General features: G+C 39.2%; 1 protein-coding gene across 1 annotated transcript; it reads left to right on the plus strand.

Annotated features, from left to right (window-relative positions):
• The first annotated feature begins 959 nt into the window (after positions 1–959).
• si:ch211-196f2.6 (immunoglobulin domain-containing protein) lies at positions 960–33,338 on the plus strand. The gene is made up of 5 exons (XM_028798007.2): positions 960–1,101; positions 17,963–18,316; positions 22,865–22,967; positions 23,848–23,893; positions 31,720–33,338. The coding sequence occupies exons 1-5, from the start codon at positions 1,050–1,052 to the stop codon at positions 31,936–31,938; spliced, it is 774 nt and encodes a 257-aa protein (XP_028653840.1). The 5' UTR covers positions 960–1,049; the 3' UTR covers positions 31,939–33,338.
• The last annotated feature ends 38,751 nt before the right edge of the window (positions 33,339–72,089 follow it).

Raw genomic sequence — 72,089 nt, forward strand, 5'->3', positions numbered from 1 at the left:
TGTGATACTTCCTCACATATGGAGAAACACCACAGCTCACTAGGTACCATCTCTTAATTATCTTGGGTAAAAGTCATAAAGGCAAATAAATAACAAAAATAATTTTAAAAATGATGGGTGGCACAGTAGTTAGCATCACTGATCCAGCGCTCTGGGTTCACCTCTCATGTCCGTGTGCCGTATATTTGTTCTGTTCATTTGTATGTGTGTTATTTCTCTGGACACTCAGGTTTCACTCCCACATCCCAAAGCTATGCAGGTTTATTTAAGTGGTGATTCTTAAGGAGTCAGTTTGTGCATCTTGTCATAGACAGGCACAGCTTCCAAAGTTTTTGAGGCTGGATCCTATCCCAGCAGCATTAGGAATAGTAGTATAGGATGCGATGCTACTACTGGTATTGCTACTCCTAATAATAATAAAAATAGTAATAATAATAGCTATAGTTCTACTAACAAACGTTCTTAATCTAACTCCGGCCTGCATCAGGTGCAAATCAGAAATTGACTTTGGATGGCACTGATAAAATAATAATGAAATAATAAAAAGATTAGGAAATTGACAGTTTAATAACAATAGCATAATTTTCTAAACATGTGTAAAGTACTGTCGATTTTTTAGAAAACACTTCTATCATTTCAGACGTTCTGCTATTTCAGCTGGCTAAAGATCTTCAAGTTCATGGTTTTTGATGGTAACTCCATTAAATGGCTGATTCCCTTGCAATGTTGAAGAGATACCTGCATTCAACTAAAGGAATGTTGCGGCTCATTTTAGACTTTAGGATTTTTCTGAGAAACTTCTCTCAGTGTGCTTCTGTTTGTCATGAGTAATTACAGATTTAATTTGATAGACGATATAAGTTTAATGCTGGTTTTGACCACAGTTTCCTTCGATTTCAAGGAGGCTTATTTTTAAGATCTGATGCCTGCCTCCACTTCCTCTCATTGTTATGCTCTATGAAGTATACTAATGTGGCTGGGTCTTTTGGCAGGTGGTGCTCACATTGCAACATGTATTTCTATCCCTGAGATGTTTATGCTGTAGCAAAATGCCAACATGCTATCTATGGCTCCTGCTGATCTTGCTGGTCCTGCATACAGGTGAGTGAGACAAAAACTAAAACTCTACTCTTTGTATAGCAGTCCTAATAAAGGAAAACATACTCTGGTCTGCAGAATAAAAACACTTTGGAAGTATGTGTTGCTTTAAATAATGGTGGCTGCAGAATTGCGTTTTAATTCCCACATCTGACTCTGTCGGAGATCTGCAAGTGTTTCAGCTGTAAAAGAGTTACTTTATGGAATGATGGGCTGTGTTCATATAAGGCAACTTGGAATGGTATTTGCTGTCACATAGTGTTATAAACATGAAGTGGAAGATGTTAAAAGGATTCTAAAAAGCATTATATTTTTATGTGGGACACTGGTTATTATATTTCTAGGTGAACAATATTTCAGTATGTTAACAGATTAACCTAAATACAAGGTACTGTGTGAGGTGTTCAAAACAATATTTAATGTCAGTAAGAGGTATGAACTATAATATCAAGGGAGCTGAATCTTTTCAGTTTAAGAAATCAGAAATTAAGAGGTGACATGATCAAAGTATTTAAAATTAAGAAAGGAAATAATGCAGTGGATTACAGCTCTTGCTTTAAAACAAATTCTTCAACAAGAACACATGAACATGTTTGGAAACTTGAAATAGTAGAAAGTTTTTCTTTACAGAAAACACCAGACACGTGGATTAAATGTGTGAAGTAGTGTTGTAGAGAGGAGGCCTTTGGGTCTTTCAAGAATTCAACGCATTGTTATTTTGGAGAATCAAGATGAATACAATTGGTGAGTTTGCCGGGCAGAGTGACCTGTTATGACACAATTGCTCTGTTAAAATGTCATGATGTTGTAATTGAAGTGTATTGCATATCAATCAGGCATTTTCAGCAATAAGCCTTATTGGACTTGCCGTTGTACATATTCAGAAAGACTATAGAAGAAAACAGAAGGTTCAATAGTTTATCTAAATTTAATCTGTTGAATATACTTTGTAGTTTTGTGAGGATGAAGGATTGTGTCTCTGATGGATGTGAGCAACATTGGAGCACCACTAGGAACAATCCTGTTTCCTTTTCTGTTGAACCTTGGACACACCAGATCATGTCACTTGTAGTAATTCTCAGATGATTCTGCACTTACAGAGTTTATTGATAAAGGGGATGAGACAGAGTATAGGAGTCAGTGGAATAACCTTCTTGGTGCAGAAAGAATTGTCTGCAACTTATCATCAGTAGATCCAAGGAGCTGATCATTGACTTTCACACTTCTAATCTAATCTAATCTAATATTCTGATGGTAGATTATATCAAGATTAAATGTAAGACGTTTATTTTCATTTGCATATAGAATAAGGAGATTCTTACTTTCATGTCTGCCATAGGCTATCGGTAGTAGTACAAAGCAACAAAAGACAACGAATATTTAATACAACATTACATGGGAGACGTAAATGGCACGCATAAAATATGCTCATGAAGTCAACAGTTGAGTAGCTGTGTGTTTTTTCCATGTGCTTTGCATTTACTCGTGACTCAGTTGGCCTACTTCAAAAGTTTATAAATTATACTTCACAGAGCACCTTAAAAAAATCATCCAGGCATTTTTTGATAACCCACACTATGCTTATGTAAAAAAATATCAGGAGTTATGTGCAAGTTTATCTTTGAATATTTTTTAAATGAAAATATTATTAATTAATTTATAGGATGTGTCTTCTGTTTTGACTCATTAACTTTCATTATATTTTTTATGCTTTTATTATTTTACTATTCCGTTTATTTGTTTTCAAGGGTGCCACCATTTTCTGCACGTGTTTACATGAGCATCTACATTTTGTGTTGTTCGATTTCATTGGGGCCGCCATTTTGTGTATTTGGTTTCTGTAGTGCTGCAGGGTTGCAATGAATGCAATACACAGGCCACTTGTGACACATGGCCTTGTGGTGACCGTGATATAGACGTTTGTCCACACTGACCATAGCCTGAACTCTGAATATTAAAGGGAAAGCAAGAGCCAATCGTATAAAAGCATTTAAATGCCTGTATTAATGTATAAGTATTAGTTGATTAGCCATGCCTTTGTGTACAATAAGTGTGTGCTCTATTAGTCTGTCCTGCTTCTAGCTTTAATTTGGTAAAAGGGGGTTGGATCAGATGATTGCTGCCAAGCAGGATGTGGGGCAACAGTATTTTGATTGTTTTAGTTGGATATAGGTTTAAAATAAAGGCAATGATAATTTTGCAAATATGTTTGACAAGTTTAATAAGTTTATTTATGTTCTTTAATTTACCTGTGTTTCATAATAAAGTTCTTTAAATTATATGAAAGATGTTACAAGTAGTTCAAGGCATCAGAAATCCTTGGTCCTGCTTAATGTGTCACTTAATAGGGAATCGCCGCTATAGGGAAGATCTAATGAAAGATTAAGACTTATTTTTAATCAAACAAACTGTCTTTCATACAAGACCCATAGACACATGGATTAAATGACCAAGTAGTGTGTTGGAGAGTAGGACTTCAAGGACCTTCAAGTGCATAGGATTGGCAAGCTTCCTGGGCTGAGTGGCCTGTACTCAATAAAATTGTTCTAATATTCGCCAAATAATTAAAAAAAGAAGACTTTTTTATACTTCATTTTGGTTTTGCTAACTAACTTTGCCAAGTAATCTTATATAATTTTAGTGTCTGGACCTTTGCTAGCAGTAACGACTCTTTAGTAAATCTGTTCAATAGTATTAATCTTACAGCCCATTTGAACTGGATAGCTTCAAATAAACCTGGCAGTGTATTCGCAATTCAGCAGGCAAACCTCATTAAACATCTATGATATACTTTTAATTTATTAACATACAATCAAAAGTATATTCGAGCAATAAATCATGTATGGTGCCAAAACAGCGCTGACCAGTTGAGGCATGGACTCCACAAGACCTTTGAAGGTGTCCTGTGGTATCTGGCACCAACACGTTAGCAGCAGATCCTAAGTCCTGGACTTGTTTTTCCAGCACATCCCACAGATGCTTATATAAATTGAGATCTGGAGAATTTGAAGGCCAAGTCAATTCCTGAACAATTCCTACAATGTGGCAGGTCATATTATCCTGCTGAAAGAGGCCACACAGGATAACATACCCATGAAGGATGTACATGGTCTGAACCAATCTTTAGGTAGGTGGTATGTGTCAAAGTAACATCCACCTGAATGCCAGGACAAAAGATTTCCCTGCAGAATATTGCCCAAAGCATCACATTGCCTCTGTTGGCTTGCTTTCTTCCCATAGTGCTTCCTGCTGCTATCTTTTCCAAAGGTAAATTAAATACACACACCCTGATGTCCACATGATCTAAAAGGAAACCTGATTCATCAGACCAGGCCACCTTACCCCATTGCTCTATGGTCCAGTTCTGATGCTTAAGTGTCTATTGTAAGTGCTTTCAGCAGTGGACGGGGTCAGTATGAGCACTCTGACTGGTCTGTGGCTATGCAGCCCCAAACACTGCAAGCTGCAATGCACTGTGTGTTCTGACTCCTTTGTCTCATGGCAAAAGTGTAAGTTATTCAGCAATGTCTGCTACAATAGCTTTTCTGTGCAATCTAACAACAGAAGAAGATCCGAATCAGTCGTCTAGCCATCATTATTTGACCGTTGTCAAAATCACTCAGATCTTTTAACTTGCCCATTTTTTCTGCTTCCAACACATCGCCTTCAAGAACTGACTATTCGCTTGACAGGAGCCATTGTAACAAGATAATCAATGTTATTCATTTCACCTCTCAGGGTTTTAATGTGGCTGATTGGTGTAAGTTATCCCACACTATGTATTCACCTACCTGGCCACCTATTAGGTCCTGAAGAAGCTAGTCCATATCTTGATTTCTTTATTTATTTTAGTAATTTTGTTAATGTTTAAAGAAAAATAGATTATGTTTAGCTAATTTGATACATTTTTACATTTTTATTATTATTGTTATTTATTTATTTATTTATTTACAGCAGCCCAGTGGTGTAGTCATTAGCACTGTGGACTCTGAGGTTCTGCATTCTATTTTGCAAAATTTTTTATGCTCACCTAAATGCCATTAGTTTAATATCCCTAGGGACGTGAATATTAGGCTGATTGGAGGTTCCAAACTGTCCCATTGATGGTGTGTGTGATATTAAACCTTGAGACGAAGTGGCACCTCATCTATGGTTGGTTCTTATCTTTCTTTCCAGTACTGATGGGATATGCTGCATCTATCTCACCACGGAACAAGATTAAATGAGTTTAGGAGAATGTTTATATTATCTACCTAAGTGATTAGTCATAATGGTATCTCCTGTGTCCACCAAAATATCAAAGGAAAATAAAATAAAAAAATTATTAGCATGTTAAGAGAAAAAGCATTTTAAACACAGTATTAAGTGTTTTCTGACATGTGATGAGACAAACCCTAATCCTAACCTTAACCCTTAACTGAATTTTCCCATGAGATTAATGATGTTTATCTAATCTAATCTAATATAATCTAGAATGTTTAACTCCTTGTGTTTATGACACCAAAGCATACTGAACAGGTTAGCATGCATAGAGATCTTGCACCTCTATGTACCGGTGAAATCCAATTATAGCGAATACCAAAGTAACAAAATTTTCAGAATAACGAATATTTTTTGTTGACCCAGACAAACGTTCATACAACATCATGTTTAATGGATTTAATTTTAACAAAACGGAAATTTCTGTATAACAGACATTTTTTGACCAAAAATGGACAATGAACATGATAATGCGATTCAAAAATACTTAATGCCATGCCTATACTTTTGCTGAGACTCAGGGACCCTGCAACAGGCTGTCTTTATCTTTTAAGACAAAAAAAAGTGACTGTTTCAAAATTAATAGTCTTGGTGAGGCTTGGCAAGAGTGTAGGCATGACATCATACAGGTGTAGCTGAATTCTGAGTCAGTTCTACACCGAGTGTAGTTGTGTTGTGTGCAGATACTGTACTGTTTGAGTTTCATAGCGCTTCTCAAAGTTTTGTTTGCAATGAACACAAAAAGTGAGAAATAGCATCAGTTTATGCCAAAAAAAAGTTACATCTAATGTCTCATTTTTAAATAAAATATTTTTTGCAGTTTAAGAGGCGCTGTTGTTTTTTATACAGGTATTGTTAATCTTGGGTCACTGAGTTGCATGAGAGACAGGAAGGTGAGTCCAGGTTTCCAAGGAAAATACAGGTACTTTATTACTGTATAGAGAAGGGAGGTACAATCTCAAGATTTCATTCAAAATAGGAGCTGTTAGAAGCCGCAACACAGGCAAGCATCCTGGTTTAGCTCCCATCTTCAGATTAGGAGAACACCAGCGGCTCAGAATCACCACTGTGGCAGACCAGGATAGTGTGAGGAAAAGCAGGTCAAAGGCTGGTGTCAAATGTTCCAAACATCGTGAGGCAAACACGGTATGTGGTAAGCCTGATCCTGCAGAGGACAACCAATTGCTTTGCCCTTGGTTTACTGTTTACCAGATGCAGCAGAGCAGCTATGGAGCTATTCTTGTGCCTCTGCCATTAGAGAATGGCAAATCATTGATGAACCATATTTGTTATAACAAAATGTCTGTTACAACAAAATATTTTTATTATATCAAAGTTATCATTTACCAATTCAGGGAAGTGGAGGGTCTTGTCCCAGGCACAATGAAACAGGACGTGAATGTTCTACAGGTCATCCATGAGAAACTCTATACTTCACCCTGTTATAAAACACAATGTGTCTCTGAGGATTATTGTGAGAGTAGAAGACCAGGAGATGTGGGAAGGGAAGGTAAATGGTCAAAACTGTGCAATCAAAACTATCCAGGCAACAAGCAATTATGGGGCAATATGTTAATGAAAACTCAAAGGCAAAACAAAAATCAAAAATCAGCACAACCATACTCATAATTCTAAGGTCTACTTAAAAATAACCAAACTAATTCTAAAAATTCTTGATTTTCATTTTTAAATCCCCCAAGGGATGATGCACAATTTAAATACCACCTCATGAAATACATATCAGCAATGGAATCCTCATAAGTTAAAACCACAAAATAGAGAAAAATACATGAATAACACTACACATCAGAGAAGGTGGGACAGAGTTGTTTACAGTGAATGATAATTGGTTACAGGTGTTTTTTTTATAAAAACAAACAAGCTATACATTTGTTATTCTAGCTGTCTATTAGTAGAGTCAATGCTGAAAGTGTGGCTAGGTTGTCTATTCTTGGCCCAGGGTGCAGCCTTATCATTCGTGTTCATGTCAAAATGGTTACTCCAAGATGGCAAAAAAGTGGTAAAATATCTGCGACTACTATTGAAAGGAAAATTATGAACATAGTATCACAAATAAATTTCTTGGCCAAGCCAAGGTCCACTACATCATGTTGAAAACCTTAAACTTATGCTAATTTGTGCTAACGCAGTGTATTTTTAAAGCAATTGTGACAATATTAAGTGGCTTTGCAGTTACTCCTCTTGCAGTACATTAAACAAACAGTCAAGTGTTAGTTTCAAATGTCCAGAAAGCTTTCAAAGATGAGTTGTCAGTGATCTCTACTTTATTGAGCGAGCTTAATAATAAAGGGCTGTCATCAGCTGAAAACATTTCAGATTTGATCTAATTTATCTGATATGATTTATCTAATTTACGTAGAACATCATATCTTATTCCCATTGTTGTTATGAAGCCTCTGATTGAGCAAAATAAATTTGCAAACTAATAGTGTAGTAAATGTAATGTTAATGTGCACACAGGGCAAGGCTGTCACCCAGGATTACTCTAAAACACACCTTTAGAAGATAAGGATAATGAATACCCATGCACTATTTAAATAGAGAGTTAAAATTGTAGTCTTGTAGGATGTAACATGAAGGAATTGCCAAAACATGGTCAGTGGAGGTGGGCACTTAACAGGCAGAGGGTAATCTGAGGTAGATAAGTATAATACCAATAAAATACCAGCTCTGATGCTTTGTAATAGTTTTCATATTAGATTATGGAAGAAGAGGCCAGCTTTATAATCTAATCAAGTTCTCCAATTTAAATACAAAAGACATAAAGCCACATTCACCACATATGTGTTAAGGGATGAAAATCACATTTAATTTAAACAGTGTGTGTATCTTAAAAGACATAAATCCATTATTACATTTCACACAAACAATATCTTAAACACAACTTTACTGCAATGGAGACATTGTCACATTCACTCTTACTCACAAAAAATTATAAAATGGGTCAGGGAGGAGAGAGAGTGTGAATTACAACATAGCCAGAGGCATGAGACACCCACAAAGGGGAAACACAAGGGTAGGGAACAGAAATGTCTGAATGCCATTGAAGCAAAAGGCCAAAGAAAGATGGCAGGAGGTGAGAACACCTTCAGGTTGAGATGGTAAGCAAATGGCCATGACCTTGTGGCCTATTAGGTGGCAGAGCTGGATTGACTGGGATTTTGTTGTCTCTTTTAGTCAAGAGGCATAGACCTTGCACTGAGACAGATACACAGTCCAAGCTTTTTAGGAGAAACAACTGTGAGAAAAGATGTAGTTCAAAAAACAATGCACAAGTCAAAATCAGAAGTCATAAACACAATCCACATAGCCCAAAGCACTAATCAGAAATTAAAGTCAAGAAGAAATATCCAACAAGTCAAATACCAAAAGAAATATGAAGATCACATGCAAAAAGTAGAAGTTTTTATCAATACTTGGAAAACAAGGTGACCTTTATACCAGCGTGACAATGAAGTTATTGCCGTGCAGTCCAAATAAATTATTGGATTGTTTTCCATGGAAACAGGCAACATGAAAACTCTAACAAAGCAACACCCATCAAGACTGACGTTAAAAAATATTAAACTTTTATGTAAACATATCAGAAATGAATTATCTGTGTCTGAAACACCACCCAAAACATGAAGAACATAATTTTAAAAACATACTGTACTGACAATCCGTGGAGAACTTATAGAAACACATGGCACACTGGATTCGTGACCCTTTTCGAGCAACAGAAGGTTCAGAGGTAGATATATACTAGGAACTGCTACAGATTAGGGATGTGCAAATCTGCCCCTGACTCCAGGAGGTATTGAATGGAAGGGTTTTGAATGGAAGTGACCCCAGCATGGGATATAAAGCCACCTCACTGCCAAAGGCCTAATGAGCCTTGAGTCTGAAGTTCAGTTTTGGTAAAGGTCAGTTGGTTGGAGGAACAGATGCCAACATCAAGAGAACGATAGAGATAGAAGGTGAGAGAAAATAATGCATGGTACTACTTTGTTTGGAAATTGGACAAGCTACCCCATAATAAATTCAAATCTTGTATATGAAGGCACAGAATGGCTGCAGATGTGTTGTACGAGGGGGGACCCAAAAATAACCGGAATTTTGTTGTTGTTAGGTTGGTACTTGTACTACGTGGTTGGGCCGCTAGGGCGATCTAGTTACACTCCTCACAAGACAGTCTGCCAAGTGCCATCAGTCTGAAAGGTTGTGCTTTTGTTCAGTGAATTTTTTTGTAAAAGTAGGTTGCGCAACAGTGTGAGAAGGAAACGCCCTGATTTGTGGGAGTCAGGCGATTGGTTCTTTCATCATGACAACGCTCCATCTCACACTGCTCTCAGCATTCGCCAATTTTGGCAAGAAACGGTATGACAACCCTGAACCACCCACCCTACTCATCGGATTTAGCTCCGAGTGATTTCTTTTTGTTCCCTCAGATGAAAAAAGACTTGAAAGGAAGGCGTTTTGCTGATGTCGAAGAGGTAAAACAAGAAACGACCAGAGCATTAATGGGCATTACTTCAGACGAATTTAAAAAATGTTTCGAACAATGGAACAAATGGTTAGATAAGTGTATTTCTGCCAATGGAGAGTACTTTGAAGGAGACTAATTGTAGATTGTACAGAAAATTAAATTTAACACGTTTTAAAAATATTTCTGATTATTTTTGGGTCCCCCCTCGTATTGTTTGTTTATTTGGTAAAAACTTTTGCCCCTTTCCTATTTGACCACTTTATTAATAAATGTACCATTTCTACTTATGTGTCCATATTCTAGATATGGTGGAGCTGCCCGAGTGACTCCTCTTGTAAAATATAAACATTGTGGGTTCAGTAATAAAAGATTGAAGGGCCAAATGGATGCAAATTTCAGGTGAGGGAAATGTGAACTCAGAGGTCTGCCATTACCTATAATACATAACCACCAGTGGTGAACCCTTTACAGCTTTTAGACTTTCAGGAATAAAATATTACAACAGCTGGCTATCTTTGTTGATTTAATTTGGAAAAAAATACCTAGTGTCTAAAGATGATTCCCTTGATTTAAAGTCATTTAGGGTCCAATGGGGGTTGCACGAGCAGCCTCATAGATCTAGAGGCTTGGATGAATGCTGGTAGCCCCCAGTGCCTGTGTAGCCTTTTTAAGTCAATTTTCTATTTCCCAAAGATGCATGTGGCACATTAATTACCAGTTCTGTGTTGGCCCATGGTTAATTGTAAATGTAGGTGTGTATGCAAGGGTGTGCTTCCTGTGATTGGCTGGCATTCCATTCAGTATTGGTTCCTGCTTAACATCCATTGCTTCGGGAAAGGCAGCAGAGGTTTGTTAACCTGAATTAGATAAACAAAGTTAGGCATAGTTGCTTTTTAGGAGATTTGTATTTTAGGATTTGTAAAGTCTACTAGTAATGAAACAGTGACCCCATGCAAACTCTGAAAATAGTTAGTTCGAATGAATTTAATTTGCTTTTGTTATCCTCCCCGAACAATGAAATGTATTTTTACTTGAACAATACAGTGACATTAAAGTACAATGACCAGTATGGTTGCCTCAATGAACATCACTAGAAGTTGATGAGGCTTTGAGGTGTGACTGTTTAACTCTTAACAGCCTTCTCAAAAATTAAAGGTGGCTGAGCTTTTTTAATAAGAGAATTGGTTCTGAGGGATCCTCTGTGACGTTGATCCCTAAGACCTTAAAGTTGTTCATTGTTTCCTTTACTGCCCCATTAATGTCAATTGTGGTCAACAATCAGATTTATTTATTTTTTGCCAATGTTAACAGATAGACTGCGTGTGTTGCCACAATTCAGTAGGCATTTACCCTTCTCCCTGAGTTGAGTATGTTTGGAGTAACTGAACTGAATACTTTGTAGTAGTATTTATGATTTATCAGTGGAATAAGGATTTAGAGATATGATGAATCTCTTTGATGCTTTTTTTGGATTTTAGATTTATCTTCAATGTTAAAAGCATTTATCTATATTTAAAATAGGCAAAAAAGGAATATTTATTAGCTGTCTGTGACAACCAGAGTGGGTCAGATTTTCTACAAATTAAAAAAAAATTAATGGCTATTTGCAGATAAAGTCTTATTGGCATGAATAATAAGAACATGTTTACTTGGGTTAAATTTACCTTCCATGTACACAGTGAATTATGCTTGTGATAAAGAAATTCATCCATTACGATCTGCTGTTTGCATGACTTTCTTTAACTTGCAGTACATATTTTTTATTCCATGCATCCAGTATTCCATTTTTCAATCTGCTTATTCAATTCAGGATCACCCGTCCCTCATTTGAAAGCATTAGTCTCAAGGAGCCACTCATGTGCAATGTCACATTGGCCCAATTTGGAATCACTAATAAACCCTAAGGTGCACACATATAGGATTGGGAAAAAGGCTGGAGTAGCCAGAGGAAAATCCCATGCAAACATGGAAAGAATCTGCAAGCTCGGCACAGACACGTTTATGTCCATGATTTGATCCCAGTACTGATGTTTGAATGACTGTGGAAGTGTTATTCCACAAAGCTCTCAATTGATCCTTCTTCAGTTGTGTACTCTATACTTCACTAAAGCTGACATCACATCTCAGCTCAATCACTGTGTTAGCTGTTCTTCTTCTGCAAAACTTTTTAAAATGCTTGCAAGACTATATTTTAACTTGATCAGTTTCTTATACAAAAATAAGTGATTCTACAGAGATCTGAAACAATGGTAACATCTGCCCCCACAATGGAAAAATCACACGTCACTGTCATGAAAGAGAGAAAAGGATGGACAGGTTGTGCAATGAAACCATATGTAAAAAAACAAGATTATATCAGGTACAGGCTATTTATATTTCTGAATGTGAGAACGTCAGTGTTTTGCTAATGGAAATTTGTTAACCTTGTGATATTTTGGGCTTTTAATCAATTTAGATTGTAATCAGTTATTTAAGCTTCAGTTAAACCTTCCAAAAGTAATAATATAAATGCTGTATTAGGGGGGGCACCATCAGGGGGACCCACCAAAGGCTGAATATTGCCAAAAAAGCTGACAACAAATAAAAACTGGTATGCACATTAGATATAAACCACACAAATTTTGATGACTAGAACAAGACAAGTTTTGATTTGCATATAGTTTCACAAAACTGACAACTATTTATTTTACAGATGATTTAGCAATTGTGAAAAATGAAACTCACTAAAAAGAGTGTTTTTGGAGTTTTAATGTTTTTTGGAAGGGTGGAAAACAAGAAACAGTGCTCTATAAAGAACCATCCACATTTCTGTACTTACTTGTGTTCTTTTCTGCAGGTGCATAATGCATGAAATGTGTTGCTCACCAGTAGATCAGTTCTATTTATGTCTATCGTTCACATCATTGCAGATTAGTTTATGTGATATGATGCATAGTTTGTGCACAGAGACCCATAAAATGCACCATTGTGCACATTGCTGTGTTTTCTCCATAGAAAATTTCACTACATGGGAAACATAATACCATTACCAAGCAAATACCCTTCATATTAATTCCTCCAGAAGAGTTGGAGGACATGATCTCTCCAAGTGCCGTGGAGTTCAAGCTTCTAACTGGCAAAGTTGGGATATTACCAACAGAACACATTTGGCAGCCCAACAAAATTTCTACACTTGACAGAAAATGAGTCCACTGATCATGTCTTTACTAGAGATTTTTATTTAAATCTAAATCACAGACAAACACATGTGGAATTAATTCATTTTCCACCACTTATCCGAAGCAATGAGGTCCAAACGTCCCTTTTCCCAGTCACACTTACCAACTCAAACTGTGGGATCCTAAGGCAATCTGGGAGATATAATCCTCCCAGAGAGCTCTGGGTCTTTTTTTGGTCTCCTGCCATGTGATTGTGACTGTAAAACCTTCACATGAAGTTGTCTGGAAGTTACCCATATAATATGTCTGAACCACCTCAGTTGGCTCCTCTCAATGCAGAGTGTCAGCGGCTCTACTCCGAGCTTCTCCTGGATGTCTTTGCTTGTCACTCTATCTTTAAGGGAAAGCCTAACCACCCTACAGAGAAAGCTCATTATCCAAAGCACTCGACCATAGGTGAGGGCAGTGATGTAAATCAATTAGTAAATTGAGAGCTTTGCCAAATAGCTAATACTATTTAAATATAAAAACAATTGCATCATTTTTGGATCCAATTCATGAATGAGCATACGTTTACCTAAAAATTCTTTGGCCCAGTATCTCATCCACCTTTAGAAAAGCTCCAGCTGCAGAGCTCAGGGGCTTGTCACAGATTCCTGCAACTACTAAGGAACTTTTGAAAAAGAGCTAAGGATCTAAGGGGATCTTTCTTTGCATCAAGCATCATTGGAATCTGTAATGAGTTTTTTTTTCACATAGGTGATAAAAAGTGTAAAAAAAAAACAAGATAGAAAGAAAAAGGTTTGGGGATCCACCCTGTATATTGTGTGCTCTCTTTCAAAAAGTAATGGATTTGCCACCGAGTAATCTCTGAGGACTGAGTCTGGAATGGGACTGGAAGGGGAAGGCAAGTTGTTTACTTTATAGGTAGTGGGAAAGAAGAGGAGGGTCCAACAGGAACAGGTGGAAATGAGGTCAACATGGGAGGGGGAGACAATAATGCTCTTGTCAACCCTTGACCCAGCATACCATCTTTAGTTAACCCCATTGACTGCCTCCTATGTGCACGTGTGTGACAAAAGATATCCGCTTTTTAAAAAACATCTAAATCAGATATTACTTAGTTATTAGCTAATAAAACAAGCTTGATAAACTCATTTCTCGTTTCTATGATTTACTTTGGTCTTCTTTGTTTCCAGAACTATCACAGTTCATTCAATCTTTTTGTTAGTGTCACATCCTCATACACTTTAAGTTTCAGATTTTATTTCGGACTACAGTTTATTCTGTGCTTGTTTAAGTTTGTTACATTCCAAACATGTCCATAATAGAAATGTGCCACATTCTTGACAAGGTTCCTATCTCCTTGAATGGCTTTGGCTCAATAGAGAACATAACTAAAAATCACCAAGCATATTTTCACTACTCTTAGCTGCAGTGTTAGGCTGAATTGTGTAATACTTCTTAACAAAGGAGAGAAGAGTGGTTAAATGGTGAGTACTGCCTCCTTAGCTCCAAAGTCCTCAGTTCACATCTTATGCTGGCCATGTGGACTTTGCATACTCTTTCTGTACTCATAAGGGGTTTTATCTGCCACAGTTGTTTTGTTCCCAAAAACAGTTTGTATTAGTTGACTAGTATAGCAAATAAATAATGTTAAATAAATAGCATTAAATAGTCAATAATTAGTAATCAGAATATCTGTGTGAGTTGTGATTTATGCATAACTAGCTGTGCTACCTGTCTTAGACAGGTTGAAATCTAAGTAAACAATGTAGTCCTCAGTGTTACCTTTATTGTACACCATATCAGTTAAAATGTGTTTTGTAATGCATGTAGTAATAAAATGCATTATTGCAAATATTTGTGATGTGCCATCTGTTGGAATGAAAAACGCAATGCATATGTCTCAGTTGTATTCAATTTGGTAAGGAATTTGTAAAAGAAGTATTAATGTTTGTGATGCAATATCTATTGGAATGACAGAAGCATAGCAACCGGACATAAAACACACACAGACACTTACCCTTTTATTAAGGTGGATGATGTTCTATTTATGTATATACTGATGGAAAAAAAGAGTTAACACTTTCTGGAATGAGAAGACAATAGTTATAGCAAAGAGTGAAGAGATTGCTACAGGATGCACTAGGGGAAGAAAGCAACCCTGCATAGGTAGTGTGGCAATGGTATTCCTTGATGGCTGTGGCATCTTTCAGCAGAATAATGCACCCTTCCACCCTGCAAAAAGTGTTCAGGAATGGTTTGAGGAACACGACAAAGAGTTCAAGATGTTGACTTGGCCTCCAAATTCTCCAGATCTCAATCTGCAGGATGTGCTAGAAAAACAAATCTGATCTATGGAGGCCCCACATCACAACTTACAGGACTTAAATGATCTGCTGCTAACATCAGATACCACAGGACACTTTTAGAGTTCTTGTGGAGTCCATCCCACAACAGGTAGGAGGTGTTTTGGTAGCACAAGAGGGAGCTACGCCATATTAGGCAAGCAGTTTTAATGTTGTGGCTCATCAGTTTGTTTCTGCCAAACCATTCTCACACAAAGTTCTGTAGCCTCAAAATTTAGGGTCAGAAATCACAAGAAACCAAGGGGAGCATCCACCTGCATTAACCTTAGCTTATTTCCAGTTAGTAAGTACTATGTGGTTTTATAAGCAGTAGAGAAGCCACAAAGCATGATCCTTGCATAACTGTCAGCTTATCCAGAAGGATTAAGGCCCTGTACAGCAGAGAGAGATTATGGTGCAGCCCCAATGTGTGTCAAATAAGTCAAGGGATAGTTTCACCTACAGGTGTTTGATAAAAACTCTTCACGATGGGAGATATTAAGGCAACAAATTGATTGTCATTCAGTTTACTAGTTTTATTTTTCTTTGTCACTGGGGTCATGCTGGATGTCTTTCGATATGGTGAATAAATGCTGAAGAAGTCCATGCACGATTATTTACTGGCATACACCTTGAATACCATACAACTGAGTCCTACCAATATGGAGTCTCCCCAGTTAGCTCTTCACCTGGTCTACAGTGATAGCCAGTTTGTGACAGAAGAAGGCATATACTTTTGTGTTAAAAAAAAAAAACAAAATCACTGAGCAAAATTAAGGACAGTATGCTGATGCATTGGATAGCACTGATGCTTCCTAGCTCCAAGGATTTAATTTGGTTCTGGGCTTTCTCAGTCTGTTTGGAATTCTTGAGGTGCCTCTATGGCATTTTCTATGGTGCCCAAGTCCCTTCTTATTTTTCAAAAATGTGTGGATTAGCTTAACTGGTTTCAGAGAGAGACAGTGTCATGCGATGGACTGGCATCCCATCAAGGTCACTTCATTCCTTACTCCAGTATAAATTCTTGAACTTTAAATCTGAATTAGATTAAAATAATTTGAGAGTGAATGACTAAAATGTGTATGTGTGAGCCCTGCAGCTGTCTTAAGTCCTGCCTGCTTTGTGCCAATTGCTACCATGATATAATTTAGTTATCATTGACTTCTGGAGAGTGAGTTAATGTCCTTATAGCTCACCCTGTTTTTCAATGTGTACAAATATAACAACTAACATTTCAAGGAAATTTGAAAACACATTCTTCTACTGTGGCTCATGCAAAAACAACCTTGGACATCTGCTATCAAAACAATTAATTGATCATAAGGTATTTTTTCACAAGTGCCAAATGTCACCACCACAAAAACCTCTCAGTACGCAAGATGTATAGCCTAGGAACTGTTTCAATCTTCTGCTATTTAATCATATCTAAACTAACTGAGCCTTCTCAGAGTTCTATAGTCTTTATTTACTTACTGCGCCTTTCAGAGAGCACTATCACAAAGCCTTTTATAAAGTAACAGCAACATTACCCTGGAAGATGAGTCCAACAATGCAATTTTTATTTTTCTTATTTAACTCACATGTATCATATATGTCATTACCTGATACTCACATAGGCCTAATTATTTTGACATAACTGTGCTTTTTCTACCGACTCTTCTAAATGTGAAAAATTACCTGCTACTTTAAACATGTTTGTCTTATCTTTTTTTCATCATAGTTCCATTGAATTATCATGATAATGTCTAACGCTGAGATCTTTCTTTATTACTGGTATGATAAGATCACTACACTCCTGCTCATCTCCATTCTCAAAGTTTTGTTTATTGAACACTTTGATACTCCAGTCATCATCCTACACTGAAAGTAGCAGGCAGGTAGTATTGTGCAGTAATAATAATAATTATGATTATTATTACTTATTAAATATTATTAAACATTTATAGTGCCTATCCCATGCACAAGGCACTTCTCACAGTCTCAGAAAGAACAGGGTATATAGAACATTGAATACAAATAATGCTTCTGAATAATTGATTATTGCTTAACCCCACAACTACTGGTTCACTTCCCACCTGTGAGTCACTATGGGAACTGAAGCAAATCACTTACCCTGCCTGTATTCTCACTGTATATTCTAAGTCATATTGCTTAAAGACTCCAGCCAAGAATATACTGTAGTAAACTGAATACATTTGAAGATGTGATCCTCTCTTTTTAAAGATTAAATGGAGGTGGCTGCTCCAATCAGCAAAATGGCAAAAAATTTTATTTTTGAAAGTTCTATTTTTATTTAAATATAAACTCAGGGATTTACCATTCTGTCCACCAATCACTGGTTATATTCACCTGTGCAATGAATATTTTACATACTGTAGTGTTGTATTGGCATGATTGGGCATTTTCTGTTAACAAACAGATAATTTAGCGCATATGAAATCAGCATATTGAAATGATTTTAAACTTGTTTCCTTGCTCTCTCTATTGCTCTTCACCATTCATTTTAATTCTCATGACTATTTCTCACAGTTAAATCTGTCTTTAGTTATGATATGAAAAGATCTCCACTTTCTCTATTCTCATACATCTTTTCCTTCCAAAATCAGGGACTGTGAACAACGTTTCAGGGATAAGCTGTTCAGCAAAAATCAAGGACGGCACGGATGTTCAAATTGAATGCAGCTTACCTGTGGATAATAAAGTGGCTCAAGTGAACTGGGTAAATATACAGGATTCAAAAAGAACACTGATTGCTGTGTATCATCCCCAGTTTGGTCTGCATGTCCATCATAACAGTTCCAAAGTGAAACTCAACTTTCAGTCTAGCACACAGATGGAGCTGATTGTCAGCAACTCAGATGGTGCCAAGAACATCACCTTTTGTGGTCAATTTCACATGTTTCCTATTGGGATTGTGGAAGAATGTGCGGTCGTGGATATGCCAGATCAACAGTATACAGGTAAGAGAACACATTGGGAAGGGAGGGATAATATTTAGTGTTTTATTCAGAAGTAAAGAAAGACTGAGAACGTCTAGTGAAATAGGAAGAAGCAGTAAAAACATTTAATGACAGATGTGAAATCTATAAATATAAAAGTCAATGTGTGTATATATGTATGTATGTATGTTCCAGTATCACTTCCGAACAGCTGGAGAGATTTTCATGAAACTTGGTACACATGTTTCTCATTGATCGACTAAAAATACTGCAGGGTGCAATCAGCCCTAACCCTCCCCCTTCTGGGTAGGGTGGGGGTGATCTTGTGGGTCTTGTATGCATGTTATCATCCAGTTGACACTCGGAACGACCACCAGAGGGCAAACTGGAGGTGACTGTCAGCATTCTTTATGTTTCAGCACCACTGCGCCCTTGTTGCTTTTGAAATTAAATAGAGTTGGCCAGGTTGGCATCCCAAGTATTTTTGGGACTAATTCCGTCTTTGTGACTCGAACAGCCATATATATATTTTTATATAAACGTCTACGCATGGAAGTGTGTGTGTCTGTCTGGCCCAGAAGTGAGAGGTAGAGTCGGGGTAAGGTCTCCAGCTCCAAAGATACGCAAGCTAGGCCAGCACACCGGCAAAAGGAAAATTCTGAAGAAAGACAGTCGCTTAGCTCCTAATACAAAAACGATGCGAGCACGTCGCCAACACAAATCATCATAAGGAGAGAGATGCCCAGAGTAGTTCTGACGATTTCAATACTTTCTAGGCTCCTGTGCTTTTAACAACATAGGCTTACAGATTTAGTATATATATATATATATATATATACAGTGGAACCTCGGTTTGCGAGTAACTTGGTTTACGAGTGTTTTGCAAGACGAGCAAAATTTTTTAATAAATTTTCACTTGATAAACGAGTGAGGTCTTGCAGTATGAGTAGTTTGTCTGCTGAGCGTCATGTGATCACAACTGAGCTGATGGTTCTTCTCTCTCTCTCACTGCAGGATTGTGGGCAATCGTCTCCTATTCTCCGTCTGAGTCAGCATGCCTCACTCATATAGTCAACATCCGAGCGTATAGTGTTTACTACAGCATTAGCATTGTGACTGTGTGCGAGCGCGCGCGCGTGTGTGCTGTGACGTGCAAGTCCCCGTCTTGCACCCTAAAACACGAAGCTGAGTCTCAGTACTTTAGCAACACAAGCTTAATTCAGCTTGAAACTGCAACAGCGCGGTTATTTATACACAGACACAGCAGTCAGGCAGGGCCCTGCACATTTATAATGTTCCTTGTTCCTTGTATCACCCATTGACGGCAGGCACTTATAGCACACGCTATACGGTGCACGCTCGTGTGTGTGTGTGTGTGCTCACGCGCGCATGTGTGCTGTGACGTGCGAGTCCCGTCTTGCACCCTAAAACACGAAGCTGAGTCTCAGTACTTTAGCAACACCAGCTTTATTCAGCTTGAAACAGCAACAGTGTGGTTATTTATACACAGACACAGCAGTCAGGCAGGGCTCTGCACATTTATAATGTTCCTTGTTCCTTGTATCACCCATTGACGGCAGGCGCTTATAGCATGTTCGCGATCTTTTCGGATTCGCTTTTACGGAGAACTGCTACAGCGCTGGGAGACTGCGATTGCTTTGGGACGCTCTTCCGCGTGTTGTCCCGTTGGGTGCAATCCCACAAGAGTTTAGAAACTCATTCACACCAGCCATGATTCATTTCAAAGGTAAAGTGCAAGTTAATTTGTTTTATGTATTTTTACTTTATATTTTGTATTAATCATTTTTATATGAATAGTTTTGGGTTGTGGAACAAATCATGTGAGTTTCCATTATTTCTTATGGGGAAATTCACTTTGATATACGAGTGCTTTGGACTACGAGCATGTTTCCGGAACGAATTATGCTCGTAAACCGAGGTTCCACTGTATATCTGTGTATATATATATATATATATATAAATATAAATATATATATATATATATATATATATATATATATATATATATATATAGATATATATATATATATATATATATATATATATATATAAATATGAATATATATATATATATACTGTAAAAGCCAAATATCACTGACTCACTCATCACGAAATCTCCTGAACCATGAGGACTTGAAATTTGGAATGTGGGTTACCGTTGGCCCATAGGTGCTCCCTAAGAAACGGTTTTAAAAATTTCGTTGGCCAAGTGCGTTCTGTCTGTCAGATTTAGATCTGGTTGTTTTCTATAATTTGCTTGATCTTTCCAGTTGATCTTGTTACTGCTCTCATCGCGCTAAGTACCATAGTTCGCTTGCAGTACCAATGTATTTATGCAAATCCAACAGACTGGCTATGGGCCGAGAGCAGGGGGACGGGGCCTTCCTCATTCCCTCGCCAGCCTCTGTTCCAGTTAGTCTACTTCTCACCATGTGTTGGAGTGCACCTTGCCTCCGCTTAGCTAGCGATACCTGTTTGTTCAACAGACATTATCATCTAAAGATTGTTAAGGAGTAATGTTTGATGTTTTTGAGAGAGAAGTCAGAGCTACGTGTGTTTTACAGGGTAGCTGCTGATTGCCAGAGTTATCATAAGCATGTGCTTTTCTCCTCACGCGGGGAATGCTTTCCTGTCAGAGCTGAACATGATCAGATACAGTGCCAATGTCTATTGATTTTTAAAGTTTGTCCTGTTTCATTAAGTCAATGTATGTGTGTGTGTGTGTATGTATGTATGTTTCAGCATCACTTCCGAACGGCTGGAGAGATTTTCATAGCACTTGGTACACGTTTCTCATTAGTCGACTTAAAATACTGTAGGATGAAATCAGCCCTAACTCACGCCCTTCTGGGTACGGTGGGGGGGTGATCTTGCAGTCATGTATGCATATTATCATTCAGTTGACACTCGGAATGACCACCAGAGGACGAACTGGAGGTAACTGCCAGCATTCTTTATGTTTGAACACCACCACGCCCCAGTTGCTTTTGAAATTAAATAGAGTTGGCCGGTTCCAAGCATCATCTGGATGATAACAACATACAAGACTGCAAGACAAACACATTAGTAAGTTTTCATTTATTTATTTTAATTTAGTTTTAAAGTTGTGTTTTTTTTTTAATTATATTTTTCTCAAACAATTAAAAAAAAACACATACTTTCCTCCCGGGCAACGCTGGGTATTTCAGCTAGTTGGTGATAAAGTTAAAATATTTAAAACACCTCACTTTTTTCTAAACTTCCGAGTTTAGATCTTTCATTTGTTTTATATCCATGCCAAAGGCATGTTCCTGAGCTGTCTAGGTGGGTTTTCCTTCAGAGGCACTAGTTTAGCCTCACCACCACCCCAATACACACAACAAGACATACAGGTTAGCTTAACTGGTTATTCTGAATGAGCACAATGTAAACAAGCTTGTCCTAATGTATGATGGCCTGTTACCCCACTGAAGGCATTCTTCTGCCTTTAACACAAACTGTTGATCTACACTCTGTTTCTTAGTGACCCTAACCTACTGTAGATAGATAAGTTATAAAAATGAATGAATGGATTTTGTAGGCTTTTGCCCATTAGGTTTTGGCCTACATCAAAGTATTTTGTCTACATATTACTAATCTGTCTACAGATCTTTTCATTACCACTCATCAACTATTGCCTGCCAGTAAATCAAGTAAGAAATTTGTCCTTTAAAAACACATCATCTACTTCAGTTGTTTTATCTTCAGCCTCCACCATCATGGTCAAGAATGGCATCCCCTGCTCTTGAAGAATTGGTGTTCAATGCTGAAAAAAAAGGGGTCAGAAGGGCCTAAGTAGCTAGGCTGACTTTTCTTAAGTCCTTCTTAAATACGTAGGAGGGGGTGATGATCCATTGTGGGCTGATCGGATTATACACTAATGTTATAAACAACAGCGTTGAACCTTTGTGCTCAGCAACTTTTAAATTATATTCCGCACCACTGATCTTACACTTAGCCAGACTCTCAGAGGGGACACCAGATGTCTGCATCAATGACCAGAAGAGCTCTTACGTCTTTGAAATCCAAGGGCATTCAATTGCTAACAACACGTGACATTTCACATTAATGACTTTTAGCGCCAAATTAACTTTAATGAACAGATATATTTTTATGAGCATTTTTATTATGCTTTTATTATAGTCTTATTCTCTTTAGGCCAATAAACGTTATCATCCATTCATTATGCTACTATATGTACTCATGGTGTAGCAAAGTGGTTAGCACAGCTGCTTTATGATTTCAAAACCAATATCCGGTTGTTACCCGTTTCAAGTTTGTATGTTCTCCCTCATGTCTGGGTGGATTTCTCCTTCCACATCCCCAAAGAGGTGTACGTCTGGTGATCATATATGGCCACATTTTGAGTGGGCCCTGTAACGGACAGGTACTCCACTTATGGCTGGTTCTTGCTTTGTGTTCAGTATTGCTGTCATAGGCACTGGCTCCCTGTGGCTCTAAACTGGATTAGTTGAGTTTAAGAATGTTATCTGCTTACAGGACTGTCAACGATTCTCCTTTTCTCTCCAGTTGCTGCTTCTGCACATCTCAAAGTTGTGACAGCTGTTGTTGTACTGCTCTGCATCCTGGTTCTCGGTGCACTGTGCTGTTTCAAGCTGAGAAGGATGACAAGGTAAGCTTCTCTCATCTGTACAATGATGCAGGATGTCTTTACCAGGAGGTCCACTCACCTCATGGAGTGAAACATACCTGCAGATGTGTGATTTTTCTGTGCTGAGAGTTGACCTGCATTGCAGTGATACTTGCTACTTCACTCATTTAAATGTTTGTTTTCTTAAAATAGATAGATAGATAGATAGATAGATAGATAGATAGATAGATAGATAGATAGATAGATAGATAGATAGATAGATAGATAGATAGATAGATAGATAGATAGATAGATAGATAGATAGATAGATAGATAGATAGATAGATAGATAGATAGATAGATAGATAGATAGAACTTTATTTGCCCTGGGGGGAAATTTGGCATAGGAAGAAGAAAAAGAGAAGCAGTTTTACACAATTTTGCACTGATCTGCTTTCAGGATGCTATTAAAAAGTCTTTTTTTTGTTTGTTTTGATCCATGTTAAAAAGCCCAAGTGAATCTCCTGTGATTCAATGCTGAATAACTATAAAATGTGAAAACTTCCAAGGGAGTGAACACTCTTTATAGGTATTGTGATTTAGATGCAGTGTTACTTTGTACTGTACGTTTTTTGTGCACTTCTAATCCTAAGATGTTTAATAAAGACCCCTACATATAACTAGCAATATGGAAACAAAGAGAAATAAAAAAAAATTCTGTTTACAGACCCCTAACATCTGGTGTAACTCGAGCAGAGCACTTTATCTGTCTTCAATGTACTTTGTTCACAAACTCAGTTACCTGCACTGCTAAAAACCACTTGATGAAGGTTAGAACTTTAGCTGGCTGGCTAGCTGACCACCAATGTCACGTGTTTTCCACCTCTGCCCACATGCTGTAACGTGTCACTTTCTTTTTAAGGATGAAGCTCTTTGATGTGCGGCAAGTATTTCTGGTTGATTCTGAGGTATGTGAATGTATTTGTATAAATTATTTTTTGAGTCTTTGTGTGGACATATTAGAGAGTGTAAAAGAGGGAGAGCCAGAGGACAGTGACCACTGACCAGAACACATTAAAATGTATGAATGGCTGCCTTGATGGCATCAACTATTTAGAGAACTTTTAAATACACCTACCCATAGATTTAAAAAAAAAAACCTACGCAGTCAAGTACTAAGTGTAAATTCCACAGCATTTAAATTCTTTTTACAAATACTGTGAATACTCAACTATCATGTGTCAACTTACAAGCATTAAAGTGAGATTATAAAGAGAACAAAAACTATGAACTTAACAACATGTATAAAACAGCAATCATTATGCTATGCAAGAGGAAAATCAGATACAGTACACTGATTTACCAGCTATTAAAATTACATTAAAACCCAATAATATAGTAAAATAGCTTAAATAATTAAAAGCTGTGGAATTGTTTGATTTTACTATGAAAAGGAACACTAAAGGAGACATTTATCTAAAAATGTTAGCCTTTACCAAGATCAACAGTAATAGAGCGGCTCTTCAGGGACAGATAAAACTGTAGCCCCAATTTTGTCCTTACCACACGCGTGGCAAAACTGTTCTGCCAAAAAAAAACACCAAACATTTCAATATAAGTCTTATAAAGTATCTTTAACATCACTCCATCCATTCTCAATGCTCTTTTTCAAAGGCAAATCCTGTACAGCATTCTCATAAAATATCCTTACACTGCAACTGCTGCAGAGATGCGATCATGTGATTACAGTTTCGGTTATGGAGTCTTGTTCTCTTGGTTTTTCTAACTGTGTCATGCTGGGTTTTTTTCGAAAACCTGATCACATCTCATTTAAGTTCTGATAATAGACGCAAACAAGGCATGTTGGAAGGGACATTGTTGGATGCGGGCTGTGGGCTCCACTTAAATCCTTCAAAATCTAGTGATTAGAACTTCACAATAATAATAATGATAATTCTTTACACTTAAATAGCGCTTTTCTCACAATTCAAAGTGCTTTACATAGTGAGTGGGGAGCCACTTCAACCACCACTAATGTGTAGCATCTGCCTGGATTGCACCAGTATACCCACCACACATTACCGATATGTGGTAAGTTGGTGAGAGAGAGACGGTTAGAGACAGGAGATGATTAGAGGTCAGAATAACAAGGCCATGGTGGGCAATTTAGCAAGGGCACCCAGCAGTACTTCCCTTCCCGTGTGTTCTCAATGTTCCAGTTTTAAAGAAAGTAGGTACCTCTTTTCCTAATGACTAGTGAGGAGCAAAACTCAGAAAACTGAAAAAGAAATTGCACTTCACTTCTAAAACTGACACAATAAGAAAGGTGTTCAGTCCAGTCTGGAGGTATTAAAACGGTGTGCAACTGCCTGTCATTTAGAATCTAAATAAAGATCCACAGTAATAAAATCAAACTGCTAATTTCCTGACATATGTAGACATTTTATTGAGTTGCCAGACATGTTCTGGTAGTAGAAGCCCTACTTTTTCAATATAAGCAATTTCAATCCTAAAGATGCATTGGATACAGAAAAGAAATGTGAAGCTTCATATCCTCAACATCTTCCACAGGAATTGAGAAGCAGGAAAGTGTGGGTAATGGCAGCTTCCCGTTTTTTTGAGATCTGCCTGTGAAAAAAGGATATCAGTGTGCACAATGGGGTGTTTTAGTATGTCTTTGTGTGGAAAAAATTTAGCATGTCACATTTTTTACAAATGCACTGTCTTCGTTTGCAGTGATGTGAACGAGAGGCATAAATAGAAATGATTTTACCAGTGCGGTAAATAAGAGTCCTATCACCCTTTCTGTTCACCTTGTACACCTCAGATTTACATATAAACACCATGTCACTTGCAAAAATTCTCAGATGTTTCTGCACTAATGGGGTATATGAATAGAGGGAATGAGGAAGAGTATATAGCAGTAGGGTGAGGGATGTTGTTTCTTGGTGCAGAAAGAACTGTTGGCAACTAAACATCAGCAAAACTAAAAGAACTGGTTATTGACTTCTGCAGCATCAAACAGCCTCTATGTGACTATTCAGGGAATGAATACTTGAAGGTCTACATCAAAAACAAGCTGGACCGGTCAGCTAACACAAAGGAAGTATAAGAAAGGGCAGAGAAAATTATTTTTACTTAGGAGACTGTATTTCCTCAATATGGGTAGTGACATCCTTTACTTGTTCTATAACTCTGTTATGGCCAGTATGATTTTTCCATGCTGTGGTGTGAGAGGCTGGTAACATCATTTCAAAAGGGGCCCACCGAATGAACCAGCTGATTAAGGTGGCAGTCTCAGTTATGGGATGCAGTCTGGACCCCCTGTAACATTGTAGAAAAGAATGAAAACAAAATCGAGGACCATTATGAATGCTACACATCCTCTGTATGACATGCTAACATTGAGTACTTTTAGCTAATCAGTTATTCAGCAGAAATGTCTCAAGAAATGCTAAAGGAGCACCTTTATAGCCACTGCAATATGTCTTTATAATATCTTAATAGGACTGTTCTCTTATCTTTAGTCAAATTAGAAATGTACTTTTTTTTATAATTTTGGAGGGTGGTAGTTGTTGTATTGTTTATTATAAAATTTCTTGTGCTTCTATAAATTCCTAATTTTCACCCTTGGAACAAATACAGTAAACTCTTAAAAATAAAGTTGCCAGTGTTTCTTCAGAGTGATGCCTCAGGAGAACCATTTTTAGTGAAACTTTACTTATTTTGATGCATAATAGGCTCCCTACAGTAAATAAAGATGACTATATGGTAACAAACATATGAAATACCAATGGCTCATGATTTCAAAAGGGCTCTTGCTGCATTTGTAAAGTAACACTGGCTCAGTTCAGATTTTCTTAATCTGTTAGTGTCCTGCTTGGGGTAGCCTACCAAACATTTTTAAAAAAAATTTCTACATATGAGGATTTTTTTTTTTTTTTAAAACACAAAGAACCAACTTCATATGCAATGAACCTTCCCAGAAAAAAATAGGGCTTTGTCAAGCAATAGTTCTATGAGGAACCATACAACCCAGTAACAGCCATAAAGTACCATTAAAGAGGCAGTATTTTTAAGAGTGTACATATGTACTATGTAACTACGTCCATTTCTTCAAATTCTCCCAGTATTTATCTTGCCTGAAAAAGGAACCTGAATTGCCTCGAAAGCTTGCATAGTGTAATCTTTTCAGTTAGTCAATAAAAGGTTTTATTTTGTTTCACTTCTCATTGCATCCATAATGGCTAACAGGTACAAGACCCTGCTTCCTCTAATCTTCCTAAAACTGGGGGAATTACGGGCCATCAATCGTCAATTTACAAGTTCAAAATACAATTAATTTAAACTATTCAATGACGTTTAAAAGAATAAACTGATTTCACAAAAGTAAACAAGTCATAAACAAAAACAAACAATCCTCATAATATACGTGCGAAAAACAAACGGAATAATTTCGATGTATTAAACCTAACGGTTCCACACAAACAAGAAAAAAACAAACAAACAAAAACTTCTTTAATGATCAGGCAATCCCCGCGCTCCAGGCCAACTTTCCTCAAACGGCCCTCCTGATGTCAGTGCCAGTCCCTTTTTAATCGGCACCTGTATCTGTAGGTGAGCCGCACGGAGATGCCGCTTTCTCGAGCAGGTAATTCATATCATGCCCTACTAAGGATGATAAACGCCGGTCATTACACAGACCTCTTCACCGTCTAAGGTAGAATCCAGAAGACACGTGAAACCTGGAGTACATTAACTCCGATAGTTGATGGAATAATTTTAACGACCCTTATACAATTGGATTTTTATAGTGTCATTCATCACAAGGCGCTTTAAAGAGCAAAAACAACAGTACACCCATTCATCCAATTTCCTATCCAGCTTATCCAGATGTAGACGTTTACTGTGCCATCACTCAATACTGAACAAATGAAGCTCATAACGTCTGTTCGTACTTCATTGTTATAAACGAGTTAGCACATTTTGATCTTTTTATTTACTTATTTTTATGACGTTGTACATCCGTTGTCATACCTAACTGGAGTAGTTCCCGTTTTCTCAAGACAGTCTAGGAAAAAGTGAGCCGAGTTCCCGGTAGTCGCACCCTCACTCTGTGCAGAATCTTACTTTCGTCATTGTCGACGTCACACGCCAGCTGTTAAGAGTCTGGAATATTCGAGAATCCCGCGCGCAGAACACATCAAGGAGCAAATAATAAAAGAGCCTGAAGGAAGTGTCACATCGGGGTGTATGAAACTGTCAGACAGACAGATTCCGGAAAACCACAATACACGAAAATGCTTTGAACATCAGCAGTACTTACACAAACGAGCAGACTCGTGCGCCGTACGATAAACAATAAATAGTCATTCGATCCGCAGATGATAAATTGGAGCAAATTCTAATTGATCATCCCCCTCCGATAAGCCACAGACAATTAGGAGGCTTTCGTTTCGCAACGTATACATAATGAAGTGATTATCAATTAAAATAGTTTTTTATGATTTAAAAAAATAAAGCTTATGTTATGCTGCTTACGTTTCTGTAAGTTTACTCTAACAATGCAGTACGGCTCATGTATAAGACTCCCCACTCCCAGCCCAAGAGTGGGGCTCACGAGATGGGCACGCGGTAACTGGTGGACTGTGCAGAGGCTTTGACTGACCATGGCCACTCTGCGTGCTCCTTCGAAGAAACGTCAGGGGGTTTAAACCACTATTGACACCTCTCAGTGAGGTGATGTGCATGCCTTTAAAGTAATTTGCGCTCTTTATATTTATCCGACCAGCTTTAGCAAAATGATATCTCTCCTTAAGTTAAATACAATCTTCATTATCTGTGTGTAATGTGTGTTCTATTTCTTTAGAGTGTTAATATCTAGAGATGTGTCTTTTAAAGTATATTTCTGCAGGTGTGAGCACACTTGTGTGAGACAAAATGCTTTCTAATCATGTTATTGTGGAAAAGCTTGTAATGCAATGCCTCCATACGTGGTGAACAGACGAGGTATCTGCTTGCTTCTCTGCAAAAGACTGAAATATGTGAGTTTCAATTCAGGTCTCTGTAACTGGGTGGCACATTGGTTAGTGTTTACTGTCTATGTGGAGTTTGTATGTTCTCCCTGTGTGAGTTTGCCTTCCATATCCCCAGACGAGTGTGTGATATTAAATGATGACTCTGGATTGAACCCGTGAGAGTGAGTGTGTCCTGACTGGTGACCTGTTCAGAGCCATTTCATGTCTTGCACCCAGTGCTGTGGGAATAGACTTTGTCTTCCTTTGACCCAAAATTAAATTAAGCAGTGTGAGAGTGTTATGTTCATATTAGTTTTTCCCCAAGGCCACTGCATTCGTATTTGTGAGATTCTGTGCCTTTTGTGTTTTTTTTTTTTTACATTTTTGCACATCCTTCTGCAGGCGGGTATAACTGAAGTTATTTGTGCTGATGTATAAATGGGTAGTGTTTGGCTGAAATATACAGTATGGGTAACATGGTAAAAGTCATTTATAAATACACAATTTTATGGAAAGTATCCCATTTATTGACATGACTCTACTTGGGGGGGAAGGTATGGGGTAGTGGATATTTTCAAAGCTTATAAAAATATGGAAAAAGTGTGGTAAGGCCACGATAGAGCACTATAAAATAAATGCAACAGGAGAGGGCACCCTTGTGTCATTCCTGTGCTTGTGGAATACTGACAAAATAAAACAAGAACAAACATAACAAGAAAAGGATTAATTTCTTCCTCTTTATATTTTTCCACTTCTATGTGGGGTGGATGTGCTTGTTCAACCTTTTCCATACAGCTCAGTCCTGCATCTCCTCTCCAGTCAAACCCTGTTCCTTTAGATCTTCTTTTACTTTATCCATCCACCTCTGCTTTGGCCTCCATCACTTTTTCTTCCCTGTATTTAAATTCCCATCACTCTTTTACCCACATATTCATTGTCTTTCCTCATCACATGTCCATACCGCTTCAACCTACTTGCTTGTACTTACTTAAATAAATCTCCCACTTTGTTGTACCTCTTATTGTCTCATTTCTTATTCTTATTCTGTCTGTAACTCTGTCCAGTGCTGCTGCTAGGTTATTTTGCACACTAGGCCAAGCTTAGTGCATCAACCGACTGTTCGGTAGCTAACCTGTGTGGCTGGGTCTCCCGGCCCTTATGATCTGTGCCTTGGCGAATGCCAATTTGCCTTAATGGTGGCACTGGCCCTGACTCTGCCTCATCCAAATTCTTCTAACCCCTTCGCTCCCTTTACTGCCCAGGTCTCAGTTCCATACATCATTTCTGGTCTTACCACTGTCTTAAAAACCTGTCCTTTAACCTTTGCCTTAATTCTTTCATCCCACAATAAACAGAGCAGGTACAAATCGTCAAAATAAAATTAAACTCTACTGCCATCTTACACCTATGCAAGTCTTGAACTGAGTGATAAGTGAAACAGACAAGTTTTGATCTGTGTACAGCTTCACAAAACTGGCACTGAAATTCATTTTGCAGGATTGCAAAATTTGAAACTCACTAAGAGTATTTATGTTTTAAATTTTTTTTTGTCAAAAAAAAAAGAAGTACTGCTCCCTAAATCCTCATTTGCACTTCCATCTTTACCTGTGTTCGTTTCCACAACTGAGTAAAGGTTGTAAGCCATGCCACACTAGTCAAATCAATTCTATTTATGCCTTTCATTCGCTTAACTGCAGAGAAGTACAGCAGATTTTTTTTATGTGACATGCTGTATATTTTACACAGGAAAAAATTTTTACTCAGATGCTAAATGACATACAGATATGTGCAGAATTAATGCATGTAAACAATTTCATACAGGAACTAAGCACCTTTCTTATGAGATCAATGGTATGATTTCTGCTGGAAGTGAAATACGATTTATTTTGTGATTTTTTTTTTTTTACAAAGAAAATTCAGTTTCATGCAATTCATTTGCTTCATCACTACCCACCAAACTTTCTTTGTCAATATAAGTACTTGCATTTGGAAGATGGGATAAGGCAGTCTGCACAGTCCTCAAAGCAATGCGGCCCCCATCATCTTTCACCCTTCCTTAACATCCTAGATCACAATCATCCCTCTGGTTTATGCACAAGTCATTTTATCTGTTATGACAAGAGATCAGTCACCACATCGGACTGTGAAACTTGACTTGAATGGGTCATTATAGTAGTAGGGTGTTGTACCGTGTTAGTCATTATGTATGCAATGAGAAGTCAAGCAAAATGACATCTTTCACTGGCTAATCTTTAAATATTTTTAGTTAGCCAAAGAAAGGTGTCATTTTGCTTGACTTCTCAATGGGTCACTGTGTAATTGTGGTAGTTATTCTTATTGGCAAATTGCCTATTTAAATAGTATGATTAATGGTTTTGTCTGTTTGTCCACACTGTATGTCTTATTTGCACTATACACACACTGTTAGCCCTGAACGTCATCATTTCATCATTGAGAAAGTTTACTTTGACTTTGGACATGTGGGGCTAGTTCACTAGTATGCTGAGCTGAAGTTTTTGTGGATTGAAAAGGACTATGAGAAAGCTGGGAATTAAGAGTGGCAGAAATCACAGCAGAAATGATGTATAGTGTCAGGAGGTAAATGTGACAGACAGAGATAAAAGGTTGCTTCTCTCTGTGCTTTGCTATCTCTGCTGCTGGTTTGTAAAAAGCATCAACCTGGTAAACTGTACAGGCCACTGAAGGCCTGAGAAGATTGATATGTGATCTTTTTTGCTGCCTTGATGACTCATGCACTTTTCTATTTCTTCCTGTAGGCCAACACAGCAGAACCAGAAGGTGGTGAAGTCTCCAGGCTTTATATGATGATTAATGCAGACTATTTTAGTGTCCATGAAGCCAATGCAGGGATGGAAGAGAAGGACCTGCAGCAGCTTTTGCCAGTCTCTCTAGCCTCATCTAGCTTACAGAATGGTAATGAGAGTTATTACGCATTGAGAGAAGGGAAACCGACCACATCTTCTCAGCAGTGCTGAGCCATCTCTTGGTTCCCTGGTTTCTGTTCAGCATTCTCTTCTGGCTGGCAAAGCAATAGCTTTATTATTATTAGTTTCTTTTATGCAAGCCATATTGGATGGAGCTTGAGATCAACATGTGTAAAAGATCTGGTGGCACACACTTAAGACAAGAAAAGTGGCATCTGATTTTTTACAAACACAAAGAAGTTAGGTGGGGGAGGTCTCCTATGTGACCCTCTCATTGTTATCCAGTAGACATCCTAATTAAATACTCGTGACTGTGAATTTGACCATTTCATACAGTCAGTCTGAATGGGGGTTAGACATGTAGGCAGACATCTCTCTTTCTATTGTGGTTAAATAGAAAAAGTACTCCTTTTTACACGCCCACCTGAGCAGTACTGTGTTACAAAACAGGTTTTAAGTAGTGGCCTGTGGATAAAAATTAACATAGAGTAGGAGCAGCATTAAGAGCAAGGTCAGGGGTCCTGTAGCCTTCTTCACTAGCCCTGTAATTTGTGAGCTAATTATTGTTGAATGAGCTTTGTTGGTGAGAGACTGAATAAAGGTGAGTCCTCCCACTACACGACGGCAATATTAGATACCCTCCAATACAGCAATAATCTGTGCTGTGGCCATCATAACTTAAGAGGTTAACTTAACATTTAAGAGAGTGAATGGAAAATGAATGGAAAGACAGATGGATGGATGGATTTTTCTAGACCACTTGAACTAGATTGGTTCTCTTTTTCTGCATGTTAACATTTTACCTATAAGGAGGCTGATTAGTTATTCTTATTAAAAACTGGACCTACTACTATTCTGTGCAATAGCAGGTACAAATGAAAAAAATAGTGATGTTGGAAAGATTGTAAGAAGAAGAATGAGAAAGCAAGGCTTAAGGACAACCATTAAATATAAGCTAAAGGTCAATACTGGGAGTTCAAACAGAAGCAATTAACAAATCCAAAAAGTCATAAAACAAAAGTTCAAATCAGAAGAAAAGCCAGAAAGTCTAAACTAGTGGTTTCCAAACTTGGTCTTGGGGACCCACGGTGGCTAAAGTTTTTTGTTCCAACCAGACTCACAATCAGTGATAACTGATCTTATTTAATTAGCTGGTCTTTTTTTCTCCTCCCTTATTCTGCATTCAGAAAAGCACAGCAGTATGAATTTTACATTTATAAGACATTTATAAATATTCCTGTTTTTACTCTAGCTTTAAATGCTTATCTCTCTTTTGTTGTTTCTATCATTTTGCCCTTTTTCGGGTGTAGTGTGCCCCCTTTATTATATTCTAATAATGACAATTAAAAACAAGCAGGCCAAACACCTGGGCAGACAACACTGAAATCTGCATCTACTTCAGCATCAGTCCCACTAATTAGTAAGTAATGGACTAAATAATTACAGGTAAAACCCAGTTACAACGAACTGCCGGGGACCTAAAAAATATTTCATTGTAATTAAAATTTCGTAGTAATGAGATTCTGTATTTGTTGCTATTGCTTTCTTTAACTTGCATCCAGGTGTTTACAATCATTTCAATAGCTTCCTTCATGTTGATTTTAATATCCTCCTGTCTATAAGTTATGGTGATGAGAATTTTTCTCAGCATTTCCTTGCGATAATACACTTTCAGGGTGCGAATGATGCCCAAATCCAATGGCTGAAGTGCTGCTGTGCAATTGGGTGGGAGGAATTCACCGCGAACATTATCTAAATGTGGAAGCATGCTGTGGGCAGCACAGTTATCAATCAGAAGCCAAATCATCCTTTTCTTCTTCTTCATATTGTGAGGTTTCTGAACTCTTTTGGGATCCCCCTCACCCAATCCCCACCCAACGGGAACGACATGCTGAAGTGAAGTCCCGAAGCGTGATTGTTGCGTCTGTGGAAGATTGTTTGTCCATTGCTGGAGCAGGGCAACAGAAGAAAATCATTAAAGATCGGGGTTGCGCTGTCAGTCCCTGTCTTGCACCCCAAAACACGAGGCTGAGTCTCAGTACTTTAGCAAAACCAGCTTTATTCAGCTTGGAACAGGAACAGCATGGTTATTCATTGTAGTGGGATCTGCCACTCTCCTATACACAGACACAGCAGTCAGGCAGGTTCGTGGCCAGGTTAGTGGCCAATTAATACTGTTCCCTGCCTTTACAATGTTCCTTGCATCACCCACCGAGATCTTTTCTGTTTGCTTCGATGAAGAGCCGCAGCAGAGTTGTGAGCCTGCTGTTGTTCAGGCAATGAATAAACAGTCTTCCACAGACGCAGTGATCGCACTTGGCGTGTTGTCCAGTTGGGGGAGGTCCCAAGAGAGTTTAGAAATCTTACATTTTCTTGAACGAGTGCCACATTAATAGGAGTGTTTCTTGAACAAGCATCAATGAACCACATAAAAATGGCTTTTTCAACGTCTTCTAATGCAGCAGTTAGAATAAGTTTGCAACCCGAGAGTTTTTCTTCTTTTTTTGCTCGGTTTTTGAAGAAAGTTGACTGTCGATGGTGAAATTCCGAATTCACTGGCAATGTCTTTTTTCTTTTTGCCACAATCGAGAGCTGCAAAAATTTATTATTTTTTTCTAATATGTACTATTAGCATTTTTACGTGTCTGCTGTGGAGGGTGACAATGAGTTAAATTTCAATTAATGTTTTTCAAATGTTGATGAGCAATAAGCAAAAGGTATCACTGAAAACCACCAAAAACAAAAACAGCAAAAAAAAAAAAAAACAGTACGAGGAAAGTTCAAAGCTGCGACCACAGAACTAACTGCTCTGTGGATGATTCATTCAGGCATTTCAAGGTCTTTTGGGCACTTCATTGTAATGTAAGTATCTGCTGAATGTACTTCGTAGTAACAAGATTTGTATAGACTCGTTTCATATGGGGAGACAGTTGGTACCATAAAAACACTTCTTTGTGATAGAAATGTCGCTGTAAAGATATTCGTTGTAACGGAATTTTACCTGTACATTATCCCCGTATAATTGCTTAGTACATTTTAATAAAAATTTAGCAATTTTTGTAACTTCTACATTGACCCATACACACAGAAACTGGGAATGAACATCTCACTTAAATAGACTAGGAGTGCAATTAAAAATCTGCAGCCACAGGGGGTCCCCTGGACCAAGTTTGGGAACCACTGGTCTAAACTATAATTAGATGCAGAGTATCCCCAGCAAGCAATGAGAATCACAAACTGCTTTTAGTTTTATTTTTATCCAAAAATGTTGATGCTTACTGTATCTCTGGGCACCATCATAGTTAGTATGAAAATGCATGTGAAATCATGGTGATGTAATATCCTGCCATGTAATCAGCAATGCCCATTCAAACCACAAACAAGATGGTAGTGCCAGTGAAAACAAAATTCAAAATGGCTGCAGTTGCAATCAAATTATTGTGATCCATTGACCTGAAACAGTGAAAGTGGTATTGGGCCTCCAATAACAGGCAGGGAAGTAGACTAGAATTTTCACATGCCTGTTCCAAGAGGGTGAACTAGAAGGCAGCCCGAGTTTCCACTCTAGTGGCTGGCTTTGGCCTATATTATGGCAAACTGCACTTAGCTTCAAAAGTTCAAAAATAAAAGAAAAGTTGACAAAATTTAGTCCAAGCCCCACCAGAGTGAGGATGACAATAAACCTCCAGCTTGTAGATGAAAGGCCAAACAATGAATTTTTCTAAAATTATATTTATTTTAAAAAAATCACATGAAATGCTCAAAATATCAAAACAAAATTGCAAACTAGGCAATCTTAAACAAACAAATTCCAAAAGACTATGCAGAAATCCCAATAACAGATGCAAAAGAGTCAAAAAGCAAATAAAATATGAAATAGCAACAGCAAAAAAAAAAAAGGAAACCTCAGCACCCACCAACTACATACAATGTCACACAGAAGGACTACAGTTCCCATGAGTCTTTATAGGGCGGGGAGCAATCCATCACTGGAGATTGACAGGTGGGCCTGTCTCTTGGAAACCAACCACATAACACAAAAGACATGGCAGAATAAGTAAGGGTCTAAACATAGAAACCAAAATGATAAAAAAATAAATACTTATACAATAACAATAAGCAACTACAATAACATAAATGATAATAATCAAATGACCAAAATTTACAAGTACAGCATTTAAAAATTAACAGTAATTTACACGTATGCCAGGGTAGTGACCCTGGCTTAAACGTAACACAAACAAATTGGCACCCTGAGAACAACGCAAAAGTAGATGTGAAGAAAATAAACCCTTTTCAATCAACCAAGCAATTGAGCAATCTATACATCCATCCACCAATTGATTTACCAAAAATGATCAATCAGTTTAACGAAAAGCTCCTTTCATACACCATCATAGCGCATACAACACATACAACAGAATGCAGAAGCAGCACCAGATAACAAATTTGACGACAAAAACTCCTTTAAGTAGTCCAGTTGTGTCTCAGCAGATGAGCCCCATCGTTGTAGCTGGTGAGATGATAATTCCTTCCATGTGCACTGCCAATGATGAAGTACTGCGCTTTTAGTCCAAATGTGTGATAGCAATGGCTCCATATGGCTGGAGAAATGCATGCAATTTAATTGGAAAGTGAGCTAAAGTTAGCAAATTAATTCTGTAACATATGCAATACATACTGTAGCTAATATGCACTGTTAATTCACGTGTGCTAAAAGAGTACATTCATTATATGCACACTTCTCTTTTACTCATGGAAAAAGTTAAAGCATTAACAAACTGTACTGTTTCCTGAATGCTCACTGTGTAAATAAAAGATCACCCAGCTGTCTAGCCTTGGCCTCTTTCTGCATTGTGCCCGGTAGCCATGACGGTTATTGTATATTGGTGGTGAACTTGTGTTTCTGTCTTCATAGACCATAGGTATTCATGTTAGTTTCTTAAATCACATGAAATTTGTCATATTAATAGGGTCACTGAAAGTCTTAAAAACTTTTAAAATTCTTTAAAAAAATAATAATCCTGGCAAAATTTACATCAATGCCTTACCAAACTTTATAACAATCCAATATTTTTCTCAGATTTATACACACACCAACACGATCCTCCATTCATTTAACACTGAATACCATTACTCCAAAAGAAATTAAACTACAAACTCTTCCTTTTGTATTATTAGTATATTGAAAATAACTGTTTTATGAAACACATGAGCAATAGTGGTGCAACAATTACTGCTACTGCCTCACCGCTCCAGAGTTCCAGCCTGCCTATATGCAGTTTGCACTTTCTCCCTGGGTTCATTTTCATTTTTCAGCCACTACTCTGCTTTTCTTTCTGTATACCAAAAAGCAGACTGACTGACAATTCTAAACTATCCCTTCCAGGAGGAGAAAGGATAGCCCTGGATAGGTACTGAAGCTTTCTTAACCCTAAATTGGGTTGGATAGGTTTAACAATGTTGTTTGATATGTTTCCAGGATTAATTTTATGACCCCCAAACTGCCTTCAGTAAGAATCATAATGGATCAATATGAGTATCACATGACTATGTTAAGATTTTGCATTTGTATTGATTTTTGTTTGCGACCATTATAATTTTTACTTTCTCGTATATGAAGTATAAGGAAAGTATTGTAATAGAGCAAAAATTCGACCTCAAGATTTTGATGAATCACGATGTTTTTATGCTCCTCCGCATCGAGAGGAGTCAGATGAGGTGGCTCGGGCATCTGGTCAGGATGCCTCCTGGACGCCTCCCTGGTGAGGTGTTCCGGGCACGTCCAACCAGGAGGAGGCCCCGGGGAAGACCCAGGACACGCTGGAGGGACTATGTCTCCCGGCTGGCCTGGGAACGCCTCGGGATTCTCCCGGAAGAGATAGAAGAAGTGGCTGGGGAGAGGGAAGTCTGGGTATCTCTGCTCAAGCTGCTGCCCCCGCGACCCGACCTCGGATAAGTGGAAGAGGGAGGATGGATGGATGGATGGATGGATGGACGATGTTTTATACCTCCCTGAGTCTGATTTACTTTCTCGTAGGGAAAATATTATAATCATCCAAAAATTCGATTTCAAGATTTTAATGAATCTCAACGTTTTAGACCTCCCTGAGTCTGAAAATGCCGTTTTTGGAATTATGTCTGTGTGTCTGTCTCTGTGTGTGTGTATGTAAACACAATAGCTTGAGTACGCTTTCAGTTAGGTCCACCAAATTTTGCATACAAGTATTAATTAGGTAGAAAACATAGATTTCTATCAACTTTTGAGCTATTTGTGCTAACCAGAAGTGGTACTTTTTAATTCATGCAGTTGCAGAGTCTGATTTATTTAACTTTTCTTTTATAATACTTGTTTTTGATGGTCTTTAATGTACATAATAAAAAAATATAATCATTGTCTTGCGGTTTACTCTTCAAATATCCATGCCCATATCTGAATATACGAGAAAGTCTAGGATAGATCACTCATGATTTTTTTCCTGGGATTCATTTACACTTTCCTTAGGTTTTGAAAATTTAGAATTCACTTTCATTTTCTACTTTTATTTTGGGCTAAAGCCATGACTCACTTGTGGGTGAGACCACTAAAACAGGTGAGTTTAAACTTCAGGCTCAGATTCTAATCTTTAAAACATCAGGTTTACAGTACCATGTTTCACAATGAAATACATTGCAATCCATATATGCTAGCATATCTACCTACAAGAGAAACTTCTAGTGAGTTACACAAAGTTAACAACACCTACAATTCTTTGCAAAACCTCTGTTTAGCTTTTTCTAGGGAAAAAGATAAGCTGTGAATGGTGTTTCAGAAACATGGAGCTGGACACGCAGTGTATTGCATACCTTTTGCACAATGCATTTGGAAATATGTTTGTGTCAGTATATTAAGAAATGTATGTTTCAGAATATATTTCAGATGTAATGTTAAAATATACAGTATATTTGAACATTATTATGTCCACATATTTTCAGGTATATTACAATATGTTTAATTTTCATAAGGGCAACCTAAAACATTAAAAAAAGAAGAGAGAAAAAAGGCAGTGCATTTAGTCTTGAGCAAAAAGAACTACACTATTAATAATTTCTTTGTACTGAAGTTACAAAAATACTTCTATTATCCCTTAACCCAACACAATCAGGGATAACTATTAAATGGCTTTATAAATAATCAATTTCTGTAATTCTGTGGGTGCAACTTATTTTAACTCCACCCCCCACCCCCCCCACTAAGAAAAGGGTAAACTCTTATAACCTCACCAACTGTCTCTCATTCAATAAGATCAAAAGGAATAAACCATTTCACATGTAACCTACTCTCAGCAGCGGCCAGCAGGGCGGCCGTGTGGCGCATTGGTGCCATTCTCATTCCCTACCACCTTCGTCGTCACTTCCATTACCTCTTCATATCTTGATCAGTCTTGAGGCAGATTGAAGACTTAAGTGCCAGCTTAAGTGAAAAATTAAGGAAAACGTACTAAGTAATTGCAACACAAACACTGACCTAATCAGTTTTTAATGCGAAAAGATGCCGATGAAAGAAGAGAAGAAGCGGGCCGCTAGGGTGGAGAAAAGAAGAGCTGCTCCGGAAGCAGCAAGCGCATCAACCTCTGAGCAAACGAATGCTAAACATAGAGAGAAAGAGTGTGAAAACTATGAATGCTCAAGTCAATTGTATTCACTGCACGTTATCGTGCAGTATGCCGTTACTGGTATTGAAGTAAACCTTCAAAATAATGTGCAGTTAAAGTCTCAACAGCATTCTCAGCATTTCTGGAGCTTAGTAGAGCCAGATAACTATAAGAATCTTCACCAAGCAGCTCTGAAAATGTCTGCTTTGTTTGGGTCTCCATACCTCTGTGAGTCTGACGTGAATGTCATGAAATCAAAGTTCAGAACAAGACTGACAGACGAACACTGAAATGACTCCAGAAGAGTGAACCTGAGTGGCTCCACTCCACCATACACCTGCCTCTCTTGTTGAGTCATCTGACTAAACTAAAAAACACATCACACATGCGACTGGACATGTGAATAAAGTGAAACAGTGACATGGAACAAAATGAGAAATGAAGAAGTCATATCTGTGGATTTGGAATTGCATTGTTTTGTTTTAATTCAATAGTGTGAGATACACTAGAAAATGCATACAGACATACAAAATGCACTTGCAGGTGAACTAAATATTTTTTTGTGATGTTTTAATGCAAAATGGGAATTGTGGACACTAACATTGTTCAGGCAAAACAAGATTATTCAGTTTGTTTGAGCTGAAATAAGCTATGAGAATAAATGTTAGAAAACAGGAGTAGCTCTCGGCCATTTTCATTCTGTAAAAGTAGCTCTCAGGGGAAAAAAGGTTGGAGACCCCTGCCTTATACCTCCTGTTTAAAAAAAAAATCAAGCATGAAGTAAAATGCTACCATTCTAATGCCAAAGTATTTTTTTCCTAAATCTTGCAGTTATGGGTTTCAGAAGTATTATACACTATTGGGTTATTTAAACAATGGCTTTTGCACACGCACACTTTCACATGCCAGGGCGTGCAAACACCACGGCCAAAAAAACACATTGGACCAAAACATACCATCAGGTGAGGGATATATTTTTAATTAATCCAAAGTATAATTTAAACTTTCCCATTAACTGAGTAGTTGGGTAATATGAGAATATATTAGTTACTGTAGCGACTAATTTTGGCACTGTGTGTATTCACTTGTAACTGTGCTAACGCATATCTTGAATCTAACACGGAAACAGGAGTAGGTGGTGCACACCACCACACTGTGATGGCATCTTGTTCTTTAGTGGGTGCTGTCATTTTGAACTTTTGATGGTATGATGTGGTTACTTGTTGCTAGGGAGCATGTCCCAGAAGTCTCCCTCCCTCCTTGTCCAAGTTTGTGGTTGACCTGTCTAAACTTATCTCTTTCTTTCATCTTAAGGTATTTAAAAACTTCCTTTGTTTACTTGATAATGAACTTTAGTTTATGTATTGGGCATTGACATTTTGTTCTCTAAAAGTATTTATGATTTTGGCCTCATCTAGAATTCTGGTAAATATTTTGCCCTTCATTTACTGGCCCTTTTCACCTGCAGTAGAATAGATTTAACATATATTTAGTGAGTAACCATGTGGCTTCATTTGAAATTTTGCTACTTTAATTTCTCTGAAAATTATGAGGATGAAATAAATATGCAATGCACAGAAATGCAGTATGGGGATTGTGCTCATAATATTCAGTTTGTGATGATATCTCTGATTAAGGCAAAATACAGAAAATGTTAGTGTGTTGGGTTACCATTGCTCATTGCTCTTTTATTGTATGTTGTGCTGTTGTTTTGTGCAGAAGTTATATAATCATTGTATATATTATAAATATATACTGTCCTTTAGTGTTTTTATATATAATTTCCCCTTAAAATTAATGCTGCTTCTGTTTTTTAAATAAATGTACAGATTCATGTAATAATCCTTGCCTACTTGTTTTATTACACATGGAAATAAGCCTTAAACTAAACTCACTAAACTCACTTGATTCATTGCATTTAGGATGATTCATCTTCTCCTCCCACATCCCAAAGATGTGCGTGTTAGGTTAATTGGTGATTCTATATTGTCCCTGCATGAGTGAACATGGACATGTGTTTGTAAATGTGCCTTCACTGAACCTGTCGGGGGTGGGCGGAAGGGTTGTTCCTGCCTTGCACTTAATACTGGATTAGGCAGGCTTGAGAATTATTAGACAAATGCCTTATTTCTTGTGAATGCAAAAAATTATGTCAGAAACCATTTCTTTAATGTGTTTGACTTTCTTTGTAATGCGGTTGTCCCAAAACATGTCATTAAATCATCCTCTCAGTTTATGTAATGGCTCTCATTTCACCAGATCTGTATCCTGTCACCGAGATATGATCTATGTCCAGATGGGATCTGGAATCCACACTTCACTCCTTCATTTATAATATCACTTGCAATGTTTCCACCCATTTCAGTCTGTTGCCCAAGCAGAAGCAATTATGCTGCAATCACATGATGCTGGAAGCACATGAGGAGAAAAAGTTAGCTTGATGAGCATTCTTTACTAGCATTGTGTCTCTGTGAAAGTGGTAATGCATTGTTTGAGAGAGATTTTATTTTTAAATGCTCTGTATACAATGCTGGTGCTAGGTTATTTTGCACCTTAGGCCAACCTTAGTAGTGTTCAGTAGCTAACCCATGTGGCTGTATTTTTCCCGCCATTATGATCTGCACCCTGGGCAAATGCCTAATTCATTATAATGGTGGCGCCGGCCCTGTCTGTATGCCAGTCATAACGATTGGACTGCTGTATTTAGATATCGGTCAGTTAACGCCATGTTGCATTAGATGACTTTTCCAGTGATTTTCAGTCATAGCTGTCATTTACATAATTTCAGCTAGTTGGAGGCAGTTGGCAGATCACGCTGGTGAAGGTTAGTCATATAATGTGACATACCCAGTCACTCACTCCAACAAGTCCGCATCTTGCTTTGACAAAATCAAACAGGTTTGATTTTCTCTTTAATCATAGGGGTGGGATCTGAATGCATAAGAGCTGATAACCAATGAATGCTCATCCAAAAATACAAGGTGTAGAATGCAGCAACGGGTATTTTGGATCTCACAAACAGAAGAGAAGCTTGTCTGTCTGATGTCTCGTGTTTTACATAGTATAACAGAATGACAAAAGAAATAAAAGGTCTGAAATTATGCCTGAATGTGCCATGGCCCATAAAACATGGGCTCCATCAGTCAGCACATTATATACAGTAGGCTGTCTTGAAAAGAGGTAAGCTGGTAAGCTGGTAAGATTTTAAGTTGTGTAAACTGACATGGTCTGGTGGCAAGACAAGCAACTGTGAATCTGACACACCCAATAACTTGAAATCGTGTAACTTGACATTGGCTAAGTTAGCTGGCTAGTTTAACATTCCAGCTCAGCTTGTGTCCTCTTCTGTCAACTTTATTATTAAACTAATACTGTATTTTTTTGATGCAATAATATAATTCACTTTTAAAGGATCATGATAACTAGGGCATAATAAAATATTTTAGTCAATTTTGTTTATTTTTTATTTTTAAATATCTGACTGCCTGTAGATTTTTCCTTTTATAGTTTTATTACTTTTGCTTTTGTGTTGTGTTGAGCTTTCATTTTCTGGCCACCTCCCTGTTTTTTGATTATGACTGCAATCAAATATATGTTACTGTCCTCTTTAGTAGTTTATAATTGCTGTTTCTTATCAGGCTTGTCTTGATATGCTCCCCCAGTTAGGGCCATGTAGTCTGCTGAGCATGTTGGGATGTTCTGTTACTAAGTTTCCCCTATTTAGAAGTTCCTGGGTATGGTTACAATGAGAAGGTGAGCACCTCTGAAGCATGTGCCTAATAATCTACACATCCGACAATAAAGTTTTAGTCATTTCTCTCCATCCCTCATGTCACTAGTAAATAAAGTAAGCAACAAGAGAAACAGAAAATGATTTTGAATGGATGGTTATGATATTCCTCATTTTCTATAGTATTTACATTTTCTTAAACAGGTCATTCCCTACACTGTTACTCTGGTCAAGTATGATGCTGTCCACCTGCAGAGATAATGAGAGCTTCAATATCCAAATGCAAGTTCAGCAATAAGCAACATTTGAGGTTTAGATGTTAAAGTGATGCAAAGGTCGATAAAAGACAAACAAGCTGTGGTTTCATACAGTCAATGGTGTTAAAACATTTACCAAATGTGGCTAAATATTCTGCTAAAAACAACAAACACAAGGTCAGAAGCTCAGGAAGCTGATAGATGTCATGGGGTATAAGAGCAAAATGTCACTCTGCAATCTTAAAATAAAGCAGATACGTACAATGGGCCTGTGCACTTTATTATGCTGGTTACCAAAGAAATCTTAATTCCACCTTACTTTTTATGATATTGTAAATCTACTCATTTATGTCTTAATTCAGTTTTAGGGTAACAGAAAGTCAAAGTCTATATTAGCAGCATTTGACACAGGGTGTACTCATGCACACAAGCGACTCACTCACTCTCTGCCATCTTAGAGTCATCCATCAGCATAACATACACATATTTGGGATGTGTGGGAAAAAAATGAACTTGTAAACACCACACTGACAGCAACTAGGCTGTAATCCAAATCCAGTTTTCCTTAGCTAAGAGGCAACATCGACAACCACAGCATCCATGTTTAAAACATTAATACTTAACCAGTTTCAGCTCTGGTGTCACAGCGAGCTTCACTGTTCTGATACATCAACTCTGCCTCTGCATTCACTTCCAGCCAAAGGATGGCTTTCTAATTATTCACAATGCCCCTTCTATAAGCTTATTTGGTTATCATTCCATGTGTGCTGCTCCTTTTTTCAATCATGAACTTTTTCTGTCCTTTCCTTTTGTCTTCCTATCTGGACTTTTAACTGTGGATTAGTAGAAATTTGTAGGCAAGTTTAAAACAGAAGCTCTACCTTTAAACAAACATCTTTTATGATTCTCAAAGTAAATAATAAAATAGCCAAGACTGGATTAGCACCCCCACAGGGCCTTGGGTGACTTACCTCTTTAATATTTGATAACAATTTTAATGCAGGGTGGCTTTTCTTACTCATGATTTCTGCTTGAGACTCAATTGGTTTATCAGAAGAGAGGGGAAATTCCCCCTTGGTCATTTCAACTCAAGAATCCTTCACTGAGTGGGAGGGTCTCACTTGATCATTTTGATTCATTGATACTCAACCATTTTATTGTGAGGAGAATTGCTAAAGAAGCCCCTTGCCTCACTGATGGCATTGAATATATGTGAGGTCTGTTAAATAATGAAACTGTGTTTCTATGTCTTAAACAAAGCAGTGAGAACTGATCATGAGCACTTGCCATGCTGGTTTAAACCTGTCCAAACCTGTACGACAAACAACAACACTCTCTGCCGTTTAATTGTCAGTCACCGTTTAATGCAGTTGTGTTTCCCCTTGTGTGCTGGAATCATGCTAAGTTTAAAAATTGAGCAACATGTCAACCGTGCCACAGAGGATGCCATATCTATTGCACTCCATTTTTCATTGGAACATCTGGAGAATAGAGACGCTATGGTCCGCATGCTGTTTGTTGATTTTAGTTCGGCTTTTAATACCATCATCCCTCAGAATTTGATCAGCAAACTGGGCCCACTGGGACTGGGCATACCTCTGCAAAACTGGATATTGGACTTTCTAATGGATAGGCCACAGTACGTACGGGTAGGAAAAAATAAATCAGATACCATCTCCTTGAGCACAGGTTCTCCACAGGGGTGTGTTCTAAGTCCCCTCCTCTTCACGCTCATGACCCACGATTGTTGTGCCAAGTTCAGCACAAACCAAATTATTAAGTATGCGGACAACACAACAGTGGTGGGTCTCATTCGAGGTGACGGGGAGGGGGATTACAGAGAAGAGGTGAAGTCATTTGTGGAATGGTGTGATAAAAACAATCTGATACTGAATGTTGAAAAAACAAAAGAACTGGTGATCGACTTCAGGAAGAAACAGCTGATACACATCCCGGTCTACATTAAGAACACTGCTGTGGAAATTGTGCAGTCTACTAAGTTCCTGGGAGTTAATGTGACGAACAACCTCACCTGGTCCCTGCACACCTCCTCCGTCATCAAGAAAGCTCACCAGCGCTTGATCTTTCTGCGGAGGCTAAAGAGGGCCCATCTCAGTAAGTCAGTCCTCACCACTTTTTACAGAGGGACCATAGAGAGCGTGCTAACCAGCAGCAGCTCTCTGTGGCAGGAGAGCTGCAGCGCTTCGGACTGGAAAGCACTGAGGAAAGTGGTGAGGGCTGCGGAGAGGATCATTGGAGCCCCGTTGCCAAATGTACAAGATTTGGCAAAACAACGCTGTCTGGCCAGAGCTGTGCGGATTTCTAGAGACCCTACTTATCCTGCCTCTGAACTCTTTTCCCTCATGCCCTCAAGCAGAAGGTACCCAGCCTGAAATGTAGAACTACCAGGTTTAAAAACAATTTTTTTCCTACTGCCGTTCGTCTTTTAAATGAAGCATTTTAGTATTTTATTGTAGGCTGATTTTAACTATGTGTTTTTATTAATGTCTTGTGCATCGTATTTTCGTTCTGCAGCACATCTTGGATGTTCTGCTGAATGACAAATAAAATTGAATTGAATTGAATTGAATTGAATTGAATTGAATTGAAATTTTTAGTAAAATTGAACAAAACACCAATGGAGTCATTTCAAATACTTACTGAGGCTTACAGGGAAGAATGCAGGTCTTGTGCACATATGTTTATCCTAAATTGAAATTTAAAGGAACACGTTTTGAGTCAATAGATGCAGTAAAGAAGTAAAGAAGAAAACATCAGAGGTCTTGAAACAGCTGACAGAAACTGATCTGCTTCTCACCTTCGACCAATGGAAACCAAGACTGCATCGGTGCATAATTGCGAATGGGGAGTATATTGAAGGGGACAAACATTAGAATTGTTATAAATAAAAGTGAGTTATTGTGTCAGTCTCATTATTTAATAGACAGGCCTCATCACAAGCCCATTACAATTGAAATTAACAGAAGCAGTGTTACTGGTGCTCTATCTATAAATGGTTTCACAACTTGCGGCTGATGCTGGCAGAATAGACTCCATTCACATCTACAGTACCGTGCAAAAGTTTTAGGCAGGTTTGAAAAAATGCTGTAAACAAAGAATGCTTTCAGAAATATAAATAATGATTGTTTATTGTTATCAATTTACAAAATGCAAAGTGAGCAAACAAAAGAAAAATCTAAATCAAATCAATATTTGGTGTTACTACCTTTTGCCTTCAAACCAGCATCAATTCTTATAGGTACTTGCACAAAGTCAGGGATTTTGTATTATTATAGTCAGGTGTCTGATCAACCAATTATACCAAACAGGTGCTAATGATCATCAATGTCACACGTAGGTTGAAACACAGTCATTAACTGAAACAGAAACAGCTGTGTATGAGGCTTAAAACTGGGTGAGGAACAGCCAAACTCTGCTACTAAGGTGAGGTTGTGGAAGACAGTTTCATGTCATGGCAAGATTGAGCACAACAACAAGACACAAGGTAGTTATACTGCATCAGCAAGGTCTCTCCCAGACAAAGATTTCAAAGCAGACTTGGGTTTCAAGATGTGCTAGTCAAGCTCTTTTGAAGAAGCACAAAGAAATGGGCAACGTTGAGGATCGTAAAAGCAGTGGTCGGCCAAGGAAACTTAGTGCAGCAGATGAAAGACACATCAAGCTTATTACCCTTCGAAATCGGAAGATGTCCAGCAGTGCCATCAGCTCAGAACTGGCAGAAACCAGTGGGACCCAGATACACCCATCTACTGTCCGGAGAAGTCTGGCCAGAAGTGGTCTTCATGGAAGAGTTACAGCCAAAAAGCCATACCTCCAACATGGAAACAAGGCCAAGCGATTCAAGTATGCATGAAAACATAGGAACTGGGGTGCAGAAAAATGGCAGCAGGTGCTCTGGACTGATGAGTAAAAATTGGAAATATTTGGCTATAGCAGAAGGCAGTTTGTTTGTCGAAGGGCTGGAGAGCGGTACAATAATGAGTGTCTGCAGGCAACAGTGAAGCATGGTGGAGGTTCCTTGAATGTTTGGGGATGCATTTCTGCAAATGGAGTTGGAGATTTGGTCAGGATTAATGGTGTTCTCAATGCTGAGAAATACAGGCAGATACTTATCCATCATGCAATACCATCAGGGAGGCATATGATTGGCCCCAAATTTATTCTGCAGCAGGACAACGACCCCAAACATACAGCCAAAGTCATTAAGAACTATCTTCAGCGTAAAGAAGAACAAGAAGTCCTGGAAGTGATGGTATGGCCCCCACAGAGCCCTGATCTCAACGTCATCGAGTGTGTCTGGGATTACATGAAGAGACAGAAGGATGTGAGGAAGCCTACATCCACAGAAGATCTGTGGTTAGTTCTCCAAGATGTCTGGAACAACCTACCAGCCGAGTTCCTTCAAAAACTGTGTGCAAGTGTACCTAGAAGAATTGATGCTGTTTTGAAGGCAAAGAGTGGTCACACCAAATATTGATTTGATTTAGATTTCTCTTTTGTTCATTCACTGCATTTTGTTGATTGATGAAAATAAATGATTAACACTTCCATTTTTGAAAGCATTCTTTGTTTACAGCATTTTTTCACACATGCCTAAAACTTTTGCACAGTACTGTATGTTGAACTGGAAATGTAATCACAATGACTAGACTGCATTGGATTGGCATCATGCAAAGGGTTGTTACCTACCTGCTTTGATGCCAGTGATGCCAATCAAGTTGTTTTAAGAATTTTTAGCATATCTGCTGCTGAATGGGTGGCACATTAGCTCAGAAGGTAGCAATGCTGCTTCTCAGATCTAGCCTCATGGGTGATAATCCACACCAAGTCATTATCTGTGTGAAGTTTGCACTTTCTTCTCATGTCTATGTGGGTTTTTTCCAGTTAATACGTTTTTTCCCCCCAAATTCCAAAAGACATTCTGATTAGGGGGGCGGCATGGTGGCGCAGTGGTAGCGCTGCTGCCTCGAAGTTAGCAGACCCGGGTTCGCTTCCTGGCTCCCTGCGTGGAGTTTGCATGTTCTCCCCATGTCTGCGTGGGTTTCCTCCGGGCGCTCCGGTTTCCTCCCACAGTCCAAAGACATGCAGGTTAGGTGGATTGGCAATTCTAAATTGGCCCTAGTGTGTGCTTGGTGTGTGGGTGTGTTTGTGTATGTCCTGCGGTGCATTGGCACCCTGTCTGGGATTGGTTCCTGCCTTGTGCCCTGTGTTGGCTGGGATTGGCTCCAGCAGACCCCCCATGACCCTGTGTTCGGATTCAGCGGGTTGGAAAATGGATGGATGGATACTGATTAGGTTGATAGGTAATTCCAATTTGGGTCTGTGTGTGCTTGTGAGTGGGTCTATGACAGAGTAGCACCCTGTCCAAAGCTGTTTTCTGCCTTACACCAATGCTGCACAGGATAGGCACCAATCTCTCTTGATCCTGGATTTGATTAAGACACCTGTAGAATGTATTTTTTGAAAATGTTGTTATAATGATTGTATAAATGTTGTTTCTAACCCACTTAATCCAGACCAAGGTTGTGGATGGGGCTGCAGACTATCCCTGCTAGCACAGAGTGCAAGACAGGAACAAACCCTGGACAGTGCTCCAGTCCATTGCAGGGCTAACACACATACACAAACACACACCAAGCACACACAAAGGGGCCAATTTAGTGTTGCCAGTTCACCTAACCTACATCTCTTTAGAGGAAACTGGGGCCACCGTGACTTTGCCACCATGTCGTCCCTATGTTATGTTATGTTACATTATGTAGAGTATGGAAAAAAGACAGGAAAACAGAGAACAGTTTGGGGTATTATGGGATAATAATAATGATAATATGTATGTATGTAGAGTCTTTCCCATGATCGAGGCGCTTAAGCAAGCAATGATCAAAATACAAGTCTTTATAGACTGGAGTCCACAACAGAACTGAAATAAGCAAGTAAGATGGTGTTTATATATGAAGATTGGAGGAAGTGATGTCATTAAGACTGGAACCAGAAGTAATGTAATTAAGGCCGAAATCGGAAGTGATGTCCTTAGACTCAGACAGGATTTCCTTCAGTTGGTCTGTGGAGGAAAGAGAGAAACGGTAAGTAAACACAGCCACCCCCGAACCAGCATGAATTTGCAATGATTCCATCTCATAAGCTGTCTCCCATGCACACGTGTGTGACAAGAGATATTTAAAGGAGAACAGTTACAAACTGCCCTCTTACAAGAGTGAAGAGCACTCTCCCAGGTTAAAAAATGTAGTGAAACAATATAGCCATTTTTGTAAAAATTGTCAGAAAAGCCAGCACTGGTCTAGCAATGGTAGAAGAACTTGAATCCCAAGAGTCAATACGACAAAGTAATCTTTAACATGCAAGGCCAGTCCATCCTCTAACACTCCCCTGCAAACTGCCAGGAAGTATCAAAGTTTCATTCATGAAATGAGCACTGCAGTTATCTACCTTGTCCAAATGCTAGTCTTGTCACTTGTGCTGTGGATTTTTCCCAGATTTCAAACACATGTGAGTTAACCGAATTGGTCACTACAAATTGGCCCAGTGTTTGTGTGCTCAGCTTTCTGAAACCCTGAACTGAAGGGGGATAACACAGAATTTAGGCAAAGGACGTCTTACGACATATGGAGCATTACATAAGGGAACACTCAGAAAAATGCTTTTATTTTGACTTCGAAATTACCATATGTTTGTCTATGCAGCCAAGCAAAGGTTGTTATGTCTCCTGTATTGTCTGCAGGTCACTAAATAAGATTACTGTCAAGGCCAATTTTTCTTTTCCAGTCATCTCACTTTTATTTGATTAAATAAGACAGTGATCTTTAGTAAACTAGATTTAAGGATTGCATAAAATTTAATTCAGATATGTGAAGGCTATAAGTGGAATGTAGCATTCACAGGGATAATAAGTAATTTGCAATATTCTATCAACTAGCTTCCCCTGTACTCCAGGTATGTATCAATATTATTTTCTACGAATTTATTAGGAGTTTACTTGTAAAGATTAAAGATGTTCTATTTTCTTTTTCTAAGACTGAAGTGGAACATTCTAACATCTTTGAAGTCCTGTCATGGAAATGATGCCACAATCTCCCTGATGCAACTGGAGGAAAAAACATCTTGATTCTTGGGTTGCAAAAAATTCTAAGAGAAACATAAAAATCATTAGAAGTTTAACAAATGAGAGATGACCATTTGGTCTATTATGGTTGGCTGATTAGCTAATAACTGGAATACTTATGTGGACGATGTTTCAGTTTCAGCTACTGTAAGTGGTTTCATAGTTTGTTCCAATTTCCTCTAAGACACTGTGTGTAGAAAAGCTTCCTGGCTTCAATCTTCACTTCAATTCCCCTTAATTACTCTCTGTGCCTTCAAGGAAATTATTTACTATTTAACGTAAAGAATACATCTAGGTCAATTTTGTGTTGCCTTTGAGAATTTTGAAGATCTGGAATAAGTCCCTGCAAAGCCTTATAGGTCCAAGCCTAAAGAGTTTTAATTTCTTTAGCTTATCGTGGTAGCATTTGCTCTTCAGTCTCGGGATACCCTTTGTTCCTCTTATCTGCATAGCTTCCAGAGCTATTTTTTTCTAGTTTAATTGCTAGAACACTGCATAACATACCAGGTGTGCTTTCACATTTAGAACATTTCAGTTATTTCTGAGGGCACATGAAGGATCAAGTTACTTTTACAAATAGGTAAATATACCTAAAGACGTGGTCCCTAAGTATTTACTTGTTAAGACCCTAGCATAAAGCATGTTGATTCTAGAGTCACATATTTCAAAGAAGTTAGTTAATTCCAAATAATTACCCAAGGTAGGGAATCTGAAGAAATGGAGGTGTCATGTTGGAAAAACTATTGCTTCTTCTGGAACTTACTGCAGTGTGATTATTATACTCACCTCTGTTGGGCCCCTGAGCAAGGCCCTTAACCTGTAATTGCTTCGTCCTGGGCATGACGTTAATCTGCATCCAGCCCTGCAAGTAGGCCCTCCACCCTGCAGGGAAAAACCTGGGGATTGGTGTCAGAATTGGCACTCCGGCCACCATAAAAAACCTCACATTGGTTCCATTCCATTTGAACTAGTGTGGTGCTGAGGTGTCGCCCATTGCATGGCTGCACTTGGGTCCTAATCTGGGGATCCTGAGTTGATTTGTAATGTGGTGGGTGAGGCAATGTGCTGTATCAGTGCATGCTCCTAACATTAACCTTATACTCTTTGCCAAGAGTAGCCAAGTTGACTAAAGGCAAATTAATTTTTCCACACTGATCTTCATTTCAGTGCATGCACATGTATAATGTATTAACTTGCATAGAGCTTGCTATACATTATAATATATACACATATTTTAAGGCACATTTGTTTCACCAGCAACTTTTGAGTTTGACTCAATAGCATCCTTGTGAGATGACAACACATATGTACATACTTAGCCAGTAAAACTGTCACTAAAAGGAGTAGATATGTAAACACTTATTAACGTAAAGCGACAGAAAGATATCAATAAATGTAAATGCTTCTCACTTGTTTATTGTTATGAACATGCTGAAATGGTGGAGCATTGGTTAACAGAGCTTATTGCTATTCGGATTTGCCTGGTTACAGAATTAACATAATTTGTATATTTTCTTGTTCCTACGTTAAAAGTAAAGTTTTTATTATTAGCAATCTATTTCTAATTTTAATATAACTAATAGGTATTTTATATAATTAACATCCAAAGCTTGTTAATCAATATGAAAAGATGAGTCTTTCATTCTTTGCAATGACTTATAAAGGCATTAGATAGAACAACTAGACTCATGATTCATAGCAGCATACACAGTACATGCTAACATTCTTATGCTGATTGCTTGACATGCTACTTACCAGGTAAATGTAGTCCTTAATATCAACCTTAAAATTATCTCTTATATGTATCCAGACACATTGTAACAATTTTTTTCCTAACCTTTCATGCCATGTATCTCTGTGCTACAAGGCCAACCTCTTTACTTTATTTAAAGTGGAGCTGAAAGAGAAGCTGTCCCAGGAGTCAAAGTCTGTTGGATAGTCTCATCCTTCTGTCTTGTCTAATTAAGAAGTTAAATCAATGATTGTGCATCATACCCTTGATGTTCTCCTTCGTGTCAATACTATAGAAAAGAAACCACTGAAATCAATAGAGAGCAACCTAGAGGTCCAAGAGAGGGTGTAACTGACACAAACAGTTAAAGGCTAGGAGCAGCCTGCCATTTTGGGCTTCCTAAAACTCTAGTATGTGTGGGGAACAGCCCGGACACAGACAGGTAGACATGATTTTATCACCCAACACACGATTATTTACACTATTTACACAATAAGTGACACACACAACCCAGTGCTACAGCACCAATCACCCCAAAGTCTAGGCCTCACAATGCCTCTTCTCACGTCCACCTCCACTCCTCTCCTCCGAGCTCCATCCTCTTCCACCCGACTCCAGCCATCGAATGGAGGGAGGTGGCCCCTTTTATACACACCCGGACGTGCTCCAGGTGCCTCCTGATGAGCTTCCGCCGCCCCTTCCTGGAGTGGCGAAAGTAGCGGCTGCGCACCCAGAAGCACTCTGGGTGTCCCTGGTCTTCTTCCCCCCAGTTCTTCCAGGTGTGGTGGAAGTGCTGAGGGCCAGGGCTCCATAGGCATTTGGGCGCCCCCTGTCAGTGACCACGGGCCCCTATAGGGTTGAGCTTCTAAGCTCCATTCTCGTGGTCCCCAAAGCCACCAGGGCGGTTGCCCCCTCATGGTCTGGAGGAGGCGTAAGCCCTCCTCCGGTCCTTCTGGGCATCCCGGCTGGGTGCCACCCCCAGCCGCTTGCCACATATGCTATCCCATGATCATTTCTAAGGTCAGATTTGTCAGCATTGAAAATGTTGGAACAGACCTCATGGATGCTGTGATGATTTGTGGGTTTTTCCGTTATTTCATCAGCTCAATACTAGGCGAATGATGTCGCCGGTCTGCACTTCTCTGTTAATTTATTTGAAAATAGCTGCAATGTTTTCTAAGCCCCTATATAAAGGACTACTCTTGGTATTAAATTACAGAAACAGATCACTATTCCCTCTCTAAAACAAGAATCAGACAAGCAAAACATTTTGAGGTAGTCTGTGACCCTGTTTAATCCATCCATTCTCCAACCCGCTGAATCCAAACACAGGGTCACGGGGGTCTGCTGGAGCCAATCCCAGCCAACACAGGGCACAAGGCAGGAAACAATCCAGGGCAGGGTGCCAACCCACCGCAGGACACACACAAACACACCCACACACCAGGGCCAATTTAGAATCGCCAATCCACCTAACCTGCATGTCTTTGGAATGTGGGAGGAAACCGGAGCGCCCGGAGGAAACCCACGCAGACACGGGGAGAACATGCAAACTCCACGCAGGGAGGACCCGGGAATCGAACCCAGGTCCCCAGATCTCCCAACTGCGAGGCAGCAGCGCTACCCACTGCGCCACCGTGCCGCCCACCCTGTTTAATGTAAATGCAAAAAAAAAGAGGAGTCTTTTACAATGAAAGTATTGATGTTTTTAAAGATGGGAGTCTGATGTAGAACTGGCTCTAAGGTGGCCAAACTACTGGTCATATGGGTTTCAGACAGGAAAAGGTGGGTCCAGGAGGGTAGAAAACAGAGGTGATGTCAAAGGTGGAATGGCTGTCAGTCTTCCATTATGCAGGAATAGAGAAGGCATTAGCACACAGCACCAAGCCTACCATCAGAGCCCTTAAGCTTTCTCCCAAGCGCACATGCGTGACACCCCTTAAAGATGACTGACTTCTGTGGGAACACATCAAGGGTTTACTTCTCTCAAATATTCTTTGATCACCTACTTTTGCTAGAAAATGTTGTTTAGCAAGCAGTGAGATTATTTACAGCATGTTAAGAACAGGGCAGCGAAATATCTCGTATTTAGAAGATTCATGTTTGTAATAGATAAATCATAACTTCAGCTGATATCTTCTAATTAAAGTACCAAAAATTAACAGATATCTTTTCCAGTTTCGCTCCATTAAAAAAATTGCTCTTCTATGGTTTGACTCCATTTGAGAGCATTTATTCCATTTGCATTTTGTTATTTAGGTGCATTATGGGATTAAACAAGACCTCACCAAATCAAACATTATTTTCTCAGCCTTCTGGGGAAATTCAAACTGGGAAACTTCATTGTGAGGGCTATAATCTCTCCAGAATTTCCTAGTTCAGTCAAAGATGACAAAGATGTTGAAGGAGTTGGAGATCCAGCAGGGAAACACCGTTTAATTGGTGTGTTAAGGCAAAAATAAAGGAAAAATAATGAAGGTGTTCAAGAAAACTGTCATACGAGAGTCAACCTGTTCTTTTCAAAGTCTGCTGGTCACTTCCTGCGATGGGGCTCTTTTATCTTTTGTGGCCTGAAGAAGAAGAACTGGTAGCAAGGTGGAAGTAACCCCATTTCTCTTCATCAGGACTGTGTCCCTCAGTTTTAGAGAGGGAAATGGAGACTGTGTGAATCTTCCCTTTCCATAGTGCATCTTTGAACTGTGCCTAAGACCCTCACCATGCTTTTGTGCTGGACACAACTGTTTACTAATAATGTCAAGAAAGTAAAGTTGTGCTGAAATAGCCTTCTGCGTTGTAAAGCTCCTCAATTCAACCTTGCACAGGAAGAACCTTATTTTAGCTTGTATCCATGCCTCATTCTTTTAGCCTCTAAACTGAACTCAAACCAAAGGTGTAGATACTGATTCAGATGGATCAATAAATTAAAACTTTTTCTAAAGGCTTTCCTCCTGCTTCACTACTACAGTCCAATCAAGTCAAGTTTACATCAAGTCAAGTCAAGTCAAGTTGGGGAGCATGCACTGATACAGTGCGTTGCCGCACCCACTACACAACGAAACAACTCAGGATCCCAGTTTGTAACCCCCCAGGCAGACACGTGGTCCAGTCCCACACTCCGGAAATGACCCTCTATCTGCCACAGCCAGGTGTTACGTGGGCGACCCCTTGGTCTGGTCCACCCACTCGGGTCCCCAGAAATGAGGATGTTACGAGCTGGATCACCCTCTGGGAAACGCGCCAAATGGCCATAGTGCCATAACTGACGCTCCCTCACAATGCAGGTAATGTGCCTCATTCGAGACTCCATGAGCAACCGCTCATTCGACACAAAGTCAAACAAACGGTACCCGATTTTCTGGAGAGATACAGTACCAAAGGAGTCCAGTCTTCATCTCAGGTCACTGGATAGTGTCCATGTCTCATAACCATATAGCAAGACAGAAAGCACCAGGACTCTAAAGAATTGGATCTTCGTCCTTTTGCATAGATATCAGGAGTGCCACACACCCCTTTCCAGCAACCTCATGACCCCCCATGCTCTCCCAATCCGTCTACTGACTTCATAGGAAGAGTCATCAGAGACAAGAATGTCACTGCCAAGGTAAGTATTTGAAATTTCTGTTCTAGGAAGGTGACTCTATAAATACTTGATTCACCACTGTATGAGTAGATTTTGAAACCTCAGCTCCATCAGAGAAAAATATTAAGAAAAGTCATAAAGCTCTGCACTAAATAAAGGGTTTCTCTCCTATATTTTCTCTTCATGGTGGTTTATGGCTTTGAACACACTCAATTTTTTAAAGGCAGTCTGCTCATTATTGTCATTTTAGAACCTCAACAAAATGTAAATCCCATAGCTTTTTCCATCAAAAACAAGTTGAAAGATATATAAATACACATTAAAAGAATATACTGTAATCATCATTAATTGCATGGCTACATGGAAACATTTAAATTTTAGAGCTGTTTAATCTAAACCATTTGCATAGGTTTTACATTTTTACTCTATAATCTTAATTTGGCACAGACATGTGCAACAGTTGCAGTCAGAATGACCATGAAAGGCACTGTTGTTGACTTTAAATTGATGGCAGCATATTAATTACACAATAAACATATCGTCTTATGTGTAAAATGTCAGGGACACAACAGTATTGGTTTACATTTCACAGAGTTACGCTGATCACAAACAGAGGCCCCTTCTAAGAGCTGGCAGGATGTGTTCATGGAGAGTGTTTGGCCTTCTTAGATTCTCAGCAGTTTTTTTCACTTTTTTGTTTCCAAAGTGAATGGGAACTTTATTAAAGATTATAATGAAACTTTTGTTTCAGCAAGTTTGTCCTTCCTTAAGAACAGCATTGATGCCGACTATGTGGTGTGAGTGTGTCAGTGTGTTATGTGATAAACTAATGCTCCATTTCCCACAAATAAAGTCACTCGTGCCAGTAAAATTAAATTAATGAGTTTTCAAGCAATCTATGCATGGGTAAATGGATAGACAGTTTCTACATATATATTTTGTCAAACAAGTAGTCGTCTAGCTGTCAAATAAGTATTTTGTACTGACCTCCATGTATCCATGTATTTTCTCTTTGTGCTAGATTTGTCTCATCACATTAAGCTGTTGCCATTACATGCTTGTGATCCTCATTCTTCTCTGTTAGAAAGGCTGAGACACGAGTCCATTTCATATTCTTTTAAGGAGGACTTGAAAACAGAAATGGATCAGACTCTGGGGGGTGAGCAGAAGGTCATTAATTGCATGATTTCAGTTTAAGCATGGAAGATTTCATTGAGACCTGGTACTGCTTTACATACTTCTGAAAGCATCAATAGAATTAAATGGAAGTAATGTATTTCAGTTGAACAATAAAAAGCATACTGATCTAAACCTGTAGAGATGTTGGTATGTGAATCATGCAGCAGTCTAGTGTATTATGAGTGCTGTGGCCACAGTAAGTTTGGATTACAATCAGTCTCTTCATTAGCGGAGAATTTATAAATGTTCACAAGCGGTTTAGTTCACCTACTCAGCAGTGTGACTTTTTGTTTTCTAAAAATGTGAAGTAAGCCGAGTGCTTGTTTTAGAGTTACTAAGATTTAAACATTGTCACTTAGAAGAAGGATGAAGCTTTTTGATTCACTCTGGAGAGTTTGCAGGGCACCTAACACAGTGTCTTTGTGAAAAGAAATGACTTAACTGTATTTATGTTGCATTTTATTATTGTACTGTATGTAAGAACCAATCTTAGAAAGTTAATGTTTGATGTTAAATTTACTTAAGTGTTTGCTTAATTTCTATAGAATGTCAGTTTCTCATAACAACCTAGAATTTGGTATAACCCTCTGTAGGTTAACATGAGATAGAACTTTCTCATCCATATCTGTAAAACAGAGCATTAATTAAGACAGTGAGGAAATAGTCTTATTGCTGGCATGGACTGTTAGATATGTTTGTAAATAAGAGATGGCATACAGTTTTCTGACCGTGCTTAGCATGCTCGACCCTGAGACCCCATATGGACTTAAAACAAGGATCGGCGTTTCCCTTGCCTGGGAAAGGGTACCCGGGGCCCCACCCTAGAGCCAGGCCTGGGGGAGGGGTTCGCTGGCGAGTGCCTGGTGGCTGGACCTTCGACCATGGGGCCCAGCCGGGCTCAGCCCAAAGGAGCAACGTGGTTCTGCTCTCTTGTGGGCCCACCACCTGCAAGAGAGGCCATAGGGGTCGGGTGCAATGTGATATGGGTGGTAGCCTGTTGTGATGTGAGATTTTACATATAACTTGATAAATGTTTTGTATGTCTTTTATTTATAATTTGGGGCAAAGCAATGTGATTTAGTGTTACCCCCCCCCCCCCCTTAGGAATGGGTCTGTTTGAATTTTACGACAGGATTTGGGGGATGTGTGTTTTAAACCAGTTTGGCAAGTGTTTCTTTGCTAAAGTCATTTCTACCCCCGCAAATGGGCTAAGGTGTACTTTAACATATGGTTTGGGGGCAGGTGTTAAGATGTTCTATTTCCCCCATTGGTCTGAGGTATGGCTGTTTGGAATTGGCTTGTCTCAGAGGCCTTTAAGTACCATGATGTTCTTTTGGCTCTCGGGGTTGGACAGAACATCTATAAATGTATGTGTTTAACCTCAGTATTTCTCTCTTACTAACCAACATCTGAAGGAAGCATCTCTTGCTAACCTGTGATGATGAAGACAAAACAATGGAGAGCACAGCTCAGCAGCCATTTTGAACAGACATGTGACTGAAAGCTGAGCACCAATGATGCCTTAACTAGAGACATTTAAGTAACCACAAGTCTATGTGCCGCCTGAACTACATATCACCATTTAATCAGGTTGTATGGTTGCCAATATTCAAATGTACTTTGCATTTTGTTATTATTTATGAATATTATCAATAATACTAATACATTGTTTAAACTGTAACTTAACTTCTGCTTGTCTTTTTACTACATCTAATTGCCTGAGGTTATAGATATAGAAGGGAAGGTGGGGATAAGTTATATACAATAATACCTTATAAACAGTGGTAAGTCTGTGAGATTAGGCATTCTAAGGCTACATATTAATAATACAATAGGGGAAAGTAGAGTAATATACATTACTCTACCAAGACAAAACAATTGGCGTAGTCCGGCAGGATTTTGGGGTAACCATTGTTTTGCCCCTTGTTCGACAAAACATAGCCGAAGGCGGGAACTCTGGCGTTCCGACCCTCGATTGCCGAAACTGGCTTTTGGGACATGGAATGTTACCTCTCTGGTAGGGAAGGAGCCTGAACTGGTGCGAGAGGTTGAGAGGTACCGGCTAGATATAGTCGGGCTCATCTCTACACATGGTCTGGGCTGTGGAACCATTCCTCTTGAGAGAGGCTGGACTTTGTTCCACTCTGGAGTTGCTGTGGGTGAGAGGCGTTGGGCAGGGGTGGGCTTGCTTATGGCCCCCCGGCTCGAGGCCTGTACGTTGGGGTTCTCCCCGTTGGACGAGAGGGTTGTTTCCTTACGCCTTCGAGTTGGGGGAAAGACTCTGATTGTTGTTTGCGCTTATGCGCCGAACAGCAGTTCAGAGTACCCAGCCTTCTTGGAGTCCCTGGAAGAGGTGCTGCAAGGTACAGCTCCTGGGGACTCCGTCGTCCTACTGGGAGACTTAAACGCTCACGTCGGCAACGACAGTGAAACCTGGAGAGGCATGATTGGGAGGAATGCCCTCCCTGATCTAAACTCTAGTGGTGTTCAGTTGTTGGACTTCTGTGCTGGTCATGGATTGTCCATAACGAACACCATGTTCGAGCATAAGGGTGTCCATAAGTGCACTTGGTGCCAGGATGCCCAAGTTCGCAGCTCGATGATCGACTTTGTAATCGTGTCATCAGATCTTCGACCTTATGTCTTGGACACTCTGGTGAAGAGAGGGGCTGAGCTGTCAACTGATCACCACCTGATAGTAAGTTGGATCAGATGGCGCGAGAGGCTGCCGGACAGACCAGGCAGGCCCAAACGAATAATGAGGGTCTGCTGGGAACGTCTGGCGGAGGAACCAGTCAGAAAGATCTTTAACTGCCACTTCCGGTAGAACTTCAACCTCATTCCGAGGGAGGCAAAGGACAGTGAGTCTGAATGGGCCATGTTCCGAGCCTCCATTGTCGAAGCAGCAGAACGGAGCTGTGGCCACAAGGTTGTCTGTGCCATTCGTAGCGGCAATCCATGAACCTGGTGGTGGACACCTAAGGTTTTTAGAGGCCGTCAAGCTGAAGAAAGAGTCCTATCAGGTCTGGTTGACCAGTGGGACTCCAAAGGCAGCTGAGGGGTAGCAGCGGGCCAAGAGTGTGGCGGCATCGGCTGCTGCAGAGGCAAAAACTCGGGCATGGGAGGAGTTTGGGGAAGCCATGGAAAACAACTTTCAGTCGGCACCGAGAAGGTTCTGGCAAACCGTCAGGCGCCTCAGGAGAGGAAAGCGGTGCTCCACCAACACTGTGTATAGTGGAGATGGGGCCCTGCTGACTTCAACTGTAGACGTTATTGACCGGTGGAAGGAATACTTCGAGGATCTTCTCAATCCCACCAGCATGTCTTCCTTAGAGGAAGCAGAGCTGGAGGACTCCGGGGGGGGGGCCCCATCCATAACAGGGGCTGAGGTCGCCGAGGTAGTTAAAAAGCCCCTGGAGTGGACAAGGTTCACCCTGGGTTCCTCAAGGCTCGGGATGTTGTGGGGCTGCCCTGGTTGACACGTCTCTGCAACATCGCATGGACATCGGGGGCAGTGCCTCTGGATTGGCAAACCGGGTGGTGGTTTCCCTTTTTAAGAAGGGTGACCGGAGGATGTGCTCCAACTATAGGGGGATCACACTCCTCAGCCTCCCCAGTAAGGTCTATTCAGGGGTACTGGAGAAGAGAGTTTGGTCGATGGTCGAATCTCGGATTTAAGAGGAACCATGCGGATTCTGTCCCAGCCGTGGAACACTGGACCAGCTCTACACCCTGGCCAGGATCCTGGAGGGGGCATGGGAGTTTGCCCAACCAGTCCACATGTGTTTTATGGATTTGGAGATGGCATTCGACCGTGTCCCTCGAAGCATCCTGTGGGGTGTGCTCCAAGAGTACGGGGTACAAGGCTCGTTATTATGAGCCATCCAGGAGCTTGGTCCGCATTGGGCTGCCCTTTGTCACCGATTCTGTTCATAAGTTATATGGACAGGATTTCTAGGCGCAGCCAAGGAGGGGAGGGGGTCTTGTTCGGTGACCTCAGAATCTCGTCTCTGCTATTTGCGGATGACGTGGTTCTGTTGGCTTCATCGGACAGTGACCTCCAGCTCTCACTGGAGCGGTTCGCAGCTGAGTGCGAAGCAGCGGGGATGAGAGTCAGCACCTCTAAATCCGAGGCCATGGTTCTCAGCTGGAAAAGGGTGGAATGCTCTCTCCGGGTTGGGAGCACAGTACTGCCCCAAGTGGAGGAGTTCAAGTATCTTGGGGTCTTGTTCACAAGTGAGAGAAGAATGGAGCGGGAGGTTGGCAGACTGATCGGTGCGGCATCCGCAGTAATGTGGGCTCTGCAATGGTCTGTCGTGGTGAAGAGAGAGCTGAGCCAAAAGGCGAGGCTGTCGATTTACCAGTTGATGTACGTTCCTACCCTCACCTATGGCCACGAACTTTGGGTAGTGACCGAAAGAGCAAGACCGCGGATACAAGCGGCCGAAATGAGTTTTCTCTGCAGGGTGGCTGGACTTTCCCTTAGAGATAGGGTGAGCAGTTCAGTTATCCAGGAGAGACTCGGAGTAGAGTCGCTGCTCCTCCGCATTGAGAGGAGTCAGTTGAGGTGGTTCGGGCATCTGGTTGGGATGCCCCCTGGACGCCTCCCTGGGGTCGGTGTTCCGGGCATGCCCCACTGGGAGAAGGCCACGGGGCAGACCCAGGACATGCTGGAGGGATTATATCTCCCGGCTGGCCCTGGAACGCCTCGGGGTCCTCCCAGAGGAGCTGGAGGAGGTGGCCGGGGAGAGGGAGGTCTGGGCTTCCCTGCTTGGGCTGCTGCCCCAACGACCCGACCTCGGATAAGCGGTGGATAATGGATGGATGGATTAGCATGCTTCAAGTATGACTGTATGACCAAACAAAATATAAGCCTTAAACAGAACTTTTCTTAAACAAGAACTTTTCTTTTCTTTAATATCAATTTTTTTTTCTATTTTTTGTGTCAACTATTTTGCTTTGAATTTTACTAAAACCTTTAAAATGAAGATATTTGGTTTATGAAATTATTTCAACATGTGTCACACTATTGCCTGAATTACCCTATGAAGCAAACTAAAAGCTGCAGAAATTTGGTAATTTTGGATAAATGCAGCTACAGTGTATGTCAGCTGTTTTTCAGAATTTTGGTGAACTTTCTTGTTGTATGATATTACTTTTTTTTTCCTACCACAACCCTTAAGATTTACATGGCCCTGTGTGAGAGTGAGTTTTGTGTGTGTGTGTGGGAGTGTGAGAGGTTTATGTGACAGGCTAGAGTCCTATCCAGGGCTGTTTCCTGTCTTACACCCAGTACAGTCTCCAGTCCCACCACAACCCTGAATTAGATTAAGTGATACTGAGAACAGTATTTTTTGTTATGATTTACTTTTAGAGTAGACTCATCAGCTAAGATCACTAATACCTTATGACTGATCTGGAGGAAAAGATTTTCTCCTGCTTTTAAGACAGAATCCAAGAAGCAATTCTTCCCACAAAGGGTCACAGAAGTCTATGGGAATCTTTAACAAACCTGGTATCCGAGCAGATAAAAAGATCAGTGAGTATGTCATGTAATAAATCTGAAGAAAAAAAAATTAGAAATCCTAATGCTGTCGCATTACAGTAGTTAGCACTCTTGCCTAATGGAGCCAGTGTTCTAGTTTTGAATTCCAGGCTCAGTCATTATCTGTGTTGAGACTGCATGAGCATTTCTCTGGGTATTCCAGTTTCATTCCTGTAAGTGTGTGTGCATGAGTATGCCTTGTGATGGCTCCTGGTTTACACCCTCACCTTCCATGTGTGTCTCTTTTTCTCCTTGATTTTGAATTGGATTAATTTGGGAATGCTTGAACGAATGCAAATAGAATTCATACTCACGCTATCTATCATGTTATTGAAAACATCATTGAGGCACAACAGAGTAAAATTGCAGTTAATAAAAATTGATAACATAAGGAGAAATTGTGTGGACTTACAATGTGTAATACTTTGATCAGTATGTTGGGCAATTTGTGCTAAAAATAAATACAACAGTACATTGCATGATGGTCTGTGGTCCTTCCAGCTTCTCCTTTTTCTTGGCAGACAAGTAACTATGCAAAAAAAAAAGTAGAATATTGCTAAAAAGGGAACGGGGTGGCACGGTGGTGCAGTGGTAGCGCTGCTGCCTCACAGTAAGGAGACCTGGGTTTGCTTCCCAGGTCCTCCCTGTGTGGAGTTTGCATGTTCTCCCCGTGTCTGCGAGGGTTTCCTCCGGGTACTCCAGTTTCCTCCCACAGTCCAAAGACATGCAGGTTAGATGCATTGGCGATTCTAAATTGGCCCTAGTGTGTGCTTGGTGTGTGTGTGTGTGTGTGCCCTGCATTGGGCTGGCGCCCTGCCCGGGATTTGTTCCTGCCTTGCGCCCTGTGCGGGCTGGGATTTGCTCCAGCAGACCCCTGTGACCCTGTGTTAGGATATTGCGGGTTGCATAATAACTGACTGACTAAAAAGGGAACATTTTCCAAAAGTGTACAAGTCTATTTAAAACCAAAAATGTATTGCTTGCCACATATGATACTCAACTTTTGATTTTGAATCAAATTTTTTAAAAGATGTTATGCTAAGGGCTAAGTGACTATATAATTAAGGACATTAAGATCATTCTTTGACACATTTTAGAGAACAATATACAGTGAGTATACAGCCACTAACACAGCCGCTCTTAATAATACAAATGCATTTATGTTCAATAACATATACAGAGCAATGTATTCCAGCACCTCTACAGACCACCCAGAATAAAAGTGGCTACAGGAAAAACAAACTTTTATATAGTGCCTTCACCAGATTGAACAGCTGTCCTATCACAAGATACTTTACAGGGCTTCATGACACTGAATTTTTAAAGTAGCTTATTCAAGGAAACTAAAGAAGTCAGAAGGCAGAAACTGAACATGAAACCTGGCACTTTACAGTCCCAGTCGTTGGGCCACACTGTCCAAAACATAGAAAAGGCTTTCACTTATAAATCATAAATGATCACAGGCAGTAAATTGTAGATAATAAAAGCAACAAAGCAAAACTATAGCTTCACCAGATCCATGTAGTGGAATTCCTTCAAGACTATAACCTTAATGTGATTTGGCAGGATGTGGTTGTTTATTTCTTTAGCTGGCAATTTCATCCAAGGTGATTTACAAATCCCAAGATATGTGAATTGTGTGAATTATTCCTTGGCCTGTCCACACTTTCTGAAACTGAACAATTTATGCCACCCTAAAGACTTCCAGAAAAATATTTTTATACTGAAATTAAACAAAGGTAGGATAAGTTGAGGGGGAAAAACCAAGGTAATAATAAGGAAATCTAAAACTAAAGGCTTGCAGCCAGTCTAAGCCTTATTAAAAAGTTTGCTGCCCCTTTTTTCCAGATCAGGTGTTAAGCTCTCCTGCTTATTAATATGTAGCAACAGAACTCACAAGCAACAAAACTCTCCTGAATGCTGTCCTCATTCTGGTTGCATTTCCTCACTGCCAGTGGAGCATTTGCCCCAATTCAGCTTGAATGGCCAGTGACTATATATCACCCATATACATTTTGAAAGTTGTCAGGATTTCTGCTTCTGGTTCTTGATTCAACAGTTTATTCTGTATTCTAAGACTCTCGGTGTGACTCATCAGATTCTGGATTTTCTGTAAAATCAGCTTCCCTTTTCTGCCATGTTGAGTATGTGCTTCACTATTTAATTTCTAATGGATTGATTTTATTTTCTGGCTTTGAGAATCTGGAATTCAGCCTACTCTGCTTAGTACCTAAGAGAATTAATTCTCCTTAGCCCATTAGAGTAATATGAAACCTTTAGTCCTGGGATTCATTTGGTTGGACTTAACTACATAGTTTTTAGAACCAATACAAATTATCCCTGATTTTTATCAGAAACCCTTTAAAGAAATTGGAGATTAAATCAGAGCTGCACTGCTTTCTCTGTTTAGTTCTAGCCAAGTGTCTCATAAAAACCAAAGCATAGCTAGAGAGGATTGTTTCTGAAATAAGAAGTAAATTCAAGGCTAATTGCCAGTGAGAGGTACTATGAGTTTAGAGATGGGAGGAAATTTACACAAAGACTCAGTAGTGTCAGTAGTAGGAGGCAGTGGTGAGACTCATGAGAATGATAGATAGATAGATAGATAGATAGATAGATAGATAGATAGATAGATAGATAGATAGATAGATAGATAGATAGATAGATAGATAGATAGATAGATAGATAGATAGATAGATAGATAGATAGATAGATAGATAGATAGATAGATGCTCCATGATGTACTTAAGACAACTGGATGAGCCATTCCTCAGGATATACTGGAAGATGAGTCGTGAAAAGGAGCTCAAGTGTGTTTGTGTTCTGTTCCTTTGTGTATTGTGTACTCTGTTATAAACTAAAACAATTAATGAACACACTCCTTTTTGATTTATTCAGGATTTTGGCTTGAGGAAAGATGCTGAGTAGAGATGATATGAAATTCTTATAGAACCCAACTGAATGACTCCACAAGCAGGTAACACAATGTAAACGAGGCAGAGGATATGATATATATTTTTTTTGTTAGATTTTAGGATCTTGCAATATAACACAGTATGCTGGAATTATTTATAAGAGATCACAAAGTATCTGTGATGAAATACATCAACGGCTTCCATTACAGCTTAGCATAGATGAGACTCTAAACAACAGGACAGCAGCCAGTCTTTTTTTGCTACATTTCCTTTGTTCAGTTTTATTCTTGTGAAACTCTTTAAACACTTCTAGGCACTGAATATGAAAGTTAGTAAGTTGAAAAGTATCTAATAAAAAATCCTTAGAAACAAAAGAGCAACATCAGAGCAGGGACTAAAGTGTGCCTGGTGATGAGATATGATGACTGGTGGTGAAAAAGATAACAAGCATTGAATACTATGCCCACACAGAAATCAGTACCTTTAATAATACTGGAAGGGTATTCTGGGAATAATGTCAGAAACTGACCTTGACTAAGTCACAAAGAATAACAGCCAGCATTGATCGACAATTAAAACAGGTGTCTTACAAAAGCAGCGTAATTATTATATAACCCAATTTAATAACCACTTCCAAAGGTTTATCCAAAGCAGATTTAAATACACAAGATTCACGTTGACCAGTTAGGAGTCTCTATTTGTTTTGTAAAGCAGACATTCAGATGAATATCAAACTGTCTATGAACTCCCAGTACCATTTAAATATTATAAACATTCACTTCATTGGTTTTATTCTGATCTGATACTTAGGCATTTAAGCCTCAGTTTTCCCCACTTATTAGTTTTAAATTTGATTTATTTTTATTCTGCTTTATTATTTGCTGTTCCTTTGTTCTGTATTCTTGTTTGCCTAGTAAATGTCTTTGAAAAGTACCACACAAATAAATTGACTGAACTGTTGTTTATGCCAATCAAGATCACAAGCATATGCAAGTTCCCATTTATAAGAATCATAGGTGTCTTTATCCTGCCTTATGCCCTGTGTTGGCTGGGATTGGCTCCAGCAGACCCCCGTGACCCTGTGTTCGGGGCTCCAGCAGACCCCCGTGACCCTGTGTTCGGATTCAGCGGGTTGGAAAATGGATGGATGGATGGATGGATGGATAGGTGTCTTTATCTTACTGGCTTTGCCTGTTTTTCAGATTGAACTTTTCTAGAACATATTTACCAGCAGCAGATGGCAGCAGAGAGTTAAGGAGCAGCTGCAACAGGCCCAGCTTACTTACATGGCAATTGGCTCACTTGCTTCTCCCCACAATAGGAGCTGGGGCTCTAAACTCCATAGCTGCTGCTTGGCAGATCAGGATAATTGTCTGCAGGACCTCTTGTGGGAGTTGTAATAGAAGCTACGTTTCTGCTGGCACGAATGAGGCCGAGTTCAATGCAATTAAAAGCAACACCGATTATGTAGGCCGAGGGTCACCATAAGCTCTGAATAAAACAAGAACGCACCCGATGTCAATTGTTCTTTCACTTACATTCCCATCTTTTGTGGTGGTTCCACTACAGAAAACAGCGAGAGGTCTCTGAGTAAAAAGCTGGTGCGTTGTAAGGGCCAACATGGCTAATGCAAAGTTCGGCTTCACATGAAGACAGCATCAATTAGCGTGGGGTGAAAATTGGTTTAGTGATTTGGGAATGATTTCCAGGCCACCCTACCCACTCCTGTTAAAATTATTATTGAGTGAGACTGCCCTGGTAGAACAATGGAGCTGAAAGAACTGAATAGATAGTGTATGCCCCAGAAGAAGTGCCTTAAAATGCTAAGTAAAATGTAAAGTTAACCCATAGTGTAGCTAATTGAAAACTAATTTTGTGATATGATAAGCTGGAAGATGTACAGAAAATATATGCTGCTTGGAAGACTAACTGCCCCAATGACTATGAAAAGCATTTATCCATTTAATAAACCCACATTTCCTATTATAAGGTTGCAGGGAGCATATGGTGTGAGGCAAGACCAATCCATGGACAGGATATGCAAGACTTAACTGTTGGGCATTGTGGGGTTCATTCCAAATCAGTTCTGCATGTGCAAGAGCTGGAAAGCTTAAGGGCATAACTGTGATCTTCCCTGCTGTTACTTTTGAACAACTAAAAAGGGCTGGAGAATAGCGTCACTTTCTAACAAAACGCCAATAGACAAACCTTCCCTTCTGTGTCCTTGCAATCAGACGAATCTAACACATGAGTGGCAGTGGTGGGCTATTCTTTGTGCTGTGCATTCTCTGTCCAAATCAATGGAGGAAGTTCTGATTTCAAAAATGTAATGAATTCATCCATCCATTATTGATCTCATGTAACCCAGTTTTAGGTAATAGTAGAACACAGCTTACCCTGGTAGCATTGAATCAGGCAGGAATGAGGTGTTAGCTCATGAGAACCTTTATACTCTTATGGCATAAGTTTTGAGTCAACCAAGCTTGTGTGTGATTAGGATGCAGTACCTGATTAAAAAAATCCTCACTGCCAACAAGAATAATGTTGAAACTGCACACAGGCAATGAGGGGGTCTGGCATCTGAACCCATTACTCTGGAGACATGAGGCAGAACCATTGTACCACTACACTACCAGATAAAAGCAACAGAGGAGGTATTTTTGTGTTTTTCAGTGTTAGACATGCTTTATGCTTTTAAGAGATGTCTTCAAAATTACTGTTTCCATATACATCTGACCTTTGTGTGCCAGGTCAAGAATTTCTATCCTGATCAATCAATCAGTCAATCATAATAAGATATAGTGCAGATCCTTTAATTAAAGCCTTATCACAAATTGCTTTTAAAATGCTTTAAGAATAATATCTGACTGATCTAAACTGCTTACGTCCATGGATCTGGGAGTAAAAGTTTTGTTTTGGGTTTTTAGCATTTTGTGAAATATTGGATATGATTATCATTTAGCAGCACAGGACATCATATCTGACTTTTAGCCCAGATTTGGCTTCTTTCGCTCTTCGTGGGCGGGTGTATTTCAATTCGATTGTATCCATGGTAATAACGAGCAAAGCTGAAACAAAACAAAAAAAAAAAAAAATGATGACGCACTTGCACTTTTGTTTTATGCTGCTGTAGACGGCTCACTCACCGCAACACCACCTTCCACCCAACCTGGCTTAAAGTGTAACAAAAATCACATTGAACTTCTAATTGGGATAAAGAAGAAATTGCATTTAGATATTTACAAAGTAAATCTATTAATTTAAAGATGCAGCCTTAATCTTATGTCTTAGAGAAGCACAAAACAAAGAACTCGCAATGTTTTTAATTTACAACCAATAATTAAATCTAAGGCAGCGATGTGCACACACACACACACACACACACACACACACAAATACACACACATGCATGCACACACACCATCTCCTACACAGTAAATCAGTTAACCACAACTGCTTCAAATATGAAGCATAAATGACCAACAGAATGAAGTCCAACAAAGAAGGGCATCACGTCCTCTCTGCTGAGCTGCCACTGATTATGTCCCATTCTACTATTTACTCCTACATTCTTCATTTGGAGTTGTGAATGCCAATGATATCACTTTTCCTAGAGTGAGAAAGTTGCTTGCATTTGCATCCACAATGCTTCATTTGAAGGGAGTGAGGGATGACACTTTGGATAAAGCATCTGCAGTTAGTAAACAGCAGCATTTGGCTTACTGAGTCTTTACAATTGACATTAAGTATAAGGAGGACAGGCAGCAAGTTCAGATACCTCTGGGCTGATATTGGGCACATTATAATCTTGAATTGGCAATTAGATACACTCAAAAAAGTGAAGTCTAGGAGGACAAGCAGAGGTTGGTTATTTCCCTCCAACCAACAGGTGGCAGCCCACAGTTCCTGAAAAGAAGGAGTGGAGCTGTAGATCTGTTAAACAATGCAAACCAGAAGCTGCTTTAGAGTTATGAAATGTTCAGGAGTGGAGTGGTCTCAAGGTGAGCAAGAGCTAGGCCTGAGACTTGCTAGGTCCAAATCAAATCCTAGAAATAATTCTAAAATAGGAACAAAGGTAAAAGTTGAAGTGGATGAGGAGAAGGGAGGCCAGGATGTGATGAAGAGAAAAGAAGAAAAGGAAAGGGGAGTTTTTTTTTTTGACAGGAACTTGAGCACATGGAATTAGGACTAGTAAGGCTGTGAAGTTTATATTTTTGTTGTGTTCATTTTGAACTTTGCATAGTCTCTGTGTTTATCCCTACCTTGTGTTTAGATGTTGATTTAATAAATAACTCATTCCTGAACATTTTGGCCATCTAAAAGTTAACCTGGGTATGAGAACCCCCCTCAATTTATAAAAGCTTTTTTCTGTTTTCATTTGGTTAAATCCATAGAAGTAACTAAAGATGTAATGAGGTGAGCACAACTGTAGACAGTAAGGTCCTGAGGGGTACAACCACCACACTCTCAGTCACGGAACCAAATCCAGTGAAAAATAAATCTATCTATCTATCTATCTATCTATCTATCTATCTATCTATCTATCTATCTATCTATCTATCTATCTATCTATCTATCTATCTATCTATCTATCTATCTATCTATCTATCTATCTATCTATCTATCTATCTATCTATCTATCTGTCTCCTTTAAACTGCATGTTGAAGCAAATAAAACTTTAAATGAATGAAAGTATTGCTTATAATTATCTTAAGAAAATGAATAAATATATTGAATACATAATCAATGTAAGCTTTTCAATCAAACTTCATCAAAACAGAAGTTAAAATTTCTGAAGGAAAGGTTATGTAATATTTTCAAAAATAATATTATTGTTTAATATTATACTCTTCTGAGAGTATCAAAATCTTTACATTGTTCATATTGTTTTGACTATTTTGAAAACAGGAATTGTAAGTTTGCAGCCTACCTTTTTAGCACAGTGGTGTTAAACATATGCTTACTTAGCGTCTAGTTTTTTTAGGCAGATACTCCTGTCTGTCTATGTAGCTATTGCATAAATTATTTTTCTTTTTTATCATTGTTTATAATTGTATGATGGTCACATAATTACCTGCATCATTTTGAAAGATTACTTTCTTTATGGGCACTGCCAGTTTGTGTGTCACTGGCAGTCAAATTATCTATGCAGCCACCGTTAAAATTAAATACGTGCAGAAAACATGTTAAAAAGTGATGAAAGACCAAGCGAGGGACATAGCTCTTGAACAAATTACTTTCTGAAGAATTGTCATTGCATATTTGAATTTGACTAGAGACTATGCTGGTACTAACTCTTTATTACTTTGATACGTGTTCCCTGACTGTTTTGTGTAAGCAGTGTCTAATTATCATTTTTCTTAACTTCAAAAACATCACTACCACTTAATTTATAAAAAAGAGCAAGTCTTGTGGATCCAGCAAGTCTTTGCAGATTCAATAATAAGATCTTTGTATTAGCTCTTTTCTGAAATATACATGGAGTGATGCCTCAGAAATAGAGGATGTATTACCACACTCCTGTTTAAGGGATCTGATGCATCTCATACACAAGTAAATCCTCAGTGGCTAGCTGAATGAAGACAAAACCAAAATTGGCTGCTAGCCTTTCACTATATAATATCCACAGTGGAAGGCTATTGGGCCTTATGCTATGAATGTCAGCTCAAGGGCATGAGAGGTAAATTTGCAACCCATTAATTGTCTTTCCAGTCGGCAATATTCCTTTTTCATAAGGGTTGCTACAGATTCCATGGGGTTACTAGAAAAGTCATCAAGACAACACTATGCATGGCAATAATCAGAAACTTTTATTGTAAGGACAGCCTATACTAAAATGGTCCATGGGTCTGTTTATTTTTGTTAATATCCCCACCTCAAAAAAAAAAAAAAAAAGATATATATATATATATATAGTATTCCCTCGCTACTTCGCAGTTCACTTTTCGCGGATTCACGACTTCGTGGGTTTTTAAATACAAGTGATTGCCCGCCTATCGCGGAAGTTATGTTCCAGACCCATCAGCAACAAGAGAAAATCCGCGATATAGAAAGACCATATAAATAAACATTTTTATAGTTTAAGCCTTAAAATACACATCCCACATGCTTTAAACAAATGTAAACTTATAAAACACACTTTGTTAACACATATGATATGTGGATGTCGGGCTAAGGATATGAGTAACATCTCACTATTATAAAACATTTTAACTTCACGCAAGACAAGACAGTGAGACAGGAAAATACAAGGCTTTAAAATTATTGACACGCAGAGCGACAAGCAGCACAAAGTCCACTTCTCCTTAGCGTTCATTCAGCTCCCCACCCCCTTGACAATGCAAAGTGGCAGGAGCGTACTGCGCCTCCGGGGAGGTGGGGTTTGAGCAAACGTGCGTTCAGCCCTCACACACCTCCACTCCTCCCCCTCATTTTGAACGCGCAGAGCGACAAGCAGGCATTTTGGCAGAAGCAGCACAAAGTCCATT

Source organism: Erpetoichthys calabaricus, chromosome 3 (genome assembly GCF_900747795.2).
Source record: "Erpetoichthys calabaricus chromosome 3, fErpCal1.3, whole genome shotgun sequence".
Lineage (NCBI taxonomy): Eukaryota > Metazoa > Chordata > Cladistia > Polypteriformes > Polypteridae > Erpetoichthys > Erpetoichthys calabaricus.

What these genes read in the sequence shown, in the direction of transcription:
- si:ch211-196f2.6 (XM_028798007.2), top strand. Translation starts at nt 1,050, where the DNA reads ATGCCAACATGCTATCTATGGCTCCTGCTGATCTTGCTGGTCCTGCAT. An exon ending in GCCAGATCAACAGTATACAG is followed by an intron (nt 18,317 to 22,864) that starts GTAAGAGAACAC and finishes TTTTCTCTCCAG; the next exon opens with TTGCTGCTTCTGCACATCTC. An exon ending in AAGCTGAGAAGGATGACAAG is followed by an intron (nt 22,968 to 23,847) that starts GTAAGCTTCTCT and finishes TTTCTTTTTAAG; the next exon opens with GATGAAGCTCTTTGATGTGC.